Genomic DNA, 72,089 nt, shown 5'->3' on the forward strand with positions numbered 1-72,089 from the left:
TCTAGATTGTTGGGATTTATTCCATAAGTGGCTAATGTTACTTTAGAGAAGACTTATTTTTTCTGGTTTATTTTTGTTTTTCAACTTTGTCAGGATAAGTCTAAGGTATTCTTCTCTTTAGACTTAACTTTGTTCTCCAAGACTTGCCTCTTCTTAGGTATCATGTCAATGACCTCATGTTCCATGATGTCTCTCCATTCTAGCTGTTTGGTACTCAAAGATAGCTGTATGTCAGCTCTGAGAATTTCTCAGCTTACATATTCCTGATTATCTTTTGCCTTTAACACATAGAAATTCATCCTACACACGAGTGGCTTCGTACAGAGAATACCAAGAAAGGCAATCCTGTGTGGTTTTTTTCTGCATCTTTGGGGGAGCATCCCCTCTGCTTATCTCTCTCCTCTCTGGAACTTCCAGTCCTCTCTATTGGAACAGTTGTTTTATAGCCACTAAATATAAAAACATTTTTAAAATATTATTTTGTTCATTTTTCTAGTTGTTTGTGAGAAAGTGTGTTTCCAGTTATTCTCATAGCCAGAAGTAGACATTCCGAAATTCCAAGCTTCTGAATGTGAGAAAATCTGGGTGTAAAATATTATCTCAATGTGGCTTTATTTTGCATTTCCCTGATTATTAATGAAATTCTTCTAAGTTTATTGGTCATCTTTGCTGCTTCTACTGATATCCTTGGCCTATTTTTAAAATTGGGTAGCTTTTTTTGGTCAATTTATATTATTACTTTGAATATTCTAGTACTAATTCTTTGCTAGTTATATCATTGCATATATTGGCTCCAAAGATCTTGTTAATCTTCTTATTTTACAGTGTATTTTGTTTAATAGAAATTCTATTTTGGTTTAAATTTTGATAACTATGTCAATTTCTGTTTTTCTTATTTAGTTATTCTTTGGTTCCTTCAAAAGTTTTAGAGTCTAACTTCTCATATTTATGGCTTCAATCTACTTATAATAATTTCTGTGTGTGTATAGTGTGATGTAGGGAATTAATTTTTTTCCTGTAAGTATATACAATTACATCCATTCCATTTATTGGTATAATTCTTTTCACTTTATAGATCTATAGTACTACACTTGTCATATATCAGGTTTCCATATGTATATGGTTCTGTTTCTGAGCTTTGTCTTCTTTTTTTTTTTTTTTGTCTGATTGTTTATGTGGACTTGCGTTAATGCCATATGGTTTTAATTACTAAAGCCTTGATATCTGGTAGAGTAAGACTCAGCATTTTGTTTTGTTCTTTCAAATTTTTCTTAGCTATTTTGGCCCTTTAAGTTCAGAAAAAATTACTGTTAAGATTTGGTTTTAAATTTGTAAATTAATTATGAGGAATTGGCATCTTTATTGGGTCCATCCAACAATGAATGTGATATTTACCCCCATTTATTTAATTTTTTTTATGTCCTTTTATAATTCTTTATAATTTTCCTAATAAAGAGCATAGATATCTTTTTCTTACACCTATTTCTATATAAGTTAAAGTTTTTAGTCACTATTTAAATGGAATCTTATCTATTACATTTTTCTGATGGTTGCATTTATATGGAAATGTATTGGGTTTTTTTGTATGTATCTTGTATCTGCCATCTTTGCTTAATTATTTACTTAGACCTAATACAGTGTCTATGGATCTCTTGAGATCTTTTATAAGACAATTATATTGTCTACAAATAAGGACAGTCCTCTTTATTCCTTTATAATTTCTATTTCTATTTTTTTTCATTTTATCTTTTAATCTCATTGTATAGGACTCTTACTGCATCACTCACTGGAAGCAGAAGTAACTCTATTGTTCCATCATCAAGCATGATACTTGGTAAGTCTTGATAGCTACTGTCATCAGATTAAAGAAGTGCCTTCCTAAGCTAAGTATTAGGATTTCTTCTCATCTTGAATGAATGCTGAACAACTTTAAATGTTTATTTTACACCTATTGAAATAGTTTTGTATTTTTCTCCTTATATCAGTGCATATACTATATAGCATATTTTCTGATGGTGAAGAGTAACTGCTTCCTGAGTAAACCTTACTTGACCGTAATATCTTAAGATTAAAAAAAAAAAAAAACTCAGCTTAAATTCACATGTGACTATTTTATTTAGTGGTTTTGCATCTGGACCTGTTTTTGCTTATAGTAGAGAGATTGTTTTGATTGTGATCCACCTTTCTTTAATGGCTATTAGTTAATTTGGATTTCTATTTTTTTTTCTTGAGTCAGTTTTGGTAATTTACATTTTCCCTGAAATTTAACCATTTTAACCAGGCTTGCAAATGTACCACATAACATTATTATTTGTAATCACTTCATTCTTTATGCTAAATTATGCTTGCCAAAGATAGTTGGGCATTTTTATAGTGGTTTAAGAATCTATACATTTGTTTCATGAAAGTGGTGTTAGACTCATAACTCTAGGAAACAAACTGAGGGTTACTGGAGGGGTGATGGGTGGGCAGATGGGATAATTGGGTGATGGGCATTAAGGAGAGCACTTGATGTAATGAACGGTGTATATGCAACTGGTTAATATGCATACCAATATGCAAACCATATGGGTGTATATGCAACTGGTGAATCACTGAATTCTACCTCTGAAACTAATAATACACTATATGTTAGTTAATTGAACTTATTTTTTTTTTTAAAAAGTGGTGTTAGAGGGGATTGCCCACCACCCTTTCTCCATGGCATGGCTGCCAAACCCAGTGACATCTTCATACAGGCCGTCACTAAAATTTCCATTCCATGGAAGCATGGCATGATGATCTAACAGTATGGAGGTATATATTATTTTCTCCTTCTAATGGTAAAGAATTTGAGGCTCAAGGATTTTAAGAGAGCTACACACATTTAAAAAATATTTAGTGGGAATTTTGGCTTTTTTAAAAGTCACAGCTCATGCTATTTGCATCTCCATGGCCTTCACCACCTGCAGCAGAATCACTTTAGGGCATTAGATTCAAAATTCTCATTCCTGAGCCCCACTTCTGGTATACTGAATCAGAATCTCTGCCTCCTCGGAACCTGGGAATCTGTACTATAAACAGATGCCACAGATGATTTTTACTTGCAAAGTTTTGAGACCCTCTGTATCTTTAGTGGCTTTCTTATGAAGTCACTTGACAAAGTAGATTCTTAACAAGTCATTTACTACTGAATTTCCATCCCTGGTAGCTGGCTTTCCTGGTTCAGGAAATTATAACCAAAGTTCTCATGCATTTACCCAATTTAAAAGGAAAAAAAAAAAAAAAAGGTCCTGCTGACTTCAGTGTAAATATTCAAAGAGGGCATTTCTACAACCGGCCCAGAGCTCCAGATGCACACATGGCACCAGGAAAGGAGTTGGACAAACATGGGGTCATGGAAATATTAGCAAAGGAAGTAAAGCAAGAAAAAGGATGTAAAAATAAGATCGTTACAGAGCTCTGTGTTACAATGAGAAATATAATACCAAAGTTCCAATAAAGAAGTCTTTAAAAGTGTTTCTAGGTTCTTTATCAGCTAAGAGATTTTTCTTTTATCTGTGGTTTGGTTTTGGTCTCTCTTTTGCATTTATTTTTCTTCCTGTGTTCTTGGCATTTCTTATAAGTTGATTTTCTGTAAAGGGATTAAGAACAATCTCTCTTCTTCATTCTTTACATTTATTGACAACTGCCACCCTCTATGCTCCTTCACTTAGTCCTGGTTCACTGTCTCTTTCATACATGTATTCAGCAAGGAGACACTGAGTATTGGCCACTGTGCTGGGTTCTGCAGGCCTTGCTTGCCCTTGAAGATGGCATAACCTACTTAGAAACTTAGAAATAATTGCAATTGAAAGTTGAAAATGTTACAAAAAAAGTATCTTTAAAAAAAAGGGGGATCCCTGGGTGGCTCAGCAGTTTGGCGCCTGCCTTTGGCTCAGGGCATGATCCTGGGGTCCCGGAATCAAGTCCCATGTCAGGCTCCTGGCATGGAGCCTGCTTCTCCCTCTGCCTGTGTCTCTGCCTCTCTCTCTCTCTCTCTATGTCTATCGTGAATAAATAAATAAAATCTTAAAAAAAAAAAAGTATCTCTCTGGCTGGGAGAAATGACATCTTAAAAAGGACTGGAGAGAGGAATAGAGGTGAATGACTTAGAATACCAGGCTGCATGGATAAGAATCGTGTCTCTACCACTTATTAGCTATGTGCCCTTAATCTTTCTGTGAATCCATTTCTTCCTCTGTAAAATGGAAACAATAATAGAGCCTACCTCATAGGGCTGTCTGTCATAAGATTGGATGAGTGGATATATGCAAGGTACTCTGAGTAGTTCAAGATATGCAGTTACAGATAATTGTTAGCTGTTACTGTTGTCATTCTTATGCAAGGGCTCTAGGAGGGCCTCGTCCATGCTTTACCCAAAGAATCACCTAAGAAATAGCCCAGAGGCACATGTATAAGGGAGTGTGATGTCTAAGCAGTGACAAACAGTTCTGTGTGATTGGAGGGCATGGTTCAAGTGTGCATTGTGCATGCAGGAATGAGGAGTGCACATGGTACTGTGCGTGCGTGTCCATGAATGTGGCCTGGTACTGAAGAGAAGAGGCTCATGCTGGGGTACCATGATATCAGGACACTTGGTTGGGGACTGATGGGGCAAGGCCATGAATGACATCTAGAGAGGTAACAGCTCATGGTGGACCCACAGCATCAGTCTGGAACAGCTGTCCTGGGTGTGAATCCTAGCTCTCCTGCTCACTTGCTAAGTGGTCTTGGGCTGCTCTTTAGCTCTGAGCCTAGCTTCCTTATCAGTAAAGTGCAGAAACTCCTAATGTACCTCCCACATTGGGCACTGGGAAGTAAGTGTGTTCATATATGACAAAAGTCTCTGTCTCCCACATAGCAAACTGGATTTATACAAGTTAGTCATATTGTTAGAAGTTTGCCCCTTATAATAGAGGCAAAAAAGGAAATCTACAGTGATATTGGAACAGGGGATAATCTGGTCAGAACTTTTTCCCAGAAATTTTGTCCCAGAAATTAATGAAACTGTAATAAGCATAATAAACAAATAACATGGTTCTTTTCCTAAAGTGGGAGAGAGAAAAAAAAGACTAGGTCCTCCTAGAGGCCAGGAATGCACACTCATTTCACAGAATCTACTGAGCATAGGGTTTCAGGTCTGCATGTAGTCCACTGAAGCAGGATAGAGGTGCCAGACCCACAACAGGGAAGGTGGCGGTCCCATGGTCTCCAGCACACTTAGTGTCAGGGTCAGTTCTGGGAAGCACACAGGAAGAGACAGGGACTCCCCACCTGTCTCAGAGGACAGCACCCAGGCTGATGAGGAGATTGGAACCTATTTCACAAGAGGGGCAGTGAGGGAACAGGGATGTTGAACCAAGAGAGGAAGTTGACAATAGAGGCTGGTTCTAGGGACATGTTGGCTGCCCTAAACTGTCATGTGAAAGAGGGAGTAGGCCAGTCTGTATGGTTCCAAGGGATGAAAAATAAACTGATAGATGAAAATGACAGTTTTTTTCCAACTCAGTTTTTTTTTTAAGTTTTTCTTTTAATTCCTGTTAGTTAACATACAGTGTAATATTAGTTTCAGGTATGCAATGTAGTGATTCAACATTTCTGCATAACAGCCAGTGCTCCTCACAAAAAGTGCACTCCTTAATCCCCATCACCTGTTTAACCCTTGCCCTCTACCCACCTCCCTTCTGGTAACCATCACTTTGTTCTCTATAGGTAACAGTCTGTTTCTTGATTTGGCTTGCTCTCTCTCTCTCTCTCTCTCTCTCTCTCTCTCATTTTTTCCCTTTATTTATTTTGTTTCTTAAATCCCACATATGAGTAAAATCCTAATGTTATTTGCCTTTGATTTATTTCACTTAGCATTATATTCTCTAGCTCCATCCACGTCATTGCAAATGGAAGGCTTTCATTCTTTTTTAAGGCTGAGTAATATATGTATACCGCATCTTCTTTATCCATTCATCAATCCTTGGACATTTAGGCTGTTTCCATGTTTTGGCTATTGTAAATAATGCTCCTAGAAACATAAGGGCACAGGTATCACATTGAATTAGTGTTGTATTTTCTGGGTAAATACTCAATAATGCAATTGCTGGGTCATACGGTTGTTCTATTTTTAACCTTCTGAGGAATCTCCATACCATCTTCCAGAGTGGCTGCACCAGTTTGCATTTCTTTTTTTTTTTTTTTTTGTATATATTTTTTTATTGTAGTTCAATTTGCCAACATACAGTAGAACACCCAGTGCTCATCCCGTCAAGTGCCCACCTCAGTGCCTGTCACCCAGTGACCCCAACCCCCCACCCATCTCCCTTTCTACTACCCCTTGTTCGTTTCCTAGAGTTCAGAGTCTCTCATGTTTTGTCACCCTCACTGATATTTCCCACTCATTTTCTCTCCTCTCCCCTATAATCCCTTTCACTATTTTTTATATTCCTCGAATGAATGAGACCATATAATGTTTGTCCTTCTCTGATTGACTTTCTTCACTCAGCAAAATACCCTCCAGTTCCAGCCACGTTGAAGCAAATGGTGGGTATTTGTTGTTTCTAATGGCTGAGTAATATTCCATTGTATACATAGACCACATCTTCTTTATCCATTCATCTTTCGATGGACACCGAGGCTCCTTCCACAATTTGGCTATTGTGGACATTGCTGCTATAAACATTGGGGTGCAGGTATCCTGGCATTTCGCTGTATCTGTATCTTTGGGGTAAATCCCCAGCAGTGCAATTGCTGGGTCGTAGGGCAGGTCTATTTTTAACTCTTTGAGGAACCTCCACACAGTTTTCCAGAGTGGCTGCACCAGTTCACATTCCCACCAACAGTGCAGGAGGGTTCCCCTTTCTCCACATCCTCTCCAACATTTGTTGTTTCCTGTCTTGTTAATTTTTACCATTCTCACTGGTGTGAGGTGGTATCTCATTGTGATTTTGATTTGTATTTCCCTGATGGCCAGTGATGCGGAGCATTTTCTCATGTGCTTGTTGGCCATGTCTATGTCTTCCTCTGTGAGATTTCTCTTCATGTCTTTTGCCCATCTCATGATTGGATCATTTCTTTGCTGTTGAGTTTAATAAGTTCTTTATAGATCTTGGATACTAGCCCTTTATCTGATATGTCATTTGCAAATATCTTCTCCCATTTTGTAGGTTTTCTTTTAGTTTTGTTGACTGTTTCTTTTGCTGTGCAGAAACTTTTTATCTTAAGTCCATAGTTCATTTTTGCTATTTTTTTCCCTTGCCTTCATAGATGTATCTTGCAAGAAGTTGCTGTGGCCAAGTTCAAAAAGGATGTTGCCTGTGTTCTCCTCTAGGATTCTGATGGATTCTTATATCACGTTTAGATCTTTCATCCATTTTCAGTTTATCTTTGTGTATTTTTTAAGAGAATGGTCCAGTTTCATTCTTCCATATGTGGCTGTCCAATTTTCCCAGCTCCATTTATTGAAGAGACTGTCCTTTTTCCAGTGGATAGTCTTTCCTGCTTTGTCGAGTATTAGTTGACCATAGAGTTGAGGGCCCATTTCTGGGTTCCCTATTCTGTCCCATTGACGTATGTGTCTGTTTTTGTGCCAGTACCACACTGTCTTGATGATCACAGCTTTGTAGTACAACTTGAAATCTGGCATTGTGATGCCCCTGGCTTTGGCTTTCTTTTCCAATATTCCCCTGGATATTCAGGGTCTTTTCTGATTCCACACAAATCAACAGTGCACAAGGGTTCCTTTTTCTCCATATCCTTGCAAACATTTGTGTTTCTTGTGTTGTTGATGTCAATTCGGTTTTTTAAAAGTAAGAATATGGTCAGATTTTATTGATTTATATTTAACATATCAGAAACTGTCCTCAATACTTTACTGAATTTTTTTCATTTAATGTTATAACAACCCAATGGACTATATACTGTTGTAACCACATTTTGCAGATGAGGAAATTGAGACAGAAGTATAAGGCAGGGGACGCCTGGGTGGCTCGGTGGTTGAGCATCTGCCTTTGGCTCAGGGTGTGGTCCTGGAGTCCTGGGATCGAGTCCCACATCGGGCTCCTTGCATGGAGCCTGCTTCTCCCTCTGCCTGTGTCTTTGCCCCTCTCTCTCTGTCTCCCATTAATAAGTAAATAAAATCTTAAAAAAAAAAAAAGTATGGGGTAGATTACTCAAGTCACATGGGAAGTACATGGCAGAGCAGAGACTGGAATTCTCCCTTTAGGAATTATTCACCATTGCCTCTGCACAAACCACACAAAGCTGTAATGAGAGGACTCAGCAGACCCAAAACGTCCCTCCAGCTGTCACCACGTTCTTTTGTGGGTCATTTGATTTTGTTTCTAAAGTGATGCCTTCTTGACCTAGGTTAGTTGTCCCTATTACATTTAAGATATCATGTTCCCCATGACACACTGTTAATTCCCCTTAAGAATATTTACCATACTTGCATTAATTGTTATCTTTTTACTTTCTTACTAGACTTCAAGCTGTCTTATTCATCATCAGATCTTAGTGCCTAGACTGTTCCTAGGTCAGAACACAGACTCAGTAAGCATATTAGTCATAATTATCCAGAAAATAGAACCAGAAGGGGTTTGTGTGTGAAAGAGAGAAAGAGAGAGGAGAGCCTTTAAGAAATTAGATCATAAATTGTGAAGGCTGTCAAGTTCTAAATCTGTAGGACAGCTTGGCAGGTGGGAGACTAAGGAAGAGTTGATGTTGTAGTCCAAATGCAGTCTAGAGGCAGAGCCCCTTCTTCCTCAGAGGATCTCCTTAAGGCCTTCAACTAATTAGTTAAGGCCCACTGTGTTATGAAGAATAATCTGCTTAACCCAAATTCTATTGAGTTAAATGTTAATCACATCCTAAAGATACCTTCGCAGTAACAGCCTGATGTTTAGCCAAACATCTGGCATCATAGTCTAGCCAAGTTGATACATAAAGTTAATCTGCACAGTAATCATATTGACTTTTTAAATAAATGAATAGTAAGTTATCCAATACTGGAGATGTTCCAGTTAAAATGGGCTGAGATGGTGTAATTGCCATTCAGATTTATGGATGAACTAGATTAACTTTAAGATGTCTCTATTGTCCATACTTCATGAATTTAAGAATGGCATATCTTACCAGAGAAGTTTTAGAACAGGAAGAAATAATTTTAGCATGATTCCAATGATAGCAGGATATCCCTTTAACTTCTGTACGTGTTTATTGTTGTATATTAAATCCGTAACAATTTTGGTATTTTCTTTAACTGAATGAAGTATTAACTTTTTTTTGAGTATATACCCATGTACAGGTGGTATCATAAACAAAACACAATAATCCCTGCCTTTGGAGAGTTTATATTTGTAGTGGGAGGGTGAGGAGAAAGAGAATAAATTACAACTAAGTAAACCATAGAGAATGGCTGGTGATGCTCAAGTACTATGGAGACAAATAAATTGGGGAAGGAAATAGGAAGCACTGAGGCTGAGGTGAAAGCAGGAGAATTCCCTTCCCTGCTCAACAGGAGGTTAGAGAAGACCTCACTAGGAGGTAAAATTTGAAGAAAAAGCTAAAAGTATAGGATTTAGAGCAAGCCATGTACATATTTTGTAGTAGAAAAAAGATTTCAGGCAGAGAAATAGCAAGTGCAACGGCCCTGAGATAAGTTTGTCATGCTTGACCAGAATAACCAGGAGGCTTGGGAGTCTGGGTGGCTCAGTTGGCTGAGCATCTGACTTTTGGTTTTAGTTCAGGTCATGCTCTCATGGGTTGTGGGATCAAGCCTTGCATCAAGCTCTGCGCTCAGCAGGGAATCTGCTTGAAGGTTCTCTCCCTCTACCCCTCCCCCACTCACACTCCCCCTCTCTTTTTTTCTCTCTCTAAAATAATAAATATATATGTATATAAAAAAAAAGAATGACCAGGAGGCTAATGCGGCTCCTGGTGGAATGGAAAGCAGTAGATGCCAAAGCCAGAGGGGGTCATAACAGTTTGAGAGTATAGGGCCTGATGGGATTTATGTAGGTTATGGGGTTCTGATTTTCATTCAGGGAGAAATCAGAGTCACTGGAGGGTCTTGAGCAGGGGAGGACATGATCTGATTCACATTCTTAAAGAACCACTCCAGCAGTAATCTGGAGAATATGGTTGTAAGCCACATCTATCCAAACTATTACATAAATTCCCAGCTCCTAGCTCCCTACCAGGACCATCCTTCCATTTTTATATGGTGTGATTTTGTTTTGTCTTGTTCTAAACAAATTTACCAAGGTATAATTGACACGAAATACACAACATATAAAGTATACAAACTGGTGAGTTTTGACATATGTCTATACCTGTGAAACTATCACCATATTCAAGATCATGAGATATCTATTACTCCCGTAGTTTCTCATGCTCTGTGTTTTTATTTTACTAATTGCATTGCCCAGGTGCTCTTTTAAAAGTGGACTGGGGTGTCTGGGGTACGGATTAAAGGCAGTGGCCATTTGCTCTATATTCTTGGCAAGAACCTGGCCTCCATCCCACAGAACTGGGATTGTGGGCTTCCTTCCTCCTGTACTTACTTTAGGAATACCTGGAAGTGAATTTACAGGGCCAATTTCAACTGTTTCAAAACTTCCATTGCATTTTGAAAGGTGTGGCCATGGTTGTGAGCAGAGAGAGTGACCTGTGTTTCATGTGGCAATGATTTCTTGCCAGGATTGTTTGAACGAAGCACACCCAGCCTTTTGCTATTTTGGTCCTGCTATAGGGAAAGTAAGCTATTTGGTTTGGAAATGCCTAGATTTCTGACAGACAAATATAAGCCAGATAAATCAGATAAAAAGATGTGGCAAAAAAAAAAAAAAAAGATGTGGCAAAAGGAGGAACTTTTCCCCCTAAGGAATACAGACATTCCAACTTCTACATTGTTAACCCTTGGCAATAGCTCTGCCCTTGAAGCTAATTAAGAAATATGGATGCGCCATTTTTTACTTCCCTTATTCCATCTTTGATTCTCCTCCCACCTTACCCCTCCTCCCTGAGGAGCAATATATTTTCTTACTAGGTGAGAGAAAATTCCTGAAGAACTTCATAATATGCCTTGCCAGTATTATCCACCACACCTTGGAATTTCCTGCCACCCCGTGCACTGCCTCTCAAAGTTCTTTCTCACCCCTGCCAGATAATGGCTTTTTCTCACCTTTCTCTGTACTGAGTCCTCAAGGATCTCATGATTTCCATTATTGCCCAAATAGCTAGACAAGAGTCATTTTCTCAAGTTTAAATCCACCTATCCATCTATATATTTATTTGTACATTTTTTGTTCAATGTTTTTTTTACAGAACATCTACCATCATTCAGGGTCCCAGCAGAAAACACACAGCATGTACAAGTTGAGTGATTTGAGAAGAATTTAACATAGGGATGATGTTCAAAATGTGAGTGAGTGAGTACAGGGAACTGAGGAGAAATGAATATAGAATCCTGGATGTAGTTAACAACAGGATTCATTACCTCCCCGAGGCCTAAAGGGACAAGCGGGATAGTTAGTTGCACCTGAAAGCATCAAGGAGCAAGGGAGATGGACTAGGCAGGAACCCTGTCTTCCAGTCAAGGGATGACACAAGCCTATACCATCCTGGCAGGGAAGTAGCCTGGGGAGGGAACACCTCACCTCCCTCTCCTCCTTCTCTTCTTCCAGTCCTCTTCACTCTTAACAAAATTCATGCAGAAGCAGGGAAAAAGGAAGCCTACGATACCAGTAATACAGGTCGGCCTTCCAGGAGACAGAGCCTGGGAGAGAGTGGGTCTGGAGGGTAAACTCCTACACACCTGCTTTATGACAAACAAAATATACTGAACTGCTTACCGAACAAAGATAGTTAAGTATATCCTATGGGAACATCAAACACAAGTGGTGGACAATTAAATTGTTTTATTTCCACGAAGTTGCTCTTCTCCTTCTATGACCAATCTTCTTACTTCCATCTGCAGAATCACTCAAATCAGAAATGCGCGAGATCTGGGCTTCATTTTGTATTTTTCCTCTCTTATATTCCTGCCCTTCTGCCCTTGATTATGTCACTGAGAACTGCTATTTTACCCCTAAAATGTTCTAAACTCACATTTTTCTCTACAACCCTACTATCTTTGCCCCCAAACAGCCTGTGCATCTTTTTTCTTGTTTATTACACAAGCAACCTACCACTGTCTAAATCTTCCTCCACATTGCCATCACAGTGACTTTACAACCTAATTCTTCTTACTTGTTGATCATATCTCCCACTACAGTATAAGCTCCACTGGGGTAGGAATTATATGGGTTTTTTTTGTTTACTACTCTATTCTCAGTATGTACATATGGCATCAGGTGGACACTCAAGTAACCACTGAATTTGAATATGCCATGCTACTCCTCTGCCTAAAATCTCAGTGACTCCCATTGCATATGGAGTTATATAGTCAGTATTAGCAACTATTATTTATTGAGTTATAGTAACATGATTAATGTTTGCAACTATGAAGTAGCTATTGATCCATTAATATGCCTCAGGACATCTTGGTTGCTTCCAATTTGGGCACTTATGAATAAAGTTGCTGTGAACACCCATGTGCAGGTTTTTGTGTGGACATAAGTTTTCAATTCCTCTGGGTAAAAACCAAGGCATGCAATTGTTGGGCTATATAGTAAGAATAGACTTAGTTTTGTAAGGTATTGCCAAACCATCTTCCAAATGTCTGTGACACTTTGCATTTCCATCAACAGTGAATGAGAGTGCCTGTTGCTCCATGTCTTTGGCAGCATTTGGTATTGTCAGATTTTGGCTGTTCTAATAGGTGTGTATTGGTATCTCATTGTCGGTTTAATTTACATCTCCCTGATGACATAGAATATGGAGCATCTTTTAATATGCTTATTTCCCATCTGTATATTTTCTTTAGTGAGGTGTCTGTTCAAGTGTTTGGCCCATTTTTTAATTGAGATGCTTTGTTTTCTTATTGTTGAATATTCAGAGTTCTTTGTGTATTATGGATAACCATCCTTTGTCAGATGTGTCTTTTGCAAATATTTTCTCTGTTTGGGGCTTGTCTTCTCACTCTCTTAACAATATATTTTGCAGAGCAGAAGTTTTTTATTTCAATGAAGTCCAGCTTATCTATTATTTCTGTTAAAAAAACAAAATTCAACTCAATAAGTTTTAAAAATCTTATTGACTGCACTCAGTGATTTATCAAGTGGCATCCAACCTAGCAGATAGACAGAAACTCCAAGGTCCTGTACAAAATGAAAGACTTTTATAGGCAGAAGCAAGCTAGAAGAAAGAACTAACATAAGGCACAACAGCGGATTGTTGGGGCACATGGGTGGCACAGTCACTAAAGTGTCCAACTCTTGATTTCAGCTCAGGTCGTGATCTCAGGGTCATGGGATGGAGCCCAGTATTAGGTTCTGTTCCCAGCAGGGAGCCTGCATGAGATTCTCTCCCTCTATCTCTGTCCCTTCCCCACCAGGTGTGTGTGCTGTCTCTCAAATAAATAAATATTTATTTAAAAAAAAAAACAGGATTGCTTATTGCAGAATTACTTTTCTTTGAGGGCTGGCTGCAGTCTATCTGGAATATTACTCATCAGCTGATTCTTAATGGACTAGTTTAAGATTCCATCTCTGGGAGAGCTGAAACTGTTTCAGTCTTAGTTTGTGGATGTGGGGCTTAGCAGAAGTCCATTTGGGTCCTGTTGTCTTGGTTTTAATAATTCTTTCACAGATCATGCCTTTGGTGTTGTATATAAATATAGCTATTGAAATTGTTTTATAAATCCTCACTAGGTAAGTGAAATGCTCCTTTGGACAACATTGAATATAGTGATGACAAGTTAACTAGGAATATAGTTCAGAATATAGATATATGAAACTTAGAAGCCTGCTTGATATATTGGTAAGTCTTTAATGTATCCTATATATATCCTATAGGAGTACATATGTCCCATAAAAGTCCCAAAAGACAGCACTAAAACAAATGCTACAGAAAATTATTTAAGATATATTAGAGGAAAAATTTCCACCAAGACAAGAGTCTCATACTTAAAGTGAGCTGCAGTGCTATTACTATAAATACAAATATGTCCATACCTAGATGTATCAGAGCTAAAGAAGAAAAGTCTTTAAATCTAACAAAGTAAAAAAAAAATATCTACAAAAATGGCAATCATTCTGATGGCAGACTTCTCAACAACAAAGAACAAAGACAATGGAGTACTAATGTCAACATGCTGAGGGAAAACAATAGTCTTGAAAATAAGATATACATAAAATACAGAACTGTTGTCCAAAAGTGAGGAGGAAAACATTATTTCAGGCATACAAAGACTAAGGTCCTTAATGAAAGAAGTAGTAAAACATAGAGTTGAGCAAGATGGAAAGATTTTTTTCTAGAATAAATACAAGAGTAGCGTAACAAGACTGACAAGGTATTTTTGGAAAAAACAAGAAGAAAAAGGTGGACACAAAAGAAGTCCTGAATTAGTGGAGAAGTATCATAAAGTTGGCAGTTCTCTCAAAATTAATCTGAAATATATTATGATATTGGTTAAAAATTCCATAGCTTTTTGAAAATGAAACTTTCGGGTCCCCTGGGTGGCTCAGTCCATTGAGTGTCTGCCATGGGCTCAGGTCATGATCTCAGGATCCTGGGATCCAGCCCTGCATCAGGCTCCTTGCTCCACAGGGAGTCTGCTTCTCCCTCTGTTCTTACCCCCTGCTAGTGATCTCTCTCTCTCCCACTCTCTCTCTCTGATAAATAAACAAAATATTTTTTTAAAAAAAGAAGATGCAACTTTACAAGATGACTATAAAACCTAAATGGCTGAGTAAAAGTGGAGGACAGCTAAGGTAATGAAGAAGAAGAAGAAGAAGATGATGATGATGATGATGATGATTGTGCTTGTCCTACTAGTTATTAAGACCTATTTTAAAGCTGTAGTCATTAAAATAGTATAGCATATGCCTAGGAATAGACACGCATGGCCATGGAACAAATGAGAAAGCTCAGAAGCAGATACAATAATCAGTGGAACCACATATGTAACACAGATGGTGTTTCATATCAGTGGAGAAAGAATGTTAGTATATAAATATTTTTTAAATCTTTGTAATATGTTTTTGTCTGTTTTGCTTTTCTTTCTATACACATTTGATCTTAGAGAAACATAATAGGAAGTCTGAGTCTTGTCATAGACCCAGCTGTCCTTTCTTATCAATATTTAACAATAATCTGACATACTGATTTCTGCTTCTCTCATTCCGTGTTTCATCTTGCAATTGATTGGGAACTCAGAAACAGAGGAGAAGGAAACTATGATTAAGTACCAATTAAAATCTTATCTGTAAAACATGGGGATAATGGTATAACTACTTCAATGAGCCCTATGAGATTTAAATGAGTTAATACATGCTAAATGCTGAGAGCAGTTTTGGCTTAATAAATATTAGCTATCAGAATTATCACTGCACCCTCCCTTGCTTGACAAACTATTTTGTTGTAGGTACAGAGAGTCCTGGTCAGATCTCATGGACCCCCATCATCTTGGCACTTACAAATGATTTAGAATAAAATGTAAATTCTAATGTAACCCATGTCCTTTCCTACCACCAAATTTATAAATTTTAAGACAAGTTGCTGGGACCATCTCACTATAATGTATCTAGACAGTGCTAGAAATCGCACAGTGGTGACACCATGCTCATTATGACCAACAAGTTTCCTTCCTAATGCCCTGCACCAAGTCACATATACACATTAAACTCTAAGTAGGTTTTTCCAACCATACATAGTGTGTAGACCATAAAATAAAATTTTCTTCCCACGTTTGGCACGTCATTAAGCTACATATGTTTTATATATATTTTGATGCTGTTGAAAATAATTTTCATTATTCCATTTATGTTATTTCATTTGACGTCATTAGGAATAATGAAGTAACCGACACCTTCTGAGAAATCAATGGAAAGAAATTACTTTGACTTTTCATTTCTCACTGAAGGTCAGTATTGTTATGACGGTACCTACTAACTCTCATCCTGATGCCCGGGAGCAAGTCTAGTCTGGAGAGCATTATTGGAGTTGACTTACAGTTCATTGCACTAGATTTTACATGCTATACAGTACTTTGTTTCCTTAGTAACACCAATGCTTTGTGTTTTTCCAAAGCAACATATCCAGTATTCCTTAGAGGACCATCTTCTTGGACAGCTTGTTCTCAACAAGTGAATTGATTGGAAATTGATCACAGAGTATATCCCATTATGTATATTTTTGAATGTCTGATATGTCTATGAAAGAGGTTACAAAGTTCCATGAGGCACAGTCTTTGACCTTGGGTGTCAAAAAAATCCAGTGAAAGAAAAAACAGAAATATGTTGAAGGTATACAGTTAATCCAGAGGAGGAAATGATTCCATTTTCAGGAGACATCAGTGAGGCTTCCCAGAGAATTCTGACATGATGACAGGGTTTTAAAGGGTGAATAGAATTTCCTTAAGCAGACTTAGGAAAAAGGACATATTCAGTAGCATTAAGTTATGAAACAACACACTGTTTCTGAAAATTAAAAGACTATTCACAAATTCACTGTAAGAACCATAAATACATCTATGTATATTAAAAACAAATATTCTCATATACATACCTTATACTGGTTAACTTACTTGCATAAAAAAAAAATTGGCCAAATTCAGTGGCTAAAAACCAGAGTTGTTTTTTATTGCTTTTGTATCTACAAGTCTATTGGAAGTCTGCTGACAACCATCTGGGTTCAGGTAGGGCATCTCTGCTCTTTGTGTCTCTCATCTTCCTTCTGCGACCAGTTAGCTGCCTAAACTCGTCCTTCTTATTGTAATGGCAGATGTGTAAGATGGCAAGTAGGGACACTAGGCTTTTTCAAACTTAGGCTCAGTACTGGTACACTCTCATTTCCAGCATTTGCCATTGTTCCAGGCAGGTTACATGGTGAATCTCAAGTCCAAAGGCAGGGAAATAAACTCCACCCAAGGATGTGCATGCTGGGATGGGGGAATAATCAGTGCTATTAATAGAATCTACTTCATACTCCCAGCAGGGATTTGCCATAGCTTACAACAAAAAGCATGGAAGGGGGCCTATACAGAAAAGACTCATCTATGAGAGACCATTTACAATAAAACCCCAGGAAACTGTTCTAATCAGGCATGGCATGAATTCCGAGATTCCTGACAATCAAAGAGAAACAGGAAAAAGAAAATTTTCTTTGTGAAAGAAAGAAAAAGAAACTGAGATGTCTGAGAAAAGAAATAATAGCAATTTTCAAGGAAATAAAATGCATACACATACATCTAACTCACCAATATATTTCCTCTATGTGCATGCATTCTCATACATTTTATGTGGTTAAAAAAAATGGATAGATTATCCATCTATGTAATTTGTGTATGTCCATCATTCATTCTCTCCCTGTCCCCTATACTGTGTAACCTTTGTGTGTAAAGTCCTTTTTAACAGGGGAATGGACCATCCCTTTTACCTCCAAGGAATATCCTATTTTTCAGCCAGGAAAGACCAGACAAAGATAACCAGGCAGATTTTTTTCCATCTGTGTCTAGTGTCTGACTGGACGACAGAGAAGTCTGGTACTTTAGCCAACTTGTCTGCCAACATTTCACTTGCTTTACTTGCTATTAGCTGCCAGGTTGAAAAGTAAAAGCAAAACAAAACAGTCTTAACCAAAATCTGGACCTTTTATCCCCCACTTAATAAATATTTGAATCTCTGTTGCCTCACATCCTGTGTGAGTTGGTAGGAGAACCAGTTTGGCTGTTCTACGCAGCAACATTTAGATGTGTGCCTTTAGGCTAGTGTCTGAAACAATGGGGATGCCTCATGTATACACTGTTTTTAACTTTCTCTAACGTGGCAACAAGGTTTTAGGTCTGTGACAGGCTCTGATTGTATTCTAGTTACTAACCCTGTGCGAACCTGAAATGTCAGTTAATGTATTTGAATCTCAATTTTTATTTGTAAAAGTGACGACAATGGTATTTACCCCAAAGCATGGTTATGAGGATTAACACTGAGATTGTGCGTGTGTGTGTCTGTGTATGAACATATGCACCAAGATCAGAGTAGAGCACATATTAGGTATCCAGTAGATCTTGGACCCCTTTATCCTATGATGTTAGGGAGACTCTGCTTTATTTATTTACTAAGCACATGTCATACAATGTATCAAGCAGATTAAGTTAAATAAATAAGAAAACTGAGCTATAAAATAATCAGGTGAGTTACCAGTGGTCACACAGAACAAAACCAGACACCAGATTTCCTGGATCTCAATCCCTGGTTTATTCTGTTCTCATCCTCTTCATTCATGCCACTGCTAATCTATTATTTATTTGCCCTCACTCTATACTAAACACTCTGCTAGGCATGGTACATTTAAATAAGTAAAAGAGACTTGCCCTCCACCATCTTGCAGTCTAGAGGGGTACAAAAAAAACCCAAAAACAATGATATTACCTTAAATGAGAACTGATAACAGATTTGGTCAAAGATCAAGGAGAAGAGAATTCAAGTGATGTTGAGAGAATAACTGTTCTTTCCTTCCTCGACACTTCTGTAAACTCCATTTTATCATTCAGTCTCAGTCCAGGAGACTCCTCTGAGCTCCAGGTCACACATCCACCTTCTACTTTTCTTATGTGTCAACTCACACAGAAAAGCCAATCTGTGATCTTTCCCTTTCTCCCCTTCCTGTGCTCCCTTCACCACCACCCATCCAGGTATGCGGGTCAGAAAGCTAGGAACCATCTCCAACATTTTCCCTCTCCCTTACCCAACATCGTGCCCATCCTGCAAATTCTATCAATTGCAACTCTCACTTGCTGTTCAATCAACCCATTCTCCTTCCACTCACACTAACACCAAATTTCTTGTTTGAACTATTGTTATAACTTTGCTGTCGTTACACAGATATCCAATCTTACTATGACCTGCTCTGCACACTGCAGTCTGAAAAATCTTCTGGAAACAGAAATTCGATCTGTCACCTCCCTTCTTAGAATTTTTGCATGTCTTCCCATATTTATAGCTTATGGACTTGATTCCTTCTCACAGCCCATGAGACCCTGTGTGATCTGGCCTTTTCCAAACTTGCTAACCACACCTTCCCACAGTTAGCATCACACTCTTCTCATTTTAGCTCATCTATCTGTTTGCTACTTATTATGAAAATGATGTACCATATTAATCATCTTGGGAACAAGTTCCAATGAAAAGGGAAAAGTAAGACTTTCTATCTCCCTCCCATCCAGGTATTCTCACTTTGCCTCCTCAGAAGCTCACTCAGTTGGGGTCATTCAGCATGCCAGGGCGGATACTTGGGATGACCCTACCCAGAAAGCTTAATGGGGTGTGCATCTCATGCTGTACTTGGCTACAGGGAGGCGAATGATATGTGGCAGGTTTCTTCCTTCTCTTTGAGGAGGATGGCCTTAACTAGCTAAGCCTAATGGTCTGGTCTCAACTCCTCATTTACTACATCATCCAAATTCTATGGATCTCTTCCTGAATCTTTCCAGAATTGTGGACCTAAGACAACTGCATTCTAAGGTACTGATTATTTAATAGCTATTAAAAATAGCTCTTCGTGCTATTTTTACAAAAAATTTGTACCCTTGGCTCATGCTCATTTTAGTGTTTGTTTCAAACATTTAAGCTTCTTTAAAGAACTAATGAGGCTTTGCTTGCTTCCAAATTGCTAACAGGGGACAGGTAGGTGGAAAGTTACTAACTAGTGAGGCTTGATTCTTAGTGCAAATCCGACAGCTTTTTGGTAGTCTGTATACTCAAGGCCAGTGGCCTCATCATTTTTCTTTAGGGTTTAGTGTGTGGTTTTCTGTCTTTTTGTTTTTCAGGAGAAAGCATTTTAAGACTCCTTGAGTTAGGAAGGGTAAGTTCCTGAATGAGGTCCAAAATCAAAACCGACTCCCCCATTGGGGAGATACCTGCACAAGATTACATTTCCCATGTAGCAGCATTAACCATCCTCCTGGTTGCCCTGGTTCACTGTTTTGTTGTTTAACCAGTTCTTGCTGACAGTCTTGGAGGTTTCAAATCTGTCGGACAGCCAAGTGCATATTATTCCCATTATAATACATTCCACTCTATTCTCTAGGAGGAAAGGTTTTAAGTGATGCCAAGTGAGAATTTACTAATTATGTTTCTCCCTGACCCTGTCATTATTTGAAGGATTGACTTTTTTCCTCCAGCTAGCAAATTTGGTATCTCCCACTTTCTACCTTTCCAAATGTTATTGAACCTTGGAGACCTAGTTCTTTTTTTTTACAGCTAAATAGGATCTCTTTGCTATTTTGAAATTTCATAGCTTTTGACGTTTGTTCATTTTTATGTTACATTATTCCAAAAAGCAGTTAGTGTCATTTAAAAACAACCATATAATTGTCTAGCTTCTTGGATGGTCATTTTAGAGGTGTCAATACTTTCCTTTCATTTAAATTGTTAATAATGTCACAGATTAATAATGATTACTTTGGATGCAGGAAATAGCCCTTTCTTTTTATTGAATCCTCAGGTTATATATAAAAAAAAAAAACCTGGGCATGAAGTTGGTGTTTTATAAATGTCTTTTGCTTATTCTCACTTCAAGTGGAAAAATACCCATCAAATCAGAGCCAAAAACATGCAAAGTAATGCAAGTTGGAAGGAGGTAGAATGGTTTATGGTAAGCAGTTGTGTCTACAAAATGTACAGAGGGGTTAAGAACTTGGATTTTTGAGCCATACAGACCCAAGGGCAAATTCTAGTTATGCTACTAGATAGTTATGCAGGTGAGTTAATAACATTTCCAAGCCTTTGTCTATCATCTGTAAAATGCAAAGACTATCTATCTTATTATAGATTGTTGTGAAAACTGAACAAGAGAATGCGTGGAAGTCCAAGCACAATACCTAGTTCACAGTAAATACTCAACAAGGGTATTTATACACTGTTAAATATTAGTAGTAGTGTCCTTATTAGTACCATTAGTAGTGTTAATGTCAATACTGAAAGAGCATTGCCTTTGGCATCAAGGTCTAATTATGATAGTTATTAGTTATGTGGTCTGTGTCAGGGTAAGGTCCTTTGAGGAGAAGATGACAAGACAGACAGGTTGTACAAGACAAGACCCTTGCTGGGGAGAATGATACCAAGGATAAAGAAGGAGGGAACAGGAGAGGGAAGGTGATGCAGGTCCAACACAGTGAAAGCAAAGTGGGAAGAAAGGAGCATCCGGTAGGAAGAATCTCTGCCGATCTGAGTACAGTTCTGAGAAAACCCTAGCCTGGCCAATGCAGAGTCTTAGAGCAGAAGCTGGAGAAATCTCACATTGGGCAACAGGGTACAGGCTCTTGTGGCACTGCTGTGCCTGGTCACTGCCTGGGAACAGGCTGGGTGAAGGGCGGCCTCAGTGTAAATGCCAGGCTCCATCAGAAGACACAGCAGCATTGTCATCTGCTCTGTACAGCAGGTTTTCTGTACAGGAGATCTGGATGATGCACCTCCATGCCTCCCACTTGGTCTCAGACTCATTAGTCCACCTGTTAGAGTCGGCTTGTCATCCATCTGTGACATGAAGAACACAATAAATACTCCCTGGAGAGAGTGCGAGATGTCACATAGATGATTTACATAGAGTATCTGGAACACAGCATTCAGAAAAGTTTCATTCTTTTTCTTTTGACCTCATTTTATTGTCCATCTTTAACTTCTCATCCCTTAAAGATAGACTCCCAATCTTTTCTGACTGCTTCTAAGCATCAAGGCAGCAGCTATTTAATAGCTCCACATTTTAAAATCCTTACTTTTGCCTTGTTCATTCAATCTTTGGCAAAATATACTAGAATTAAATTATCCAGATAATGTCTCTGGCCATTTTGTTCCTTTATCTAGATAAAAACAGTCTCCAAAGTGGGAGAAGGAGAACAGAGAAATGAAAAGCAACTCATATTTAGCATTAGGTTTCTTTTTCCTTGAGGGAATGAGCTTGCTTTTCTTTGAGATTAAATACTTTATGGGAACACTATGTCTTGAATCCTTCATCCTATTCAAGTCATTGGGGCATTCAAGAACTAGAATTATTTAGATCAGAGAAGATGAGCTGAGTGGGGAAGATTGCTATCTTGAGACTATTGGAGTTCTCAGAAAGAAACCCTTCTGAATTCTAGCCCACCAATACACCACACAAAGGGGAAGAGGTTGAAATAATTACATATTGCACAGAGAAATTGAAAAACATAAAACATCAATAATGGAGTCCTACAGAGGAGGTTTTTTTATAAGCTGTGGCAAGCAGAGATATAAATACACATAGTTTTTAAATGATTCTTTCTACCCCCAATCTTTTTCATAAGTTGCACTTGGCAGAAGCATTTTGCTTTGCTGCTGCTTGATTATAACAAATCACAAAGGTGTTGTGCAGTCTCAAAACCTTTTCACGGAGAAGTTCACTCTCCCAGCTTCAAACACCACCAGTTTATATTGGTTATTTTCCAAAGATTTCACAATGTTGTGTGGTTGTCTTTGGGTGCCTTGACATATAGACAAAATAAACAGTTTGATATTATTCTCTTCAGAAAGCTTCTCAATAAAGCATCTTTGTTGCATGTCTGGCTTAGTGAGACCAACCTTGTCTGTACCTGTTCATTCTGGATTTTTATTTGAATCAAGGACTATTGAGATCCATTCTACAAGATGAACGAGCACTCAGCTTTCTGTGATGACATGTTGAGGTACTAAATGGTCAGATTTCCTGTTAAAGACCTTCAAAAGTTACTGCTTACCAAAAAAGATTTTTTGGCATAGGCTTCATTTCTAAATAGTGACGTATTTAAGATCCTAAAAAATGCAATAGATAATATAATAAGCATCCATGTATGCACAACCTAGCCTTTGTCAAATATTAACTTTTTGCTATAATTGCATCAAATTTGTTTAAAATTGACACCAAAAATTATATCTAGGTACACAAGTCCTTAGATACTCTCCTTTTCATTCCCTTACTTCCCTTCTTGGAAGTGAGCAGAGTCTGATTTTGATATACATCGTTCCCACATATGTTTTTTATACTTCTGCTATATATGAAATATATCCAGAAACAATTCATGGCATTTTTCAGGTTTTAAAATGCACATAAATGTTATCTTTTATATAGCAAACTGAAATCAATGTTTGCATGTGGTGTGAGAGAAATACGTTTGTATTTTTTTCTTTCCAAGTAAAGAGCTACTATTCTCAGCCCTTCTCCGTGTATATGTTATAATTCACCCTATCTCCTTTGATCAATTTATTCGGGGTTTTAGTTTTAGTTTTTGCTCTATTTCTTCTTGTGTCAGTTGCAATAAGTTATATTCATGTAGGAGATCATCTGTTTCTTCTAAGTTTTCAAATTTTTTGACGTAAAGTTGTCCATGGAAGTGCTTTAATATTTTTCATTTCTCTTACTTTTATAGGTCAGGCCACTTCTTAACTCTTAAGGCCTATTATGAACATTGCCTGCTTCCTTTGTTTCTTAATTAACTTCTCTGGAGGTTTTACTCTTGAATTTATGTTTTAAAAATGAATAATGGTTTTAATTTTAACAATCCTCTATAATATAGCTTTGTTTTCTATGCTTTTACGTTTGTTCTTTTTTTTTATTTTTTTTTATTTTTTTTTATTTTTATTTATTTATTTATTTATTTATTTATTTATTTTTACGTTTGTTCTTACACCGTTCATTTCTTCTTATGGGTTTACACTTTTTAAAATTTTCTAATTTGTTGAGTTTAATATTCATATATTCAGGTTTCTTTTGTAATATAGCAATTCAAAGTTGTGATTTTTTTTCTGCTATTGTTGTGTTAGCCAATTTTCACCAGTGTTGACACTATCACTCACAAGTTTATATTCTTGGATTGGCTAGTAGAAGACAGGGGACAGAAATAAATGAATAAATACATAAATACATTTTATAAGTGATTAGCTATAGACAAATGAGTAAGAAATGGGAATGAGGAGGGCTAGGGGTAGGGAGGGGACTTTGTGATTTTAAATGGAATTATGAAGCCATGCCTCACACACAAGGTGATATCTATGCAAAGACCCTAGGGAGGGGAAGGAAAGCACTGTGCAGATATTTGATGGAAGAGCATCCAGCCAGAGGAAACCACAAGGTCAAGGTTCTGTGAGGGAAACTTGACCAAAGCATTTGAATTAGAGCAAGGAGGGAGGTATGGCTGGAGCAGAGCAGACAAAGCAGAGGCTTGAAGGAGGACACATTCGAAGAGTGAACAGAGCATGTCAAACTGGGTTGTACAGGCCAGTATTTTTACCCTTAATGGGATTGAAAGCCAGGAGAAGGTAAGCAGATCACCATGATATGATCCAACTTCTATGTTTTTCAGGTTCAGATGTTGAGAGCAGACCAGGCAAGGGTAGCAGGAGGAAGGTCAGGCAGAAGGCTATGGAAATAATCCTGGTGAAAGATAAAGTTGGGTTGGATTTCCGTCATGGTGGTGAGTGTAGTTAGGAAGAAACACAGAATGATTGTAGTTATCAGCTTCCAGCCATTACTTTCATTTGCCATTTCTGTTTGCCATTTTGCATTCCATCTGCTATGTCTCTTAAATTTCTTTTCTTATATAAATTTATTTTTTATTGGTGTTCAATTTGCCAACATACAGAATAACACCCAGTGCTCATCCTGTCAAGCGCCCCCCTCAGTGCCCGTCCCCCAGTCACCCCCACCCCCCGCCCACCTCCCCTTCCACCCCCCTAGTTCGTTTCCCAGAGTTAGGAGTCTTGCATGACCCTGGAGACCTGGGCTCGAGTCCCACATAGGGTTCCCTGCAGGGATCCTGCTTCTCCCTCTGCCTGTGTCTCTGCCTCTCTTTCTCTCTCTGTCTCTCATGAATAAATAAATAAAATCTTAAAAAACAACAACAACAACAACAACAACAATATTCTTAGTCATTTCTTTGGGTCTAGTTTGCAGTTTACTAATTTTTCTTCAGCTTATTCTAGGTTACTATTTATGCTACATATTGATTTCAATATCAATAACTATTTTTCATTTATATATTCTTTTTCAGATACATTTTCAATGTTGTCTTGAAAATATATGAAGTTCCTTTTTAAATGTTTTTAATCATTTTAAATATACTCACTTCAGAGTTTCTATTACCTGAAGTTCTTGGAGGTCTACTTCTGTTGTTTATTGGTCTTCTATCTCTCCCTAAGGATTATTCCTTCACAAATTATGTAATTTTCCTTGTGAGCTAATCTTCGGTGGGGCTTCAGCTTGAAAAATATTTTGTAAACTTGTTTGATGGTAAGTCCTGCCAGAATGGTTTTGTGCTTTCTTCTCCCTGGAGCTACCAAAATAATAGCTGTCTGGAATTCCTTTTCTGTTAATTTCTCAGCTTGTAGTTCTCCAGATCTCTCCTGCAGTATTTATTCAACCTCCAAACTCACGCATAGCAGATTGTTGGTAAGAAATCACCAGAGATGATGATTTTGTTTTTATGTCCAGGCTGATGCACAGATCTTATTTATGAATTCCTCTATCAGTAGATAGATTCCTTGAAGCCCTATATTTTATTTCCATAACCCTTGAGGGGCTCTTACTTTGTGGGTAGATATCAGGTATGCAACCATCTATCCTCAACACTCAGAGCTGTCTCATTAATTGTCTGCTTAGGCATATCAAAGTCAAGACCTTGTTAGAAACAGGGTCAGCTCATGAGCTTGTTTGGGGAAGTTTCCAGAGTTTGGGGATTCCTACAGACTTTCCTTTCTTGTCAACTCAACTATATTTTTAAATGATGTTTGTTGTGTCTTATAGAGCTGTTCAGTGTGACACATTGACAAACATGAAGTCTGGCCCTTTATAATCTGTTGATGGTTTATCTTTCTGGGTTCATATTCCATGTATCACCCACAGTAGCTACATAAGTTGGCCAAATGGGCAAATTAGTACTTTCCTGCTTCTGTTTTCTTCTGGATTTCTTCCTTTGCTAATCTCTTATGTCCATATATGACTCATACATTAAGGCCCTGCTTTAGGAAGACATCCCTCATCTGCCAAAGAGAAGTGATCTCTCCCACACCGTCTTTGCTGTGTCTCTTATTTAGTGCCTATCGACTCCCACACCTATTGTGCCTATTGTTATGCTCTTATTTTTCTAACTTTACCCAACTCTGAACATTGAACTGGAAACTTTTGATGCAGGACAAGATCTGTGGTTAATTCATTTTGTATATATACCAGATGTAGCACTATAGTCTTTCAGAGTCTGAGAGCTTATTAAATAAAATTGAATTTAAGCAGAGTTTCAAACAGAAGCTATAATATAAACATAGAATGGGATTTGTATACACCCAGTGAATGCATAGATTAGGTATCTGTAAATCCATTATAATCTCAAAACCTAATGAAAGTGATAGTTGTCTAAATGTTTGAACCTGTCACATTTCAGGCACTCTGTTAGTGCTTTACTTATATGATCTCTAATTCTTATGACAATTCAGAAAAACAGATGAGGTTAGGGTAGTTCCTCAAGATCACAGAGGTGAGGTAATAAGAGGCAGATTTGAGGTTTGAATCTAGATCTATTTGGCTTCCAAAACAACAAAAGGCAAATGCACATAAATACTGACATAGAAAAGCTATATGCAGGATTGTTTTACTCTGTGTAGATAATCAGAAATCGTGGGCCGATGTAGGTGGGATTGGAATGAAGCCTTCAGGGTCACCTCCTCCAGGGAGCTCTGGTTCTACCTATTGGTTAATTTCCTCTTACTGAGCTTCCACAGTCCTCTCTGTATTTACCTTAATTATTATGCTTTAATTAGTTGATTTTAATAGTCTATTTATGAGATTATCTCCCCATTAGGGAACAACTGACTTGAAAACAGGAACTTTGTTTATTTTTTAACTCTGTTTTTCCATTTTGTTCCCATAAGATATGAATAGTGTTCTTATCAATTTTTTTACATACCATATCCTAGTCTTGGAGGTTCACAATACATATTAATAGATAAAGGTTTTAACAAGTTCTGCAGAAAAGAGATTCATTTAGTCTTAACTAAAGAAGCATTTTCCAACCTCACTTGACCACAGGATCTTTTATCTCAGAATACATATTAATATGTTGTGTATCTAATGCTTCAGAAAATAAATCTTGAGAAATAGTGTTTTTCCATGACTTTCTTGAATGTTCCATTTCTCCTTATTTTTGGGATGGCAGGTGAGTAATGATAGTGATAGATAGTGGAACCCACTAATTTTATTATATAAAAGGAATTCCCCTCATACCAATTGCTAAAAGAAAGTATGTTGTGTAGTAAGAGGTAAACACAGTAAGAGAGGTAAACACAGAGATGTTAAAGAAAACTCAACTGTTAGCAAGAGAATGTATTTGGCATTTCTGCCTTTGAGGTTACCATACTCCTTCTAGGGATGTGGGAGGTGGGGCTCTACTCAAACTCAAATCTACTCTTTGCTTTGATTTCTCCTTTAGAACGCAATCCTATTCCTTCAGAAGCATGGATTTCTTTGTCCATTCTTTCTGGTGAAGCACATAAATCTCAGTGGCAGCTGTAATATTGAGAAATACAAAATACAGAGGAAAGAGTTCAACAGTTTTCTCAGTGCTTATGGCAGCCAAGGGCTGAGCCCTGTGTGTCGTAAATGACAGGCCTGTCCAGGGGAAAAACCCTGTGTAGGCAGTTTTTATCCCTTTTTAAATTTTTTTGGTGTTAAGGAGTGGAATCTTTCAGTAGCAGAAGAGGTTGCAATCAGCCTCACCTGTTTTTTTTATATCTCACAGCACCTCAGGGAAAAAAGAGAGGGAAGATGACCTGGGGGAAGCAGAGGGGCAGTGATGCCAAGCTTTCCAAAAGATGTACTATGTAGAGGGCCCTTAACCACTTTGGTATCTCTGGTCCCATGAAATGATTCTTGAAAAGTCTCTTTTTCTGTAGCCATAAATGCCTCCACTATGATCCTCAGGAAAACACTCGTAAAACACACTCATGTGAGGAATTCAATGTTATTTGTCTCCTGGGTCCCTGGTATACTACATACACAGGCACAGCCCTATATTTAATACCAAGACATTTGGGTGTAGTGCACCCCAAGATTCTCAGTGCTCACTACAATTATAAAACACTTGCTGAGGCAGAGTAACAAAGATATTTTTATTCCTCAAAGTTGTTTCTGTCTTATTGACTGCTTGGTAATTGGGTAGACTCCTAAATCAAAAACAAAAGTTGATTTTAAAACATTGCTGGTGACATTTTCACAAGGGAACATGACTATTGCTAAGGACCTATCATGAATTAGCATTATGTCTTTTTATTCCACTAAATTCTCATGGTGCCCTACAAGGTAGTTATTATTCCCATTTTGCATATTAGGAAAATAGATCTCAGAGGTTAGGAGGTCACAGAGCTACAGAATAGTGGAGGCAGCCCTTGAAACCAGGTCTGCTGTGTCTCCAACAGTGTAAGAGCAAGTAGGGGGGGAGGTGGGGGCAATTTTAGGTCGTTACCTGTGAGGTCACTCCTGCATAAAGATGTGAAGGACAGTAGCTCACAGTCAGTGTGGGAATGTACTACCGAGAGACATGGGAATAGGGAGGCATGAAGGCTGGGGCCATTAATGTACTCATCTGTCACACTGGGCACATAAGCCAGGGTTGTGGAGCACAAAAACAGACTGGGAGAGGAGGCAGGGTCCAGACCCAGGGCCTTGTGCGGCATGCTAACATGGTCTTGTTTCATTTTAAGGCCAAGAAGAAAGCCCTGACAGAGACTTGGTCTAGCTGGTACCAGTAAAAGTGGAGACCAGTGGGCGGAGTTGAGATATGTTGTATTCATTGAATGGACAGAAAAATTTGGTGATGTTTTAGACGTGGAGACTTAAGAATAATGGATCTCTGAGGTTTTGGTGAATGATGGCACCATTCCCAGATAGAGAGAGAGATAGAGAAGGACAGGGGCTTCAGTGACAAGAATCAAGAGTATTATTTAAGCATAATAATGCTTAGCCAGTGTCCATATGAGGAGGGCAGAAACTACTAGTTTTTCACCCAAAGAGGAATTTGTTGCTGGAAAATGGTGGCACAGGTCATAGTTGCATTAAAACCTTTGAAGTTTAAGTAGGTACTTTCACTTTTTATGGGTTCTTTCCTCCATTTTTTTCTTCTTTCTGATTAAAAAATGATAATTAAAACATTTTCAGAGCCCCTAAAACTGTTGTGGGCTCAAGGTACGTTGCCTGCCATGACTAACAGCTAAGTTGGCTGTACTAATGGCATTGAAAGGGACTGGAGAGCAGAAGGGATGGAGTATTGCATAGGGATGGGGAAACAGCTGCTCCCAGCAGGCAGGAGCTCATCAGCCACACTCACCCACTGAAAGTGAGGAAACCACCAGTTCTCACTGCCTCGCAGGGGCCCTCATTGCTCTCTCAAACGCTGCAGCAACCTCTACTACTGAAGGAACATAAACTGTCATTACAGAAACTGCTGGAATCCTGGCAGCTGCCACTGAGCAGAAGGCATCAAGGTCACCGTGGCCAGAGATGCTGCCAGGAGTGCAAGTGTTTTTAATTGCATTCCCTTCCTCATCGCCATGTAATGCCTTTTATTGGCAGCATCCGATACAAATCCAGCAGATTTTAGAGTCTGGGAGTTGTCATTTGCAGGCTTCCAGTCCTCGCAGTCCCAGGAGAACATGAGAGAGCAAACACAGGGTTAATAATCAACCAATAAATATCTGGCACATGCATGTGAAGTCTGAGATGTCTGTGGAACATACTACAGGAAGCATCAAGTGAGATCACTTGGGAGGGAGCGTAGAGAAAGAAGAGCTGGTGAAGTCTATGAATGAGATCACCAACACTTCCATCAGACAAGGGATGAGACAAGGACGAAGCCGACTGAAGAGCCAGAGAAGAAAAGCAGCCGCTTGTAAGGGCAAAAGGGGCGGAGGATCTACTGTGTTAAATGCAGCTAATAGGTTGAGTCAGGTGAAAACATAAAGGTGTCACTGGATTTCACATCATGAGCATCACAGGTAACCTTGACGAAGGTAGTTTCCATGAAGTACTGTGCAGGGACACCAAAATGGCTTTGTGTTTCATGATTACTTTATGAAAACCCCTGTGATGTGTGGATTATTACCCCACATATCTACTGAGCGCTGGGATAAGATTCCAAACTCAGGTTACTGACAAGTCCAGTGAGTTCTCTTTCTACTATTTCAAAAATTCATAAAATAATCACTCTCCTTTACAAACGATGACATGGCAAAACAGAATGTTCCAATCCTTTCTTGCAGAAATTCTGGCCACGTGCAACTTGGTCCACACGGAATCTCAAATTCAAAAACCTACTTGGATACAAGATTCCACAGCCGCTAGGAGTTCTCCTCGAGAGGCACAGTGAGTGTGTGCAGATGGAAACCAGGAGTAGGTATGGTCTTCTCATTACCACCTCCCCCAACACTTATTTTATCATCCTTTCCTTAAAGACCAGGGAAGATTTTGTGTTCTGATTCCTTTATTTTCAGGCAACTGCAGGGAACTTTAGATCACATCTGTCAGCTAAAAATTCCAAGGAAGCTGCCTGCATGCTAGTCGGGCTTCAGAAGATGAAAGGTCAAGTAATAACTGGTGAGGGAGACGAGCTGCAAAAGAGGAAAATGAAAATCTATTGAAAAATGGGGAGTTACTGTAGAAGGCTACGGAGCTGAGAAGGGCCCAGGAGAACATTCCCAACTGATTCCAAAATGGCCATGAAGTCACTGCTCCAGAATCAGCAGTACCAGCAGGAATATTAAGATAGGGAGAGGAAGATTCCAAGGAAGAGTGACGTTTGGTCATTTCTGAGGCCTTCAGTTTTCTGGGAGAAAACCTGGTACTTTTCCTTTGGTCAATTCCTAAATCTGTCACCTGGGTTTTGCAACGGTCTCCTAATTCATCTCCCTGCCTGGGGCACGGCTCTCTGTGTGACTCTCTGCACAAGAGCAAATACACGGCCTTTTTGTGTCAGAATCATCAAGTCCTGTGTGAAGGAGAAGGGAGGGAAGGGGCTGATGGAGGCTTGCCTGCATGGGTGCAGTCCAGAATGATAGGGGGAGCACAGGGTTCTATCAATCAGGTTGCTTGCACTCGTATCCTGGCTACTCCACCTTTTACTATCCGGGCACCTCTGAAGAAGTCACTAACCCTGCTCTGCATCAGTTTTTCTCATCTGAAAACAATGAGATTAAGAGTGCCAACCTCTTAAGATCAGTGTGATTTTTAGAAGGGCTACTATGTATGAAGTGTCTAGACAAGTACCTGATACATAGTAAGCACTCAGTAAGGGTGAACAAAAAGGAAAAGGTAACACTGCCTTGAAATGTAGTACAAATCATGTAGGTCCAGCCTTTCTGTTGATGATCCACATTGAGAATTTTTACCAAGGTCCCACTTTAGTAGATTGATATGTATATTTTACACACACACACACACACACACACACACACACACACACATACTCACAGGCAACAGGTGCTTGGCCAGATTCTATTTAGAAATTTAATGACGATAAGACACTACCAAAGGGATTTTGTAATAGGTCTATGAAAACATCCAAGGGCCCTACTCTCCCTTCTCCTTACACCATGATTACTGTGGTTGGAGACAAGGAGTGTTTTTCTTCTTTATTCAGTACTTCTTGAAGGAGCCAAGGCATACCCAGCAGGAATTCTGACTCCATGGCAGAGGCTAGGCATGGGTATGGCACCCTGAGCTGGATAGTGCAGCTTCGTCTCCTAGAGAAGCCGAATAACACATTTCATGATCCAGGTAAGGATAGAGATGACTTGCTGATGAATGGCAAAGCTTATACTAGCACACCAGTTGACCACAGCTGACGCAAGGCAGCGATATGGAATCCGGCAATCTGATGACTGCCTGACTTTCTGTTGATCTCTTTAGGGTCTCATTCTCCTCTCACTTCTCCCACCTTCACAATTGGCTCCTATATTTCATCTTTCCTTTCTTGGCTGGTCCCTTCTCTTCTAGGTTGTGATAAGATGAAACTTTTGTGGCTGAGTTCAAGATGTTGGCAGGTTTGGTTTCTGCTGAGGCATCTCTCCTCAGCTTGCAGATGGCTGCCTTCTTGCCATGTCCTCTATGGGCTTTCCTTTTTGCGCATGCATCCCTGCTGCCCCTCTCTGTGCCCCAATTTACTCTTCTTATAAGGACACTGGTCAGATTGGGTTGGGGCCCACCATATGGGCCTAATTTTAACTCACTTGCCTCTTTAAAGATGCTATTTCCAAATACAGTCACATTGTAAGGTACTAGGGGTTAAGGCTTCCACATATGAGTTTGGGGCAGGGGGTACACAATTCAGACCATAATACTTACTCATGGAGTTTGTGTGCCTACTGGGTGTTGCTCCCTTTCTCAGACCTTAGAATCATTTTGGATGCTGCAAACTGATGTGGACACTCACATCAGTTTTTGTACATCACAAGCTTGGCACCACAGTTACTGCTAAAAATGCATTTTCTTTTCTTTTTTTTAAGATTTTATTTATTTTTTTGAGAGAGGTGGAGATAGCAATAGATATTGGGAGAGAGCATGAGCAGGGAAGAGAGAGAGAAGCCGACTCCTCACTGAGCAGGGAGTCCAATACAAGGCTCTATCCCAGGACACTGGGATCATGAACTGAGCCAAAGGTAGATGAAATGCCTAATCAACTGAGCCACCCAGGTGCCCTGAAACTGCATTTTCAAAGAGATATGACATTGTCAAACAAAATGTAACATAATGTTGAGACAGTGAATTACTTCAGACTAGTAATTTGGAGTCCAATAGATGCCAAGGATCACTGTGTTTCCTTTGAAAATCTGAGAAATCCTGAAATGCCCCTATAACTGCTCTGGTTACCCTAAGGTAACTTGGCACCCAGTTTGCGAACTCTTACATACATATCTATCAAGTTTGGTCTTCCCAATAATTCAGAGTTATGTATAATTCTTTAGACTATTTATGAGAGAAGGAAATGGATGCTGAGATTAGATACGCAATTTCACTAAGGTTACACAGTTAGTAAATAGTACACTTAGGTCTGTTTGCCTCCAAAGCTCAGTTTTTCCTCTGTTGCTGGGGCAGGCAGACTTGATTAGCATGCAATGTCCAGTCCTACCTCCTTTCAACATACCATATTTCCCTGCACTGCTGAAAGCTAAATGAAAAACCACTCTTTCCAGATTCCTGTGTGGCAAAGGTTCAGCATCAAAGGAGGACTTGCAAATCACATGTACTCACAAGAGATTTTAAAGGGGGAGTAAGATGGAGGTCATCACCAGGCCTGAGATGTGAGCAGTTTTTCCTACAGTGTCATTCCAGCAACTTGACTTAGGCTTGACTATCAAGATTATTAAAGCACTGAGCAGACTCAGTGTCCCTTTGCCCAATTAACACATTTCTGGAGGTCAAGGTGGTGACAGCAACGGGAGCTTCCTTGGATTGCAGCCACTGAGGTATGTTCTTGAACTCAGTTGTTTCAGTAGCTAGTTCCACATTCCTCACTTTTTTGACTGCGCAGAAATAGCAGCTCTGGGGTGTGGGGGAAGAAGTGTGATTCTTGTGATGCTCTGGGGCATTTCTAGATATACAGCTACTGTCCACACTTCCAGCCCTTTTAATACTTTAGAAAGCCCTGAATTCCCTGTTAAAAGATCTTTAAAAATCCTTGAGTGATATATGTTTCCTACACATATGTCTGAGTGATATCATTATATTGTACATACATAATAACTTATGAGAGAATAGCTATTACACTTGTAGTAAAGAAATAGAAAGCATAAAAGAGCATTCCAGCCATCATGGCCTGTGTGTTTAGAAGACTCAGATAGAAGGAAATTTAGAAACATCTCACAAAGTTAGCAAATTATATTCTATGAAAGTCCAGTGGCTATAAAAGAACATTGCTGGGAAATTAATGGGCTACTTCCTTTTTATGCTTTTAGAATTTAAGAAATAGTTTAAATAGGTGGTTTAAATAATAAACTTTGCCATATTCATACCATGAGCTTTTTTTTTTTTTTTTGAGGGGGGATGCATACATACATATACCTAGATGGTGAACTCTATAATTAACACTTATGTTGCCAAGAAATGGAGGCTCTATTTTGACACAAATAAAATAGATTAATAAATCAAATTTGGCTGATTATCAAAAGAAGGTATTCCTCTCAATAATCCTACAGTTTGAGAATGCCCCAAGGTTCTATATGGTCTTAAATCTAGGAAATTATCTTTCCTTAGAGGTTATTCCCAACAAAATGAATTGAGTTGTGCCTTGGTGATTGATCCCACCAAAGAATGGGGCAGCCTCTCTTTAATATCCAGTCTAAATGTCATTGAGACCTAAGTTTGCCTTGTAAATCATAGAAGAACAACAGAGATATGTTTGCCCTGGGTCAGTGGTATCAGTCAGGGCCTTGGCAGGAAAATGCAAATCACTCTCAAAGAAGGAATTGAAGAGGGTTTTAATGAAAGCCCTATTTACAGTTAAGGTCAGGGTTAAGAGAACCAATCTGGGTTGGTGAAAGTCTTGGGGACTGGAGTTGTAATTGGCTATAGCTTCTGCCTGGCGTGCCCTCTCTCCCTGCTAATCCAGACCTAGAGGTCATCACACCCCTCTAATTTCTGAAAGGACAGGGGAGAGGGAGGTTACTGGGCTATGGAGAGAGTGCTGGTCACAGGAGAGGATGCACCTGGCATATGCTACATTTAAGAAAACATGAGTGACAAGGCTTTTTTAGTTTTTGCTTTCACTAACTCCATGGGGAAGCTTGGAAAGATGTTTATTCGGTGGGTCCTTCAATCTAAGGTGTCAGCAAGCCAGCCACCACTCTCACTTCAGGTGCCCATGGCAGACATTGCAGAGCCCAGAGGCAATCTTAGATCACAGATAAAACATTAGAACCTTCCTCAATATAGCATGCCAGACAGCCACTAGTAAGGAACAGGTTGGAGGCAGAACATGAGATTCATCACATTCACAATCACTGAATATTCAACTGGTCAGCAATGTGTTGAAATCAAGTGAACATCTGGGTATTTAGCTTGTGCCTCACAATATATAAAGGATTCTGATAAAGAAGAGAAAGCCCAGTATAGAGCAGTTCATTTAGTTGAAGGACTCAATAATGTTTTCCTGAAAATTAGCAGACTTAGAGGTGCCGATAGTAAACTTTTCATTTATCTGCAAGACTTGTGCTAAAAGGGGGGCAGCTAAGTTTACTGTGGCTCAGAGGAAAGAACTAGAGCCATGGGGGAAGAAGCATCCAAGAGGGGGGCATCTATCAGCTGTTTAGTGTTCAGAGCTAACCAAAAATGGTGTAACTTTTAAGTTCAGTTGAACCTGGATGAACCTGTCTCAGGGTGTTTTCAAATAAAACAATTTCTGATTTAGGAAAGTGGGTAGGCTAGAGGACTACTAATATCCATTCCAGGTGTACATTTCCATAGTTCTAGGCCATTCTGTGTGTTTGGTGGTACACACCAGGTCTCGGAGGGCAGCTTAAAGGAAAGCCATACTCATTCGCTTGGGAATCTTCAGATGGGTATAGCATTGGCAAATTCCCATACAATCCATTTGCCAGCTTTATTTTATAATGTGTCAGCCAGAAAGAACTCCCCTAGCCAATACTTTGTGCCCTCAAAAGGAAAGCTCACGACACAGTAAATTATTGATGATGCTGCCAAAAAGGAATTTCACTCTCAGATCAAATTTGGATTAAATGTAGTAAATCCACAGCATTAGTTTTTAATAACTAAAAAGTTCTGTAGATGTGCTTGAAGAGAATAAAACTACCCCCTTTAAAGGTCTGTTTGATGTAACACTTGAAAGCTGAGATGCAATCAATCATTAACAATGTTTAATATTCTCTACCTTCTAGAAATACAATACCGTCAAGGTGCTGAGGTGCGAAAACTGGCCAAAGTTCAAATCTCATATTAGATGAAACCACTTTTGAAGTATCATTTTCTTACCCACATTCAGTTTAGCTGTTTCTTCACTATATCACCTTTATTCATCACTACTTAGTTAAATAAAAAGACTTTGCCTGATACATGGGTCTCTAGGCACAAGTAGGGGGAAAGAGGACACGGTGTAATATATACAAGAAAAGCCAAGATTAGAGCTCCCAAAAATGACCCAGCAGCAAAATTGGATTTAGTGGTCTCTGTATGGAAGGACTAGGTATTTATTTAAATATGAGCAAACAAATTTCTGCAAAGGTGCCGCCTTTTGGGGGGACAAATTTGAGGGCCTGTATTTTGTCTTATTTATCTATTTCCTCAACTCAGCCCAGGCCTCAGAACATAATGGGGATCAATAGATATGCAGTAAATTGGATAAAATATGAACTCCCAAGTCCTCCTTCCTCTTTGCTCCTCAGAGTATTCAACCCATGAGAATTTTCTTTCTTTCTTTCTTTCTTTCTTTCTTTCTTTCTTTCTTTCTTTCTTTCTTTCTTTCTTTCTTCTGTTTTGTTTTTTTTTTCTTTTTTCTTTTCTTCTTTTATGAGTCTGTCTCCCATGCTAACCTGTGAGGTCCCTCATGGCCCAAAGCATGACATATTAGGTCACTGATTCCCAGTGTCTAATTCAGTGCCTGCTGGGCACTCCTTTAGTATTTGTTTCCTCAGTGAGATCACACTCATATACTCAGATAGGTTTTACTGAAGAACAGCACTGGATGATAAAGAACAATGGCTTTCAGAGTGGCTGGAGTCCTAAATCGGCCATTTACTAACCTTAGAAACTATAGAAATATATTTATCCTCATTTATAAAAGAGAAAGAATAGTCATTTAAGTATATGATGCTTGTCATTTACAAAGTACTTTCATACATATGTTATATTCTATGTAGTGTTTATCTTCCCAGTTCTACCCAAATGTATAACAGGAACAATTAAGAATGCCCCACACTCTTACATTGGAAATATCATATAATCCTTTTTTCCTCCCTCCTGATTCCCATATACTTGCCAGCACACCTCTTCCTGCAGATGTAGGAACTGCTGGCGGCCACTTTCCTTTCAGAGCAGACCTGATGCCAGACTTGACCTTCCCCCCACTTCACCCTTTGTGGATCTCTTCTCTCATTAGATGTCATTTTTATCTGTCCTATTTGCCTGCACACCCTACCTCCATTTCCTTGCTTGCCATGGCCCGTTGGCTCAGTGATGGAATTTCAGACTACTCATATGGACTTTGATCTAGCTTTCCCCTAAGTTACTCCTTTCATGATCTGTTTATGGACTCCACACATAGAAATTAGGAGCAAGAGGTGCCTCTCTGAGCTCCTGGGACATTGAAATTTCTACAGAAGCATGGTGAGATGGGCATCATTTCCCCATTCTTCCAATGAGGAAATCAAGGCTTGGGACAGTAATGCACCTTGTTTAAAGACATGGAGCTAGTAAGTGACAGATCTGGAATTGGGGCCCAGGTGCCCTGAGACCAAATCCTGTGCTATTTCCCAAGCACATACTTCTTGCTCCTACAGTGGACTGTTACTTTGTTCTATGCACTTAGTACTTCAATAGTAAAAACAATGCATCATATTAAGTGTGGTGGTAAAAGTTCTTTTCTGTAGTACTCTCTCATTCCTAAACCTGCCAGATGAAGTGAACTCTGATTTCTCAGAAAGAACAAAGCAGAAATCATCACCCTATACTATGGAGGCAGCGTGACATGTATAGAGAAAAAAGGCTTAAGAAGCAGCCTAGACAAATCACAGTACACTAGCTTGATGACCTTGAGCAAGTTATTAACTCCCTGAAGGTATTTTCTTACGTAGAAAATGAGAATAATATGTGTCAAATAATATGTCTTATTTCTCTGGGTGGTAAGGAATGAAAACCATATTTTTAAACACCTCGGCAACTCAACAAATTTAACTCGTGATCTTTTCTGTTTCCTAAATGACTATTTTCTTCTGCTGCCAATAAAGAATATTTTTAAAGAAAGTACTTATTCTGCCATCAAATTCTAAATCTTTCAATTATGGAGTTCCAAAGAAGGCTGAATTCTGCTTTGTTTGGGGGTTAACACCTTCATATAAAATGACATTTATTGGGAAGAGTTGAGATCAAATCAAGGACCAATCTAATTCCTTTTTTGTGGATTCATTATTCAAGGAAGAGTAGAACCCACTCACTGCCAAAGTCCTGAGTAGAAGCATAATTTCAAAAGCTAAACCGTCTTACCACATAAGAGCAATACAATTGTAACCTCAGAGTTATTCAACCTCAGATGGAGAGAAATGACATAGAAATATGAGTTACATAAGTGAGGAGCCCTAAGCCAGCTTGCAATATTTTCCAAGAATTTCTTTATAAAAGCCATGGAAAATATATTGAACAGCTATTTTGGCCTTAACAGTGTGTGTGGCAGAGCACCTCACAAAGTCTTCTGACGAGTTTTTACTGCTATGTTATTCTAAGATCTGTGCTTTATAAATTTTTCATAGTCGATTAGATTCAGAAGGACCCTCAGACATGATCCCAGGCAATATCCTGCTCAGTGGAGGCACCTCATCTTCAGTCTCAGTCTCCATGGGCTGCTTGAGGAAGATGGAGGAAGGGGTAAAGAATGGCAGTAGTTAGTTCTGGAACAGTCTACCTCACGGGGTTCTACTAACATTGAATGAGTTTACAGTAGCACTCTATTCGTCCAAATGTTAGTTTCTCCAAGAAAACCAGCACTGAACTCAGTTACAAAGACACTTGTCCAGGTTGTGCTGCTTTGTAAGTTTTCTCCTCTGCTTCTCTATGAGTCTGTGTCCTTGGACAGGACGCTGCCCTGCCTCCTCTTCTTTCATTTTTCTTTACAAGCTATTCATATTCATTGTTTCAGTCTCCAGCTCTCTGCAGGTGATTTTTAAATCTGCAGGTCAAGGGCACCAGGGTGGCTCAGTCGGTTAAGTCTCTGACTCTTGATGGAGCTCAAGTCATGATCTCAGGGTCATGAGATAGAGCCCCACAATGGGTTGCACACTGGGTGTGGAACCTGCTTAAGATTCTCTTTCTCCCTCTCCCTCTGCTCTCTCCCCTCTCTCTAAAAATAAATAAATAAATGTAAATATGCAGTTCGGAACTCTCTTGAGAGCCCAGTGTTATAGATCTGATTTTTGAACACCTCCATCCAACACTGAACAGAAAACTTCAAAAAAGGAGTCCAAAACTGAATTCCTCAATTTACCCCCAATCTTTTTCTCCTCTTGACAATTGTCAAATAAATCACTAATGTTAATTATAGTTTTTTTAAACATACCTAAGTATAGAGTCAAAGTAGAGACTTAAACCATAATTAAAGGGAATAAGAATTCTCAAAAGTATTTGTTTTACACTCAAAATCAGAATAATTTACATTTTCTTTTTTTTTACATAAACTTTTGGAAGTATAACTTCTGTGCAAGTGGCCTCCTTTTCCAGAACATAATAGAATAACAAGAAACCTATATACTCTTCTCCCTTAAATGACCTGAGATCCTGGAAAAAATAAATGTAAAAATGTGGTTCTCAGACATTGGACAATAGGCAGCACAGGACAGAGAGAAGGGAAACAAAGCTGTGATTGTTCAGCTTACTGCCTAGACTAACAGCACAGGTGGGGAAAGCTCAAATAGGTCAGAATCTGGCAAGCAAAAGTAGCTAGATTTTGAGGGACACAGCACCAGAGTGGAGGTAGGTACACCCAGAGAGAGCTCCAGAAATCTGCAGAAAGGTCCTTTGAATTATTGGCTGAGTACCATTTTATGCATGCATGAAAAGAAATTACCAAAGTCAGGAAAGAGCCATATAGAGGGCTGAAATAGTGTGTGTGTCAACCAATCAGAATTGAAAGACACTGTAATGGTTATGATACCAGGTCAAGTTCTTAGAAGGGTATCACTGCAGCACTAGGACTAAACTAGCTCTACATGTAAAGCTACTCTGGATGTGTAACAAAGCTTAAAAAGCAAACACTGAAAGGATTTAGTTGTTCCAAGTAACTGCATGTGAGAATAAAATCCAACACTATATAAAGGAATGTAACAAAACTCAGCACCTAACAATATAAAATCACAATATCTGGCATCCAATTAACAGAGACCATAATCAGGGGGAAATTAATCAATAGAAACAGCCCCTCATGTGACAGAGATGATGAAACCAGTAAACAATATTAACATGTTCCATATATTCAAGAAGACAGCAAACACATAAACAGGAAGATCAAAAAAATATATAAGATATAAAAATAAGACTCAAGTAGCATTTCTAGAAATAAAAATATAATATCTTTTTAATGAATTATTTCCATAAAAGAAAAATTAATATGAAGATCTAACATTTAAAATTGCCCAAAATGTGGGGCACCTGGGTGGCTCAGTTGGTTGAGTGGCCAACTCTTGATGTTGGCTCAGGTCATGAGGGTTCCTGGAATCGAGCCCCACATCAGACTGTGCTCAGTGGAATCTGCTTGAGATTCTCTTTCCCTCTCCCTTTGCCCCTCCCCCTGCTCATACTCTCTCAAATAAATAAAGTTTTCTAAAAAATTGCTCAAAATGAAACACAAAGAGAAAGAGAAATGAACAGAGCATCAAAACAAAACAAAGAAAATAACCTTCAAAATGAAAGATATTGTCTGAAAAATTCAGGCCAACAAAGCAGTGTGAAACTCATTTCCAGCAGATCTGCACTGTAAGATATGTTAAAAAGAAATACTTGAGGCAGAAGTAAAATGTTACCAGATGGAGATTCAGATCTAATTTTTAAAAATGAGCCCCAGAAATGACAAATATATTACTTTTTTTCTCATTGTTAATTTCTTGTTAACAATTAACTTTATAAAATACAAAAATAGCATGAATTGTGTTATTCAGAGCATAGGTAGAGTAAAATGTATGACCATACTAGCCCAAAGTATAGGAAGGGCAAATTGAAGTATGAGGGTTCTTACAGAGCACATCTAGCAGCATAATAATAATCTGAAGGTGAACTGTACTGAGGATAATTCATCAAGAAGAAATATCAACCCCCCCAAAAAATGCAAGCATGTAACACCGGAGATTCGAAATATATGAAGCAAAAACAGAATTGAAAGTAGGAACATAAAAATCCACAACTATAGTTGAGAGTTTCAAAACTCTGCTCTCAGCTAGTGATAGAAGACAGAAAATCAACAAGGAATTAGAATTTTTAAGACAGAAAGAAAATCACCAAGGATATGAAAGACTTGAATAACACTCTCAACCCACTTGACCTCAGTGAAATTTATTGGATACTCCACCCCAACAGCAGAATACAAGTTCTGCAACAAGATTGATCATATCCTGGGCTACATATCAAGTCTCAATAAATTTAATCAAACATATGTTATCTGACCACAGGAATTTAAACTAGAGATGAATGTCAAGAAGATATCTGAAGAATCTCCAAATGTGTGGAAATTAAGCAACCGACTTCTAAATAATCCATGAATGAATGAAGAGATCTGAAGTGAAATTAGAAACTATTTGGAATTGAATGAAAATGAAAGCACAACACATCAAAATTTGTAAAATAGTTTCTAAGCAGTTCTTAGAGGAAATTTATAGCACTAAATGCTTATGCTATAAAGAAGTGTCTCAAAATGATCTAAGCTTCTACTTAAGAAGCTAGGAGAGAAGAACAAATGAATTTACATATCATTAAATGCACTCATTTTAAATGTATGGTCCAGTAAGTAATAATAAAAGTATATAATCCGTATACCACCATAACCACCCCAAAATACTCTTGCAGTTAGATTATTCCTACCACCACTATTAACTACTACCATCCTAAGGTGACAACTGACCTGCTCTCAGTCATTATAGATGACATTTCCCTATTATAGAATTTCATGAAGTGCATTAATATGGTATGAACTCTTGCATTTCTGGCTTCTTTTTCTTAGCATGTTTTTGAGATTCAACCTTGCTGTTGTGTTTCAGTGATTTGTTCCCTTTTTTTGCTGAGTGATTTCCCATTATGTAACTATATCACAATGTGTTTATCTATTTGTTGATGGACATTTAGATTGTTAAATTGCACATTTTTATTATTATGGCTAAAACTGCTATGAGCATTTGGGAACAAATGAATCTGGGGCTTCATCTGAAATTGCATATTTGCTTGGCTTTCTCTCCTTTCCTATTATGGTTCTCCTATTCCTTTACTGGTACCTCAGGGATACTTTATGAATTAATCATTTGCACCAGAATCCCTGGCACAGAATCTATTTCTGAAAGAACCCAACCTAAGACATCACCTGAAGCAAATGCATTTCAATATGTGCTTGTCTTTAGATCCACCCTGCCACTCATTGTCTCCAACACAGTCCAAGCAGGGAATTGCTGTCTCTGCTTCAGGAAATAGCATCATGCTTCTCACATTCACAGGAACCAGGGAGCATGCATAGAGATGGACCTTGAGGTGTGGGATCTAAGATGGTGGACTAGGGCAGCCCCGGTGGCGCAGCGGTTTGGCGCCGCCTGCAGCCCGGGGCGTGATCCTGGAGACGCTGGATCGAGTCCCACATCAGGCTCTCTGTATGATGCCTGCTTCTCCCTCTGCCTGTGTCTCTGCCTCTCTCTCTCTCTCTGTCTCTATGAATAAATACAAAATCTAAATAAAAAAAAAATTAAGATGGTGGACTATAAAATTGGATAAGTGAGGATTTATTGACTCAAGATTCAACATTCTTGCAAGAATATATGCAGCTAGTCCCAGTTCACTAGCTTGAACCTGACACAGAACAATAATGAGATGAAGATGCAAGAATTGGTTTAACATACCATAAGGAAAGTGGTCAGAAAGTCAGGGAATTGAGAATATTAAAATGGATTTATTAGGAGAGAACAGAAATTCTACTGTCTGTGTTTCCAAGGAGGGCCTCAAGGATATTCACTTTCCTAAGACAATATACACTAGCAAAAAAAGCTATTGGCATTTTTTAGAAACTCAGTGATGACTATCTAGTATAGGTGAAGGTGGACAGAGGAGGTGCTGCTGGAATGGTAGAAGCCAGGAAACTGTTCAACCATCAGAGGCAAAGTGGCCACAATTACCAAAATGGGCAGCAATCCTGGAGTGGCCAGTAGGATGCTTTGACTTGCAAAGATCTGTGGCAATACATAATACATCTTGAAATTCCTAGGAGTGAAATAGGTGAGCAACAGACCACGGTGATGTTCAATGTGTATAACTGGGGTGGGCGGGGGGCGGGGGGGAAGGCTGGAAAGCAAAAATCTGATTTCATTTGCTGCTGTGGAAAATTATGGTCCCCGACCACATTTCCAGATCTAAGACTGTTCACAGAACCAGCCCCTATTGACAGAAGAGAAGTCCTGGTCCCATTGTTGAGGGTCCCTACAATATCACAAGAATATATGACAAATATTTTGGTGATTTGTTCATAAACATGTGCAATTTTTCTGGAAACAAGGTATTGGGAAAAGAATACATAGAATTTTCAAAGAATATTGTATAATACATCAGAGATGAAACACATGGATAACAGTTTAGATTTTCCCAAAAAGCAGAGCTTGAAACAGGGATTGCTTATAGGTAGTTTATGGGCAGAAGAAATATCAAAGAATCAGAGTAGGGCCAATGAGAATAATGTAGCAGAAGAAGAGGGAAAAACCAATCCAATGATATGTTACCAAGCTAGTCTCTAATGGGGGCAACTATTGCTTTATCCTGCTAGAGATCCTCTGAAGAATAATTTAGAATGAACCTCCAAATTGTCTACTGAAGAATGAAAGAGAAATATTATCTGCCAGTTCTCCTCCATTTGTCAAGGGTCACCTTATGGGTGACCCCTTACTTTGTTGTTCTCTGCATCAGAATGGCTCACACAGTTTCATGTGTGTGAGTATCTCAAAAGGCAAGTCTGAGAATACCCTGGGCAGAAAGCAAGAGATACTCAGTGCTCCTTGAGCAGTAGGGACTAGACTTTGTTTTATTAACTCTCATACAGAGTTATGGCTGGCTACCTCTCTGAAGGTGACTCCACTAAAGATTGGATTTGCATTTCCTCTGTCTTGGAGATGAGGTGAGCATTATTTGGCTCCATACTGCAGAATGGGAGCCAGATATGAGGGCACTAGAGGCACTAGAGGATCTTAGATACAAGGGGTGGACTGTATCAGATATCTCTTACACACTATTTCAGATCCCCTTAGCCTTGTTTATCTCTTAGTCCAGCAAGCACTGTTCTGTGTAGTCTCAGTCTGACTTGTTGCCAGTGCCATCTGACAGAGCCTCATGTCAGAACTGCACCTTTCCTTCCCTGAAGCTTCCTTCTCAATCCTGAGGCATGAAAATGAAATGTGCTGGGGCTATATGCAGCATCCACATGTGCCAAACCCAGAAGTAAGGCAAAGTTAACACCTCTCAGGGTGAGACTTTAGCAAATGCAGATAGACAGATGTGGATAAACTCTTCTTCTGACTCTCCTTGTTACAGATAATATGGAAATGCATCACATATGACCCTCAATAAGTCCTGTGGGATCAGACAACTAATAACCTCTAGCTGTGACCCACTCAATAACACATCTTTTGGTTGTCTCTCTCTGCTTTGCTCCCCAGTGTAAAAGAGCCATTCTATGGGATTGTAGTCCTTGCACTTCCTACCAAATCATTCATCTTTTAGCCACCACCTCAAGCTCTGAATGTTGGAGAATCCAGGTGCAGCAAGGGGTGACAAAATTATCATTACTTCAAGATGATGATTGCCTATCTAGAAAACCAAAGAGAGACACCAACAGCAACAAAATTCTAGTAACAGGACTCAGTACATTGGCTCACAATAAAATTATGCAAAAATGAATAGCTGTTCTATCTATGCATATTAATGTTAAAACATTGAATTGGAAATGTACTAAACCAAATGAGGACACAATGACTACATTCTGAGCCATAAAAGATATGAATTATTGGGAAGACATGCCATGTTCCAAGATGGAAAGAATTAAATGGTATAAATATGTCAATTCTCCACAAACTAATCTGTACATTTAATGAAATTCCAACTAAAATTCAAATTCTTTAACCTAACAACTTAAAAGATATCCAAAAGATAGCTGAGAAAATAAAATCATGAAAATAGCCAGCGACATTTTTAAGAAGAGTAATAAGAGATGCCTGACTCTAATTGATATGCAAGTTTGCTATAATGCTATGATTTCAAAATTGTGCATAACAGCTTTAGATAGTTCAGGAAACTGGCCCCAGTCGAGACAGATGTAATATATGTTAAAAGTGGCATAACATATCAGTTAGGATATGTTAAGATATTAGTGGATAGTTTTTAATAATAATAGCACAATTGGTTAGTCACTTGGGAAAAGAATACATCTTCCCCTCCTTCATAGAGAAATAAGTTCCAGATGGAATAAGAGCATCTTAGTTTGGTGTGCGTTCCTTCATAACTTTATTTTGGCATTTACTTATGCATTTGTCTATTTTACATTAAGGATTCCTTGTCTAGGAGGTTCTGCAGTTTGAGTTTGCTTTCTTTATTATTAGTTACCTCTGGTGTGTGGGGAAGGGACTGAATTTGAGAGTGAAGAAAAGGGACCCCTGGGTGGCTCAGTGGTTGGGTGTCTGCCTTTGGTTCAGGGTGTGATCCCAGTTCGGGGATCAAGTCCCACATTGGACTCCCTGCAGGGAGCCTGCTTCTCCCTCTGCCTGGGTCTCTGCCTCTCTCTGTGTCTCAAGAATAAATAAATAAAATCTAAAAAAAAGAAGAGAGAGAGAGAAGAAGAAAAAAGGGAGGTTTATGTAAGTTAATTGATTCATTTAACACTTGCCTATGTGCCATGTGCCAGGCACTATCCCTGGTCCTGAGGATATAGCAGTGGACCTCCACATGAACTCTGCCCTCATGCAGCATGCGTCCAAGTGGGGAAGTGTGAGACCATAAACAAAATAAATGAGTAAAATGTACTTACATGGTGAAAAATGCTACAGAGGAAAATAAAGCAGAAAAAGAGATAAAGAAGGAAGACTTCACCAAGCAAGTGACATTTGAGAAAAGATGTGACAATGGTGAGGGAAAGTCCCATGTGGATATGGGGTATATTCCCAGACAGTGGAACAGCCAGTGTAAGGAGCAGGAAGTGGGCCTGGCATGTTCCTGGCTCGGGTGCTGTTCCTTGGAGAAAGAGTGGCAGGGGATGAGGTCAGCAGAATAAGGCATTCCTTACAGGACCTTATAGAGTATTTGAGGACTATGCTGTTTCCTTTGAATGACAGAGCAATCTGTTGGAATGTTTAAAGCCAAGGACAGACATGATCTACCTTAGTTTTCTTGACAGGATTACTCTGTGGTTTCTAAGCCAAGAATAGCAGGAAGGGAAACCAGATAGGGGACTATTGCAAACCTGGAGAAGGGAGATGATGGAGGTTGGGACCAGTGTGGTGGCAGGGCAGCTGGCATAAAGCAATTGGCTTCTGGACATATTTTGAAGACAGAGCTACGGGATTTGTTGATCAGTTCGACAAGGACTATAAAAACAAGAGGGTCAGTAAGGCTCTAACAACTTCATTATGAGTGATATGCAAGGTGGATATGCCTTTAATAGAAATGGAGAGGCTGACAGCAGAGGTAGGTTGTAGAGGAGATGGCAGGGATTAGTTTTGGGTCTGTTACATTTGAGATGCTTGTTAGATATCCAGGTAGAGGTTTCAAATAGGTAGCTGTATGACCCCCCTGGAATCCAGGAAACAGGTCAGGAATGGACATATAAATTTGGGAGTCATCAGGTCATATTTTAAGCCATGAGATTGAATTAGATAACCAAGGGAATGAGGGCATGTTTTGGTGATTCTGCCCATAAATATTCAAATTCTTAACTATATATATAAATATATAAATATATGTATATATATATATATATGTTGTATAATTGTTCAAAACTGGTAAAGCACTGAAAGAAAATATATGCAAAAATTTATACAACTGACTATAGAGTAAAACGTTCTGAGCTTGATACCAAAGGCACAGTTATGAAAGAAATCACTAACGGATGAGTACAATGATAATTTTTTAATGTTCTAGCTATCACACATGGCATATGTAAAAATAAGAAACCAGGGATGCCTCGGTGGCTCAGTGGTTGAGTGTCTGCCTTCGGCTCAGGGCGTGATCCCAGAGTCCTGGGATTGAGTCCCCCATCAGGATCCCTGTGGGGAGCCTGCTTCTCAGTCTGCCTATGTCTCTGCCTCTCTCTGTGTGTCTCTCATGAATGAATGAATGAATGAGTAAATAAATAAATAAAATCTTTTAAAAAAAGGAAGCAACAGGTTATTGGAAAAACCAGTTTCAATATGCATGAAAGCACAACATACAAATTAGTAATTTTAGTATGTAAATATTTTCTAGCAAATCAGTAAGAATAAGATAAATGCCCCAATGGGGAAAAGTAAGTATAGATCTGAATACAAAATTCGTAAAAAAAACCCAGAAGCCATCAGTAAGTATACAGGAAGCATATAAACTAAAATAACATTTTCACCCAAATTGGCCAAAAAGAATTTTTATGTCATACCACCTACTTTGGGCAGGGGTGCTAAGAAATATGTGTTCTTTATACATTTACTGTAAATTCACATTAAATTTTCTGAGACTGACGTGGCAGTCTCAAAGAGCCTTAAACTACACATATTTTTTTACTAGAGTGTCTACTTCTTGCAATCTATCTGAAAGAAATGGGTCATTTAAAAGGAAGTGAACTGTAATATTTTAAATTGGGAAATGGTAGATTAAGGAAACTTAAATGACTAATATTAGATATAGCTAAGTAAATTTTGCTACATCCATGTGATATACTATCATAGCCATGAAAATCATGTTGTAGAATGATTACAAAAATATTCCCACGGGTACACATTCTCTTAGTTAAACAGACCTGATAAGAAAATGAAGGGTGGAGTAGCTTTCCATCAAAAAGCTATATATATATATATATATATATATATATATATATATATATATATATAATCTGAATAGAACAATCTAAAAGAAGATATATGAAAATACCACATTCAGTTTTGTCTGGGTGATGGAACCACAAATTATTTTATTTTTTCCTTTCTGCTTTATTGTATTCTCTCAATATTTTACCAAAATAAATGTTTTCCTAACTTTGTGTGGTTAAAAAATGAAATCTACATAAGGAATAAAAGAAGAAAGTCCAACAGTCCTGGTTGCCATCCAATATTATATAATCCTGGAGTGCTTCAAAACCACGCAGTGATGTGCTGACAGCCTGTCCAGATGTCTGGGATGGGAGTCACAGAACATCTTTGTCCTAGCAGATTGAATGGCTGGGCACACAAACAACCTGCTCTTTATTTTATTTATCTGTACTTTGACAAGGCAATTTTCCCTGTCATCATCATTATGCTTTTCTGTTACAAATTCAAGACACTTTACTGTGTACTTAATATACTTTATGGCATCCATGCAAATATCCTTCAAGTTGAGTGTTAATATTTCATTTGACTAATGAGGAAACCAAAGTAAGAAGACTTTGAGTAAGTTGCTCAATGTAATTGGCAAGTAGGGAGCAGAGCCACATTTCAAAGGCTGGTGTCTTTACCTCCAAAACGTCTCACTATATAGTAAATTCTTATTCTAAAGAGAGTGACCTGAAAGATGATTTAAGTGATGAAAAGACATCGGTTAAGGGCAGCCTGGGTGGCTCAGCGGTTTAGTGCCACTTTCAGCCCAGGGTGTGATCCTGGAGACCTGGGATTGAGTCCCACGTCAGGCTCCCTGCATGGAGCCTGCTTCTGTCTCTGTCTCTGCCTCTTTCTCTCTCTCTGTGTCTTTCATGAATAAATAAATAAAATCTTAAAAAAAAAAAGAAAACTTTAAAAAAAAAAAAGACATCGGTTAAATGGCAATGAATCTTATTGTGAAATAGTTTGTCTCTTTTCAATTATATTTCCAACCTGGTTAAATCAAGAAAAAAATATCCAGTTTTGTAAGAGCCTACCCACAAAATCTCTTTAATATTTGCTGATGCTCCTTTTTCTAATACTAAGAGAGCAGATCTAATGCCTAGAGGCTACTTAGAATTTAATAATATTGCTTTGTCTTACTGCATTTAGTATGCCTTCTTTTTAGAGCAAGAAATACTGCTTTTTCCACTCAGAGTTGTAATACAAATTTTATTTTTTAAATAAATTTACATTTTTCATAAGTAGATTTAAAGAAAATATTCAATCATTACCAATATAAATAGCGCGCGCACACCCACACACAGAGTGTATGTATTTGCATATTTGCATGTATGTATTTGTGTGTATATATATATATATATATGTATATATATATGTATGTTAAATGCAAATTCCTGGAGCTTGGAAAATAATTGAAACACTATGTGTGGCCCTTTGTCACAATTTTAGAAGTTTGAAAAAGGACATAGTTAACTTCTTTAAAACGCTTATGTTGATGGCTTGGTATCTTCTTATGTGATTCCACTTAATTCTTAGAGTTGTTCTGTGAGATTGGCACTAATACCCAGCTTACAAATTTGGAAATTGAGGCATTGTGTGCTAATGTAGCCTCAGGATACCCAGCTAGTAAGCGGTAAACCTAAGATCTCAACTCTAAGTTTTGGGTCCCCAAGGACTCAGTTTTAGACTACACCATCCAAGGAAAATAGTTAATTGGTCTGCTTTTTGCAATTCTTATACAACTGTTAAGCCATGAACATGCAGGAAACCCAAGAAAACCTCAGTGTAGGGGAGGCTGTTGTTGACCATAAGGCTTTACAAAGTGGATGTGGTTGATTTGGGCTTCCAAGGACAGGTTAGACCCCAGGAAGAGATTCAAGTGCATTTCAGATGAAGCAACTGAGGTGACTTCCATATCACAAAGGCTGGTTTCTGAAAGGCAATGCCTTACAACCCTACTGCTTTGTCCCTGCAAATGCCCAGAGAGGGGAACATTTTAAACTTCGTCAATATTTCACATCTTAATGTGAATTTTCAGTACTCTGCTGAAATCAGGTTGGAATAATGGAAAATATTCCAAGATCTGGGAGGTCATCAAAGCACAAACACCACCAAATAGGCACTGTGGAAGCAATGAAGCTAATTGTCCAGTTTGTCTTCATTTTGATAATTGCCAACTCCATACCCATGTGCTTGTGTATAGGGCTTTTTTTTTTTTAACCAGGGTTACCCAAATATCAATGATGCTCTCTGCAAAAATCAGGACAGTGGTCTGGCTCATATAAATCTCCTAATATGTTTCTCACTGGGATAATATCAAAAAGGAGTCTAAAGACTTATAGGACTTGACAAAACACATGATTCAAACTTCTGGCCAAGTTTTCTAGCCTGTGTGCATATAAAATTCTAGTCAGGGAAACAATGACCATCATGGGCCTCTGCTGGCAAAGGTTCCATGTTTATTATTGGGAAGATCACTTACAGCCCCAGGGAGGTCACAGTGTTGACCTGACATGCTTCCCATCCCATCTCTTCTTTAGCTGGTCATTCAAGCCATTTAAACCTGACACATCAGATCCTTTCGTCCTGAAAACCAGATGTGCTCAGCTGGAGAGAGAAAGGTCTCCTCTGTGCTCAACAGAATCCAAATCTGTGCAGTGAAGAGAGCCAAACTGACAAGCAGGCAGGGTTTGTCTCCCCACCCCCCACCCCTTAGCCTCTGCCTCCTTCCTATTCCCATACTGGCCCTGGTATTCCACCTAGAAAGAGGGCCATGATTCATCACATGCTCAGGTCTCAATAGCCCCCCAAATCCATCTGTTTTATCTCTGAGGTGTTTATTGAATATGTCCCCCATTCTCTACCCCACCATGACTCCTGACCTCACTCACACTCTCATCATTACTGCCTTAGATTAGGAAAGAATTTCCCAATTGACCTCCCATCTCTCTCCCTCAAAGACAATTCTCTGTATTCTAACAACGTTTATCAAAATAATAACTAGCACAAGTTAACTAGCACAAGAGATCGCAGCAGCCATTGCCGAGAGTCTGCTGTCAATGTGCTTCCTGTGAGCTTTTTACACACATCCTTTTTCCTGTCTTCCCTTCCCCTGCTCCCAAAGCATACCCTCCTCCATAGCTACCCTGAGCTGTTCCCACTTCTTCTGGATGCTTTACATAGTCTACCTCTGTGACCCCCAGAAAATCACTGTCAGCACTTAGGACCCCATTTCCTCCAGCGTAAAATGAAGAGACTCCATCGCATCTAATGTTAAATCCTGTGGATTTAAAATTGCTGAGTTTTCTCTTTCTCTTCCTTGTTGGTCTCTGTGCTTCTACGATGGAAGAGAAGAACACCAGTCAGATATTTCCCTGATAACCCCACTTTAGTCTGCTTTAGGAATGGCTCCCCTTCCAACCTGATTTCCCAGATTCCTGCCTTTCACTGTGGAGTCTCTGGCTCCAACTGCATTAGATTAAAGGTGTGATACACCACTGGATCCACATGAGTTTGTATTTGTCCTACTGGCCTCATATAGCTCAGTTGTGTCCCCATGTTCTTCAAGGTTAGTGATACGCCTATTTGCTTCTTTCCATGGATACTCTCAGCTGCCATTAACAACTAGGGAAACATAGATGGAGAGTCACATTTATTACATCATATATTTTTTAAGATTTTATTTATTTATTCATGAGAGGGAGAGAGGCAGAGACACAGGCAGAGAGAGAAGCAGGCTCCATGTAGGGAGCAGATGCGGAACTCGATCCCAGGTCTCCAGGATCATACCCTGGGCTGAAGGTGGCGCTAAACCACTGAGCCACCCGGGCTGCCCTATTACATCATACTTAAGAGAAGGAGCGCTGCAGCCTGACAGCTTTAGGTTCCATTCAAATCCTGATCCTGCCGTTTATTGGCTGTCTACCCTTGGACCAGTTACTTAATCTCTCTGGTCTCAATTTCCTTTTCTGTATAATGGGGAAAATATCAGCTACTTCACAGTTTGTTATGGGGATTACTTTGGTTAATACAAGGCAAGTGCTTAAAACAGTGCCTAGAACACAGCTGAGTGTTATCTCTATGTTTGCTGTTATTAGCTAATAAGAATTAATTTCAAGATTTTTGCTAGAATCACAAGTAATAACGATAATAAAAACAATAATAGATATTAATTATTAAGTACTTGCGAGATGCTACCAATTTTTACATGATGTTTCCCAATTCCTGCCAGTGATGTTTTTCATTTTGCAGATAATAAAACTGATACAGAAACTGTCTCAGTACCTTGCTCAAAAAGAGAATATGTTTTTGAAGCCAAGACTGAGATCCAGGTCACTCTCGACTCCAAAACTCATATTGTTTCTGTTGTATCTGCTGTGCCACGACTACTCCTCCTCTAACTGCTTTCAGTTCTATTTTTCTGCTGAGCCTCAGGAGCTAAAGCTCCCAGTCCGGCACTCTCCCCTGTGCTGAGCAACCACACAGATACTGCTGTTTATGGGTTATACCCCATAGGCCACTTCCACCTCACATTCCAGAGTTCTGATGGCCTCTCGTATTTCTCCATCAAGGAAGCCTTCTGTAAGGTAAGAGCAGTATTTTTATAGGGTTAACCTTGACTCTACCTGGATATGTCATTATGGAAGCAATAGCCTTGCAGGATTCTCCTACTTCAAGGGGCGCCTTCCTTAGAATCCTTGAAAAAGAATGATTGGCCCCACGTGAATCACTTAGTTTGCCATTCGGGGTTCCCCCATACTCCTGCCCACCACTCAAAGCCCCTACTCATTGGGAATGGTCTCCACCTGGAACTCCTGGGCACACTCCCCCTTGCAACAGTGCTGTCCTCCCTTTATGGGCAGCACTAGATGAAGGTAGGGAAGCCACACTTCCCTGTACAGCCTTTTACCTCTATTCTCCATTACACCATCCTGAAAGGCCTCTCTAACTAAATTAACTGTCATGTGGAAGGAAGCACATGGTTTATGTAATGATCCATTATAATCTGAGACAGAATTACAAAAAAGGTAAACCCTTCACAGGTTTGGTAAACCTCTGTTAAACACACTCAGCTTCTCACTCTGTGCTGCTATGTCTACCAGGCTGCATGATAACCTTCTGCACCAGGTCTCTACAGTACGACTCCTTACTCTGTCCCTTGCTCTAGAGAAACATGGTGACCCTCATCAACAGCTTCTATCATCCCCATCATCTCCACAGATTATCTCTAGACACAGTAATCCCACAGTAGTTCACTTACCCTGTGGTTCACCGGGAGATAGTCCAGGGTGGGCTTTGGCTCTCAACATTTGAGGTTACTTTGATGCACCAAGCCATCCCCATATAGGTTTCACCAACCATTCCCCAAAACAGGCAAAAAATCCGAAGTCTTACATACACACTGATATCTCCAGTGAAAAATAAACTAGGAATCAGGGGCCATGAAGATGGGGAGAATTAAAGCAGAAGGATCTAGTGCTAAAACACTTGTTAATTGCTGATATTAAAGGATTCCAAGGATAATGAAAAGGGTGCATGCTACAAATGGCAGTCCTGGAGGGGGATCAGAACCTGTGGATCTAGGATCACAGACTCAAACCTTTGAGTCAATAGCATTGTAACAACTGCCTTGCCCCTTTCCTCCTTGTTTTTGATCTCGTATCCTGAGCTCACTACCTACTGCACTGCGGGCTGGGCCTACTGTAGGTAGGCCCCATAGCCCTGTAGCGATCCTTGCATAAAGAGATTCCTCAGTTCTAAACTATTGTGCCTGTCTGAAGATATCCATGACAGTGTGCAGCTTGAGGATCAAGACCCTGTCATCTTTACTCTTTTGTTTTGTATCTTTGCACTCACTGGATGAAAGAATTAATGAACTAAGGTATGCCAAGTAGAAGCCTGGATCACCTACAAATCTGTCTGAATTCAGAAAAGCAAAGACAATCAGATTCTGAATTTCTCTTTTGAAAAAGTGTTCAGTCCCCACAATAGTAATTTGATCTTTAAAAGTGATTTTTCCAGTGACAAAGATGATCACTAATAAAACACATTTGATCATGGTTATTGAAGCCCTATTTTTGGCCATCCATGCAAACAAAGCCCAAAGTTACTGTGATAGAAGAATTCCACCTGCAATTTGAGATGGATAACCAGAACTGCCACTTGCTAGTTACATCATCTGAGGCATGATATGCAATTGCCTGAGTCTTTTAAAAAATTTTTTTAAAGATTTTATTTATTTATTCATGAGAGACACAGAGAAAGGCAGAGACATAGGCAGAGGGAGGAGCAGGCTCCCTACAGAGCCTGCTGCAGGACTTGATCCTGGGCCCTTGGGATCACGACCTGAGCCAAAGGCAGACACTCAAACACTGAGCCACCCAGGTGCCCTGCCTGACCCTTATTTTTGTTATAGAGTGGGGGTACCATTATGTTGCTGCCCATGGAGTTTTGCAATGTCCTAAAAATGGGGTCAAAATCATTGTCGTTCCTTTCTGACACAGAAGTTTTGTGACTCCATGAAGTTTTAAATGTAATAATAGTAGTATATAGGCCATGTCAATTGAGCTGATAGGAGTAATTAGAGAAGACTAAGGGTTTGGTGAAAGCAAAGGCTATAGATGCAGGCAGGCTCTAAATTCTGATTTCCACATTGTCAGCTGTATATGTCCATACAGATTATCTAACTTCTCTTGTCTCATTTCTATCACCTGTATAAAAATATTTTGTTTTACCAGATTATAAAGTTTAAAAAGATAGTCAATATATTTTTATGTAACCTAAGACCTGGTTTCCTTCTACCCTCTTTCCTGATCAACTCCTCCTTCTGATCAATATCTCTTTCAATCTAATAAAGAGATCTAGGGAGTGTGTTTTTAGCGAATTTTATGAAAGACATTTATTAGGCCATAAAAAACAATGTTAACATTTTTACCCACTTGTTGGGACATGAAGTTCTACAATCTCTTTTTATGGGTAAGCTTGTTTTTCTTCATTTTTTTTCCTCTCCTGAACTCAAAGTTAGCCCAAATATGGTAACAATAAATCATTCAGACTGGGTTAATACATGCTGTTATAGGTTTAGATACCTCTCATTCCCCTTACTCATCTCTAAGACAGAAAAGGAGTTAGCAAACCTTCATTAGAATTGTTGTTTTGTGCCTTAAACCCTTGAGTACCATGTAATGTGATCTCTATTTTCCTTACCTTTCAATTCTCTGACTCTGGAGAAACCACAGCTCTGCTGGTTTTTGTGGAACAGACCACAGCAATGTTTTTTAACTTTGCTTAATTTTCCTTCCATCTGTTCTTTCCTCAGAAAGCACTTGCTGCTTCTCTGTCTCCCTTCAATAAATGCCAAGTGCTGTAGGTTTGTTTCTTCTCTTCTTCAGTCAACCCTAAGTGCCTCCTCTGCCTGCAGCTTTGACCTGTTTTTGTGGGCTCATCTTCCTGGACTCAGGGCTATAATTCTCTCAGAGTCTCTGAAGTTTTATAATTCAAGTGATGAGAACCCACTTTTTAAAATCAGCTTTGAAAATGTTCCATCTTGAGGTAAATTTCATAAAATGTTGTAAGAACTGAGATTTCAATAGACAAATCCTTTCTCTTTTATGCCTTCATAGCCAGTGGGAGGCTACATTAGACCCTATCCAGAATAATTCTTTTAAAAGAGGCAACTTGAACTACTACATACGCTCTTAGCACCATGATCTTGAAAACAAAAGTTGATTGGATCAGTATCAAGAGAAATTCCAAAGTGTAGATATCTCAGTTGATGGAAGTAGTGGGCGATAGTTCAAGCCATACAAAATGGCTTCAAGTGGTTCAGAGCTATAAATAACACTGAATCACATGGTGAGAAAATTATTCAACACCTCTCTGAATTTCCTAATCCCTCATTTAATAGGGAGATAACAAGCATCAAACCCAGAACCTCAATAGAAAACAACAGCATGTAGCTAGAATTTCAGAATGTTTCTTTAACTGTAAGTTTTATGGTTTCCATTTGTCTTTTATCATTGCTTTTATATTTACACTGACTTACTATTCATGATAATAATATAAACTGCCCTTATAAAATATATTTCAGGTTAAAAAGATGACCCAATTCAAAGGAAAATATTTTTTAAATACTAGTGTGATACACCCATGTAGTAAAAATCATGAAAGTGACATGGAAATGACTGAAGTTAAAAAAATGTCAGTTGAATTGAATATATGTGGATCTTGGAAGGCAACTGGAGACTTGATTTTTTTTAAGATTTATTTATTTATTTGAGAGAGAGGGAGAGAGAGAATCTCAAACAGACTCCCTGCTGAGCACAAAGCCTAATGCAGGGCTTGATCTCATGACCCTAAGATCAGGACCTAACCAGAAACCAAGAGTCTAATGCTTAACCAAACTCACCACCCTGGTGCCCCCAGAGACTTGATTTTAAATCCTACCTACCCAACTGACTCTTAACTATAGGAAACAGAGGGTTGCTGGAGGGAGGTGGTGGCGTGATAGGGTAACTAGGTGATGGGCATTAAGGATGGCACATGTGATGAGCACTGGGTGTTATATGCAAATAATGAATTACTGAACTCTACATCTGAAACTAAGGATGTACTATATGTTGGCTAATTGAATTTTTTAATTTCCAAAACTTAGAAATGGAAAAAAATCCTACCTCTCCTACTTATTATCTATATTTATAATACAATAATATTAGTAAATAATTTACTAATTTACTCTGAGCTCTTGTTTCCTCATCTTTAAAATAGGGGAAAGCCCTATTCTATAGGTCATTTAGAAATGAAATAATATATATAATATGTGCTTAGTATATATAGTTCCTGACAGTACAGAGTAGAAACTCAATAACTGACTTCTTCTCCCTTTAAATTCTTATTTTATACTTGTAACTTAATTTTTTTAATTTATTTTTTTATTGGTGTTCAATTTGCCAACATATAGAATAACACCCAGTGCTCATCCCATCAAATGCCCCCCTCAGTGCCCATCACCCAGTCACCCCCACCCCCCGCCCACCTCCCCTTCCACCACCCCTAGTTCATTTCCCAGAGTTAGGAGTCTCTACTCAGCCATAAGAAATGACAAATACACACCATTTGCTTCGACATGGATGGAAGTAGAGGGTATTATGCTGAGTGAAATAAGTCAACTGGAGAAGGACAAATATTATATGGTCTCATTCATTTGGGGAATATAAAAAATATACTTGTAACCTTAAAAAAATTAAAGTATTGGCTAAGGATAATGGAACTATGTACCATTTCTGAGACAGTTAATATATATTTAATGAGTTACAAAAATATGTAGCTATCATTGCAATATAGACCTATGGTTGACTACTAATTATACCTCCAAAGAGCATAGGGAAAAAACTTATGCAAGAGTTGAAGAAAAGTCTATGTCGGGGTTCCCATCTGAGTCAACATGACCCACTTCCAACACTGTTTTGTCCTGCACCACCACCCTTTATCCTCACTTCACTTCTATCTCATAGTGACATCATCAGTCACATACATCTACAAACCAGAAAGCTAAAACAGAGGCTTTCTCTGTCTCTAGTCTGTTTCTGTCTCTTTCTTTCTCTCTCCTGTTGTCTCCTCCCTCCTTCCTCTACAATCTCAGGTGCAATCCATCATCAAGTCCTGTCTCATTAATCTTCCAAACACCCTTTGCACTGTCTCTATAACCACCACTTTCTTGCTCATAGCAATAAACTCCTAGAAGGTCTATTATATTCCCATGGCTTCTCCACTTCACCCTTTTGCCCCTCTCCAAAGCCTCCAACATTTCAAATGCTCTACATGATTTGTTCCCTGCCTTTTCAATCCTTGCTCCAAACCCCTCTTTCTTTACATCCAACCTCTACACACACTATTCCTTTTCCCTAGCCAGCTCTATGTCCTTCCCATCCCTCTGCCCCAATTCCCTTCCAGCATCTATTCATCCATCAGAACTCAGATCAGGGGTTCCTTCCTCTGTATAATCTTCCCTGACCCTTGACCAAAGCCCTCAATTAAGTCAAACATATTAGTTATCCATTTTCTTTCTTTCATAGCACTTATCTATGGTTAACCTTTTAAAAATATTTATTAATTTCTGTCTTGCTACTAGACATAGTCTAGGACAGAATGGTATTATATGGTGTTGCTCAACAGTTTGTGACCAGGACCAAATGAGTGGCTGACACATAATAAGCTCTCAGTAAACATTTGTCAATGAATGAATGAACAATTTGTTCTTACCACACTAGGTTTTCTGTTTATTGTTTTAATTTTTTAAGATTTTATTTATTTATTCATGAGAGACACACAGAGAGAAGCAGAGACATAGGCAGAGGGAGAAGCAGGCTCCTTGCTGCAGGGAGCCTGATGAGGGACTCGATCCCAGGACCCCAGGATCATGACCTGAGCCAAAGACAGGCAGTCAACCACTGAGCACCCAGGTGCCCCTGTTTGTTGTTTTAATATTTTAAAACATGTATTATGGTAAAACACACATAACACGATATGTGCCATTAGCAATATTTAGTACATTCACCATGTTGTGTAACAATTACCACTCTCTAGTTCCAGAACATTTCATCACCCCAAAAGAAAACCCTGTACCCACTAAACAATCAATCCCTATTCTCTCTGCCTTCAGTCCCTGACAATCACTAATCTCTATGGATTTGCCAACTCAGGATATTTCATATAAATGGAAGCATCACCACATTGTTTGTTTTTTTTTAAAGATTTATTTATTTATCTTAGAAGGAGAGAGAGAGAGAGAGCACACATGTGAGCAGGTAAGGGGCAGAGGGAGAGGGGAAGAATCTCAAGCAGACTTCCCATTGAGCACAGAGCCCAACACAGGGGCTTGATCCCATGACCCTGAGATCATGATCCAAGCCTAAACCAAGAGCCAGACACTCAACCGACTGAGCCACCCAGGTGTTCCACTACCACATTGTTTTGTGGCTGCCGATGGGGGTGTCAATCTTGCTATACCTGGACTTGCCTTTATCACTTCTTAACCCATGGCTTAGCACAGTGCTTGCACGTAGAAAGTATAGAATAAAGGCTTATTGAAATGAAAGAGTGTTCTTTTTAACTTATTAAATATAGAAACAAAATATATTTTTTAGTTCTGAAAACAAATATTTTGCAATATTTTTCTAGAAGGAAATTGATCTTAATGTAGTACATCCAATATATCCATTTTAATATGCCTAATGGATTTCCAAAAGTAGTTTTGCAACTAAAGGAAATCTGATTCTGGAACATAGTAAGATATAACTTATTCTAATAAACAATTACCACAAAATCTTTCTACAAACAAAATTTTTTAAAAATTACGTATATGCTTTTGAAAAGAATCATATGATAGTGATGATTTTCCTTTAATGATTACAAAACAGATTTGTAATTTATTCATTTCTAAACACTTATAAGCAATGAACTTGTGTTAGAAACTGCTTACAATATGGGCATAAAGATGAAGAGTTTTTGGCCCTACTTTCCCAAGATTAAAGTTAGTATCATTTTTATAAGGACCCTCCTGATGATATATCTACTTGTGCTTCAAAAAATGCCACACTTAGGAGTCCATGCATGAACCCAGTAGAGCTATTTATTTACTCAGATATCACATTTCTATTCTATAAGCCTGTCAGTCAAGCCACAATTCAAAGTAATTCCAGAGCAGCAAGTGTGCCGAGCCAAGCAATTTTGAAAATACCCACTTTCAATCACAGGAGTGGGCGTAGTTTGAAAATGGGTTTCTAGGGAGGCTAGTCTGAACCATAGGTCAAGCAGAGTGACCTGTGATCGTTTATATATAGGCACTATGATCATTTGTCATTATTTCACACCACCTGGCAAAGATTGAGTCTCAAATAGGCCACCTGTTAGACATTATATTTTGATCAAAAATCAGATCACATAGACTGATGCTTGACTGGAAAATTTACCCATGAGTCTGCAAAAATGGAGTACGGTTAAAGTTATTTTCTGTATTTGTAAAACACAGACCTTCCTTTTCTGTAGCTTGGCAGAACACAAACTTAATGGAAGGTTCTCGTGGGAAACTTTCAGATTTGTTAAGCATTTGATGCTAGCTAAAAGCACTCTGAGTCAATTGAGAGGAGCCGAAACTGCCCAAATTAGAGTTTCTGGTGTAGTTAGGAACAATTGCAAGGTTATTTTAGGGAAGCTGGTCTGTAAGGTTTCCTGATTATTTTGTCAGCACATCACTCCAGCCTCAGAGTTGGATTAATTAAGGCCCTCCATGTACACTCAGCCTCCCATCCTGAGAAAGACGCTAAAGGTCATAGCCATTAAAACCACAGAGGTCTCAATGACATCCTATTTTAGTGTTAGAATTCCGAGAAGGCTTTTGTTAAAATAAACACCAAGAGATTTTAAATAAACTAAACTGATTATTAGCTGACAGGATTTTTTCTTTCCCTTATGAGTGATTCATTGAAACTCAATTCATATGTATCCATTCATTCAACCAGTATTTATTGAGCACCTACCAAGAGGCTGGCACTCTATTTGGGGCTAGGGATTCAATAAGAAAGTCAGAGGAGTTCAGAGCACTTAAGAAACTTACATTCATTCCATCAGGCACATACCCTAACCCTAACCTTAACCCTAACCTGGAAAAAAAAAAAAAAAAGAAGAAGAAACATCAGCTTACATCCTAGAGTAGTAAAGTACTTAGTCATTCAGAACATATCTGTTGAGCGTCTACTATGTTCCAGGGACTGTTCAGTCAATTAGAATATATCACTGAACAAAATATAACAAGTCCTGGTAATGCCTACAGTCTAGTAGAGAGAGTCAGACAATAAATAATAAATGTAATTAGTAATTAAGGTATAAAGTATGTTAGAAGATGCCAAGTGCTATGAAATTAAAACATGGTGGTCAGGACAATTATATTTAATAAGGTAGTCAAGGTTGGGCTCATTGAAAGTGTACCATCTGAGCAAAGACTTGCAGGAGTTGGGGGAGTAAGCCATGCTGGCAAGTAGCAGAGAGCATTCCAGGTGGTGGGAAACTGCCAGTGAAAAGGCCCTATGGGGATCCCTGGGTGGCGCAGCGGTTTGGCGCCCGCCTTTGGTCCAGGGCGCGATTCTGGAGACCCGGGATCGAATCCCACGTCGGGCTCCCGGTGCATGGAGCCTGCTTCTCCCTCTGCCTGTGTCTCTGCCTCTCTCTCTCTCTCTGTGTGACTATCATAAATAAATAAAAAGAAAAGGCATTCTTTAAAAAAAAAAAAAAAAAAGAAAAGGCCCTATGGTAGAAGCAAGCCTGCGGTATTTGAGGAGGATCAAGGAGGCCAGGGCAGCTGGAGTGGATCAAGTAAGGTGAGGAGTGGTAGGAAATGTGATTAGAAAGTAAGCAAGGCCTGGTGGGAGACTGAAAGGGGAGGTGATGGTTCATACAAAGCTTTTAAGCCACCAAAAGAACTGGGCCTTGATTTTGCATGAAATGGAAGCCAGAGGAGGGTTTTGATCTGATTTCTACTTTTAAAGGATACATCTAGCTTCCACAATAGGAATAGATGTTAGGGGTTATCAAAGATCAAGGCACAGAGAACTATTAGGAAACTACTAGGGAAATCTTGAGTAAGGGCTAGGATAGCTTAGGCCAGAATGGTAGCAATGAAGGTGGTGAGACATAATTAGGCTCTAGAAATATTTTGAAGGTAGAGCTAACAGATTTCCTAATGGATCAAATGTAAGATGGGAAATAAAGACCCATGTCTTCATTTATTCAACCACTCTTTCATTCCTTGACTCATTCCTTCTCTCACCTATTAACTTAACAAAATGCAACTGAACATTTTTGTGCCAACTACTAACGAAATGGAGAGGATGAAGACTCAGTATCATCTCTCAAGATACTCATATTCTAATGGAAAGGATAGGGTTATAAACAAAATGTGCCATAATAGACATATGGAACCAAAGAGAGAATGATTATTTCTGCATGGGAGAATTTAGACACAGAAGAAGAGACATTTGAGTTATGTCTTAAAGAAACAGTGGGCTTTTGCCAACTGGTTTGATATGGGGAAGCCATCACAGGCAGAGGGACCTGCAGACAAAGAGGAGACAATTTAACAAATTTGTAAAACTAGAAGTTTGGAGTGCTGGTACATAGGCAGGCAGAGGTGAGGATGTTGAGCATAAAGACTAGAGAGGGGGGATCCCTGGGTGGCGCAGCGGTTTAGCGCCTGCCTTTGGCCCAGGGCGCGATCCTGGTAGGCCCGGGATCGAATCCCACGTCGGGCTCCCGGTGTATGGAGCCTGCTTCTCCCTCTGCCTATGTCTCCGCCTCTCTCTCTGTCTCTCTCTGTGACTATCATTAAAAAAAAAAAAAAAAGACTAGAGAGGGATAAGTTAGATAAGTTATCTGATTTCAAATGACCTCAGACCTCAAGCTAAGTATGGTGGCCATTTTCTTTTTAGTGATGAGAAGTCATAGTAGGGGTTTAAGGAATAGAGTGACATAGCTTTGTAGTTTGTAATTTAGCAAAAATATTCATTCAGTAGCACAAATGCATTGGGGATGTCTGTAGAAAGTTATTGACAGCATTGAAAGTAATTTTGTGGGGCCGGGTTTGGAAAAAATGCAGGATCATAAAACTTCATAATTTTGTGTGTTAGGGCTCTCCAGAGAAATAGAACCACTAGGAGATAGAATGTAGATAGATACACAGATAGATATTATATATACATCCCTCTCTACATACACATATACACACATAATGTGCTATAATAGTCATATGTAACCATGTGCTTTAAATGAGACAACTTTTGGCAAGACTTAGCATAGTGCCTGAAACTTACTGGGTACTTGATAAATACTAATTACAATCAAGTAACTAAAATACAAGGCTGAGTATGGTTATTATTGTAATGGTGCAGCAGCAACAGTAACACAAATGTAATTATAGAAATGAGGGGAGGTTGAAGAGTTATCATAGAAGATTACAATCTTTGTTCAAGCTCCTCTTGCCTACCACATTTTCCCCCACTTCCAGTGCTATGAATATCTTCTAGCTTGGTATCAAACCCAGATACTTTCTTTCAGTAACATTTTCACCCAGGCTGAGCAGGGCTCACCCCTCCTGAGCCACCATAGCTCCTTGACATTGCATTGCCCTGTATGATGAGAAGGTCAGGATGGCACACACTTGCCCTGTGAATATACACCCATGTTTATCACTTCATCTAGATTAGGAGCTCCTCAAGAGAAGGACCTGAATTATCTCTTCATCTTTATATCATCAGGGTCTATCACAATGTTTGATATGAGCCTAGATACTCCTTAAATACCTATTGACATGACCTAACATCAAATATCATCACAGGACTGATGGTTACTAGAACTCTGAAATGAAGGCCGGATGATAGGACATTCCAGACAGGCTCTGATAATGAACAAAAATGTGGCGGAAGAATGGGGGATGTGTGTGGAGGGAGTAGTGCAGAAAGGTGTTGTGTGTGGTCAAGGTACAGCATGAATAACAGGGTGGCTCTGAGATAAGGGTGGGTAGAGGTGATGGTTAGGTGTTAACTTTATAGATAATGATCATGTATTGATGGGTTGGACCAAAAAGTGGCATGATCCAAGCTGTGTTTCAAGAGGAATCTGGAGGATTGTAATGAGAATGGCAGTAGGGAGATGAGTTGCAGAAAAACTCCCCAAACAGAAATAAGAGACACCTGTTAAAGTATGTCAACAGACATCAGATCTGGTACAAATTAGTTGGCCCTTTCTCAAAAGCTGTTGCAAAAGCAATAAGCGCAGACTGAGAATGTTTCCTGGAGCCTCATTCATTTTGTTCCATCAAGTTTCGCAATTGTCACTGTTTATTGTCCTCTTCTAAAAACAGCCAGTGCGGGATAGATGAAACCATTGGATTTTTCTCATTCTGTTTAATAACTGTTTGCCATGTAATCCTGAGGCTACATCTGAAAGACCGGAAATTACTCCAGTGTCTTTTCTTTTTTTTCTTTATTTTTTTATTCCTTACTCTTTTCTAAAACGACAAAGATAATACTCTGTTTTTATTCATCAGAGAAAACCCTGTTGCTATTAGTCTGTGTGAACAATTTATTGAAGCTTGAAATTCAGCACTCAGGGAATCGTTTAAATTATCTTGGGGCATCACATCCTCCCCTGGTGTCTTGCCAAAGGAAAGAATTCAAGAAATATTTGTTGAAAGAATAAGTTAACAATTCATTGCAACATTCACTGCAGTAGTTTCTGACTGGATTTTGACTTAAGAGTACTGTTTTCCACAGCTTCCAATCCACATGTTGAGATCTATCATCTAAACTTTCTGTCTTCTTGCCTAGTACTGACCTTGTACCTGTCTCTCTATTTTTTGTGCTGAGCCAGGAAGGAGGGGAACTGGACCATGCCCAAGATGTACCATACATGTAGGCAATGCCCAGGAACTGGGAATGGTTGTAAGGGCTGAAAGCCTGCTCTTTGTGGTTGGCTTCAGGAGGTGCCATTCACATTAAAGACTGTGTGAATATATGGGAGCCACTGCTGGGTCATCACTCCAGTATTTGATAGATCTATCAGTGTCTGATAGATCAAAGTAACACATATTAATAGGGATAGGCTAGGTATAAACAAAGTGAGCAAGCCTATCTTTATATACAGTAGATCCAATAATTTAAAAAAAATTTACATTCTGTCTGCAAGAAGCAATTAACCAAAAGGTTAAAACAATTTCACAACAAATGCCAACAAATAACAAACATTTATATCACATGTTTTTCAACTATAATGTGATTACATTATAAGTGAATATAGAATGAAAATGAAGACAAACATGACATGTATTTTTTCATTTTTTATTTGACAAATGCACATTAAATATGTTTAAAATCTCCATAGATGTCAACAATAAGCATTATTAGAAAATATGAAGAATAAGTTTTCATTTTTTTAATGTTTATTTGTGGTACACATACATTTTGAGATATATTAACAACTTAAATATGGGAAAATACCTAGAATTCAATAACAATAGTATTATATATCAATATATCAAGACAGTGGAAAGACTAATTATACAGAATGAGTGGAGATATTTGTACTGTAAAAACCAGGATGACCAGAACTCCTCCTCTGACTTTGAGGGACTGATAAGTTCCAGAATTACCCTTCTACCGTCTACAAACAGAAAATGAACACAGTATAGGAAATAATGATTTTCAGGCAAATATTTATGATCCTTAAGAGAACAGAAATAAATTGAGTTCTATGCTCACTTTGGCTTTTAGCTTGAAGGCAATTTCTGGATCAGGGTGTGGGGAAGAGAACCATGACAGAGACCAACATTGATGTGTTGAAGAGGCCAAAACTGCTGTTGTGGAAAACTTTAGCTAGGCTTTGTGGGCAGAGAATATAACTAGAGAAAGCTAGGTTCAGAAAGAAATCTGCCCCAGAAATCTGCTTACTGTCTTTGGCTAAATGCCAATGCACATGCATAGGGCAAAACTCTATGAAACTGGGGAAAGTACATCTTTAGAAGAAAGAATTATTGGGGACTTGGAAGCCAAACAATTTCTAGGGCTCATAGAATATAAGTAGTCATTTGAATTCTCAAAGAGTAAAGAAATCTGACTGAATACACAGAGGATTTAGTAGAGACTCCCAAACAGTCATGCCTTGTTAGTCATTAGTTATGCCTTATTAAACTATAAATGAAAGGCTATTCTAGATTTGTCTAGGAAAAACAGAACAAAACAAAACAAAGTAAACTTAAAAACAAGCTTCAGAATGACCAAGCCATTTAGCAAGTAGCAGAACTCTCTGTCAGAGTAAGCCCAATATTCTTTAGAGAAATATAGCAAAATCCATAATTCAACAATGTAAAATTTAAAATATATAGCATCTACTTATAGTAATTAGATAGATAGCAAAGCAGGGGGGAAAATGTGCTCATTAGCCAGAGAAGAATCTGTCAATAGAAATAAACTAAGAAATAACATAGATGATAGAACTAGCAAACACAAATATTAAAAAGAGCTCTTATGAATATGCTCAATGTGCTCAAAGCATTGAAGAAAAACATGAACACAGTGAGGAAAGATATTTTTAAGAGAACCAAATGTAACTTCTAGAGATAAAAAAATACAATATCCAAAATAGAATTTTCACTGGATGGGCTTAACAGAAACTTAATTCTATGTTTCAGCAGAAGAAAACATTGTCCATTCTCAAGATTATTTGTCATCATGAGATAACACTACAATAGCTCAAATTAAAAAGATTAACAAAATCAAGTATTGGTGAGGATGTTAGTATTTAGAACTCTCTTAAATTATTGCTGTTAATATAAAATGGTACAATGCTTTGGAAAAAATTTTGGTTGTTCCTTAAATGCCTAAACATATTGTTACCATACTCCCTATTAATTCCACTAAGGTATTTATCTTCAGAAAATGAATATACCTGCCACAAAGACTTGTACACATCACAGAACAGTTGCTCTTAATAGCACAAAATCTAGTTGGGGGGGAGTTCATTAAGAGGCAAATAGATAAACAAATTGTGATATATCCATAAAATGGAATACTATTTAGCAATACAAAGTAATGAACTATGATATAGGCAATGATATAGATGAATCTCAAAAACATTATGCTGAGTAAAATAAGCCAGACACAAGAATATATACTGTACAATGTCAATTACACAAAACCCTACAAATAAAAAAAACTATTCTATAGTGAAAGAAAGCAGATCAGTGATGGCTGAGGGTTAGGTAATTGTGGGAAACTGAATGGGAGGGTATGCAGGAGGTGATAGAAATATTTTATATCCCAATTGCTGCAGTGATTACATGAGTGTATACATTTGTCAAAGCTCATCCAACTGCATATTTTAAATGAGTGTGTTTTTATGTAAATTATTCCTTAATAAAGTTGATTAAAACAAAGAAAATTATTCTGGTATATATCCACGTTTGTTCAGGACAGTACAGTGTAATTATTAATAGCATATATTTTTACTCTCAATATTATGACCCTAATATATCTGATAAAAGACTTTTAGGCATAACAAATAAAGACAGGAAGCCAATAGAAAAGTAGGCAGGAGATTTAAAGAGGTACTTTAAGGTCAATAAACATAGGAAAAATATTCAAGGAAGTGTTCATTAATATCTCAACGAACTTCTATCGCATCATCAATATGACTAAAATTTAAAAGACTGATAATTGCAAATATTGCTAAAGTTATAAAGAAACTAAAACTTTCATATACTGCCCATAGGTCTGCAAATTATGTCAACTATTTTGAAATCCCGACACTACCTATTCAAATTGAACATAAACATACTCTATGACCCATCAGTTCCATTCTAATCATATGTAAATGTGAAATGCATGGGTACCTTAAAATATCTGTATAAGAATGTTTATCAAAACATTATTCATAATTGCCCCAAACTAGAAACAACCAAATGCCATAAACAGTCTAATGGGAAAATAAACTGTGGTTTATTCACATAGTGGAATATTTTGTTAAGTAATAGTATGGGAAGCCAGGATAGTGATCACCCTTAGAAAGGAGGGAGGAGGAAAAAAACAAAGAAACGAGGGAGGGGAAGTAACTGGGAAAAGGTGTAGGGGGACTTCTAGGATAGAGATAATATTTTATTTCCTGACCTGGGTTGTGCTTACATGAATATGTTCAGCTTACAATAATTAGTTGCACATTACATATAAGTTTGTGTACCTTCTTTATGCATATTTTATCCTCATATAAAAATTAAATTGTAAAAATGGCAGATCAGCACCAATACCCTTTATTCCTACCTAACAGAGTTTATTTTTTGCCAGTTTCTGTTTTTCTAGACCATAAACCACAAAAAGAATTCTCTTCAGAAAAATTCCTATTTAAGTCAGTTTCTGACATTATGTCTGGTTACCTGACACAATCCTTCTGAAAAAGACAACTAGTAAAGTTGAATTAAATATGGATAAATATATTTTAAATGCTTTCTTGATACTTCTACATTTGTATAGAATTGAATTACTCGCAGAAAACAAGTGCTTTTACGAATAACAATTATACAATATAAATAAATACAAAAATTAGCTTTTAAAAAGGCATCAGAAAACCCCTGGAGGTTTTGAAGACTTTGGGAGCCAAAATTATGAAAAGGGAAAACAAGACCACAGAGGGGGTGGGATGATATTCTCCATCTGCTTTTTGTCTGAGGGTATTCCTTAATTCTGGTTTGAGGATAAGAAGTTAAAGATCTGTGTAAAACACCTTTGAAGGATCAGAGGAACCAGCAGAACTTTGGGAAAACTCATGCTCACTTTTCCTCTTGAGATAGCTGCCAAATTCTGAGACAAAGCAAAAAGCCCCTGAAAGAGAGTTTGGAATCTTGGGCAATTTTTCCATGTTGAAAAGATCAAGATCAGAATTTAAGATCCATCAAGAAGAGACACTGGTGGACACACCAGGATTTTAGTTGGAAGTCCCAGGAAGATATGCCATAACCACAAGCCAACTGGAGGTCACTGTGCACTTTCCAGAATGGCAACCCTGTCTTGACTCAGATCCATCCTTTACTCTCTTTGCCTACTACATAAAAGGGGAGCTATCTCTGGGAAAAAAATGTATTATCCTTTGGAGCTTGTATAATGTGTTATACACAATGTCTGGCATTCAATGAAAACTTACTAGACATGCTGTCAGATAGAACACTGTCTGAACACCAGGAGTAGAAACAAAACAAGTAAATGAAAACCAAGACTCAGATGCACAGGTGATCCAGATCCTGTAAATAGATACCTGAGCTGCCAAAAATGAAGGAGTATGAAGGTACCAAACATGGAAAGAAAGCTAAAGTTGCACTAAACATGGCTATCATCATGGATAAAAGGTTTTGGCAACATTCTGATGGCATTAACTTTCCATTTTAACAATTATCTAATGTATAGTATCAGAAGATCAAAATTTAGGGTATACCATGGACTGACTTATATCCCCCTAAAATTCTTATGTTGAAGCCCAACCCCCTCAATGTGACTGTATTTGGAGCTAGGGCTTTTAGGATGAAGTGAAGGTTAATGAGGTCATAGGAGAAGAGCCCAATCATATAGAATTGGTAGCCTTATAAAAATAGGAAACAACAGATAAATCTCTCTCCCTCCCATATGTGAGTACAAAGTGAGAATACAGTCAGGAAGAAAGTTTTCACAGGAAATCAACCCTGCTGGCATCTTTTTTTTTCTTCCCCTGCTGGCATCTTAATCTCAGACTCCAGACTCCAAAATTGTGAGAAAATAAGTTTCTGTTGTTTAAGCCACCCAGTCTATGGCATTTGGCAGCCAGAGAAGGCTAATATAAGATGCAGGCTGAGTAATATTCCATTGTATACATAAACCACATCTTCTTTATCCATTCATCTTTCGTTGGACACCGAGGCTCCTTCCACAGTTTGGCTATCGTGGCCATTGCTGCTAGAAACATCGGGGTGCAGGTGCCCCGGCGTTTCATTGCGTTATTCTGTATGTTAGTAAATTGAACACCAATAAAAAAAAAAAAAAAAAGTCAAAAAAGTCAAAAAAAAAAAAATAAGATGCAGGCAAATTTAGAAATGTAATAGAAGGTCCACACATAAATCTAGGCCCTCAAAGAACTATACCCTCGGTGAAAGGATAAATGAAGAATAAATAAAATTGCTAGTAGAGAAAAGCAAGGAAACTTTCCACCATTGATTTGATTCATAAATCAAAGAAAAAAAGAAAATCTTTCTAGAGACTGCTAATACAAGTCAATCTTCATATAGATATTTCCGCCCAAATTTTTGCTACTTTGTAGTACAAAACATCTCATGAAGATAATTTAGTTTGAAATGGCCCTGAGTCATAATGAATTAAAAACAATTAGCAGAACCATATGCAAAATCTCTCAGAAAACATAAAACTTCAATCCATGCCACTAAATACTCCCACAGAAAAAGCTCCAGGAAACTAACCCGTTATCTGATACGTCATTTGCAAATATCTTCTCCCATTCTGTAGGTTGTCTTTTAGTTTTGATGACTGTATCCTTTGCTGTGCAAAAGCTTCTTATCTTGATGAAGTCCCAATAGTTCATTTTTGCTTTTGTTTCTTTTGCCTTCATGGATGTATCTTGCAAGAAGTTACTGTGGGCTGAGTTCAAAAAGGGTGTTGCCTGTGTTCTTCTCTAGGATTTTGATGGAATCTTGTCTCACATTTAGATCTTTCATCCATTTTGAGTTTATCTTTGTGTATGGTGCAAGAGAGTGGTCTAGTTTCATTCTTCTGCATGTGGATGTCCAATTTTCCCAGCACCATTTATTGAAGAGACTGTCTTTCTTCCAATGGATAGTCTTTCCTCCTTTATCAAATATTAGTTGACCATAAAGTTCAGGGTCCACTTCTGGGTTCTCTATTCTGTTCCATTGATCTATGTGTCTGTTTTTGTGCCAGTACCACACTGTCTTGATGACCACAGCTTTGTAGTACAATCTGAAATCTGGGATTGTGATGCCCCCAGATATGGTTTTCTTTTTAAAAATTCCCCTGGCTATTCGGGGTCTTTTCTGATTCCACACAAATCTATAAAGAACTTATTAAACTCAACACCAAAGAAATAAACAATCCAATCATGAAATGGGCAAAAGACATGAACAGAAATCTCACAGAGGAAGACATAGACATGGCCAACATGCACATGAGAAAATGCTCTGCATCACTTGCCATCAGGGAAATACAAATCCAAACCACAATGAGATACCACCTTACACCAGTGAGAATGGGGAAAATTAACAAGGCAGGAAACCACAAATGTTGGAGAGGATGCGGAGAAAAGGGAACCCTCTTTCTTACACTGTTGGTGGGAATGTGAACTGGTGCAGCCACTCTGGAAAACTGTGTGGAGGTTCCTCAAAGAGTTAAAAATAGACCTGCCCTACGACCCAGCAATTGCACTGTTGGGGATTTACCCCAAAGATTCAGATGCAATGAAACGCCGAGACACCTGCACCCCGATGTTTATAGCAGCAATGTCCACAATAGCCAAACTGTGGAAGGAGCTTCGGTGTCCATCGAAAGATGAATGGAAAAAGAAGATGTGGTTTATGTATACAATGGAATATTACTCAGCCATTAGAAACGACAAATACCCACCATTTGCTTCAACGTGGATGGAACTGGAGGGTATTATGCTGAGTGAAGTAAGTCAATCAGAGAAGGACAAACATTGTATGTTCTCATTCGTTTGGGGAATATAAATAATAGTGAAAGGGAATATAAGGGAAGGGAGAAGAAATGTGTGGGAAATATCAGAAAGGGGGACAGAACATAAAGACTCCTAACTCTGGGAAACGAACTAGGGGTGGTGGAAGGGGAGGAGGGCGGGGGGTGGGGGTGAATGGGTGACGGGCACTGAGGGGGACACTTGACGGGATGAGCACTGGGTATTACTCTTGTTATGTTGGTAAATTGAACACCAATAAAAAATAAATTTATTATAAAAAAAGTAAAAATAAAAAAAATAAAAAGAAAAGAAAAGAAAAAGAAAAAACTCCAGGGAAAACATGCTCTAAGTAAGATAACAAAAACACAAGGAAACAAAGTACCAAGAATGAAAGTCAACATAGAAAGTAGGTGGAAAATCAGAGCTATAACAATTTCATGTATTGATTGGAACTATTCAATATTTACATAAAATAAGAATGTTTAATATTTTCCAAAAAACTGAAAAGAGGCTTAAATACGAACAAAGGATAAGAAACTTGAGGTAAAAATGACCAAGCATGTTTGGAAAAACACCAAAAATAACTCATAGAAATAGAAAATATAATTACTAAAATTAAACCTTCAGTGACTGGTTGAAAGTCATAGTATATACAACTGAGGAAATAATTAGTAGATT

The 72,089-nt window shown here is 38.5% G+C and overlaps 1 long non-coding RNA gene across 1 annotated transcript; it reads right to left on the bottom strand.

The window, feature by feature from the left end:
- Nucleotides 1–20,570: 20,570 nt before the first annotated feature.
- LOC140630362 (uncharacterized) lies at nt 20,571–55,948 on the bottom strand. The gene is made up of 3 exons (XR_012028129.1): nt 55,335–55,948; nt 24,392–24,534; nt 20,571–21,644 (listed from the first exon to the last, which is right to left on the bottom strand). It is a non-coding gene; the product is annotated as an uncharacterized lncRNA (long non-coding RNA).
- Between the last annotated feature and the right edge of the window lie 16,141 nt (nt 55,949–72,089).

The sequence above is a fragment of the Canis lupus genome, chromosome 3, assembly GCF_048164855.1.
Source record: "Canis lupus baileyi chromosome 3, mCanLup2.hap1, whole genome shotgun sequence".
NCBI lineage: Eukaryota > Metazoa > Chordata > Mammalia > Carnivora > Canidae > Canis > Canis lupus.